General features: G+C 36.3%; 2 protein-coding genes and 2 long non-coding RNA genes across 6 annotated transcripts; 2 read left to right on the forward strand and 2 right to left on the reverse strand.

Annotated features, from left to right (window-relative positions):
• Positions 1–20,879: 20,879 nt before the first annotated feature.
• On the forward strand, positions 20,880–25,094 carry LOC104093603 (uncharacterized). Its single transcript, XR_685685.4, has 4 exons — positions 20,880–21,084; positions 21,180–21,279; positions 24,611–24,684; positions 24,774–25,094. It is a non-coding gene; the product is annotated as an uncharacterized lncRNA (long non-coding RNA).
• A 792-nt stretch (positions 25,095–25,886) lies between these two features.
• On the reverse strand, positions 25,887–29,275 carry LOC138908886 (disease resistance protein RPP13-like). Its single transcript, XM_070199604.1, has 2 exons — positions 26,670–29,275; positions 25,887–26,260 (listed from the first exon to the last, which is right to left on the reverse strand). The coding sequence occupies exons 1-2, from the start codon at positions 29,241–29,243 to the stop codon at positions 26,249–26,251; spliced, it is 2,586 nt and encodes an 861-aa protein (XP_070055705.1). The 5' UTR covers positions 29,244–29,275; the 3' UTR covers positions 25,887–26,248.
• Positions 29,276–38,617: 9,342 nt separating this feature from the next.
• LOC138908888 (uncharacterized) lies at positions 38,618–46,475 on the reverse strand. Of its 3 annotated transcripts, none has more exons than XR_011415284.1 (4): positions 45,722–46,475; positions 45,453–45,498; positions 45,164–45,366; positions 38,618–45,075 (listed from the first exon to the last, which is right to left on the reverse strand). It is a non-coding gene; the product is annotated as an uncharacterized lncRNA (long non-coding RNA). The 3 variants fall into 3 exon arrangements; XR_011415283.1 differs by having other exon boundaries at positions 38,618–44,246; positions 44,341–45,075; positions 45,164–45,498; positions 45,722–46,136; XR_011415282.1 differs by having other exon boundaries at positions 45,164–45,498; positions 45,722–46,130.
• On the forward strand, positions 39,042–42,064 carry LOC138908887 (disease resistance protein RPP13-like). The gene is made up of 2 exons (XM_070199606.1): positions 39,042–41,684; positions 41,879–42,064. Exon 1 carries the CDS (start codon positions 39,042–39,044, stop codon positions 41,625–41,627), a length of 2,586 nt encoding a protein of 861 aa, XP_070055707.1. The 3' UTR covers positions 41,628–41,684; positions 41,879–42,064.
• Positions 46,476–72,089: the final 25,614 nt, after the last annotated feature.

The raw sequence follows: 72,089 nt of genomic DNA on the forward strand, positions 1-72,089 counted from the left end.
ACTGTTAACTTCATGAGTTAGTCTTGCAAATGTAGGTTCCATTTATGCGAATATGATCTTTGCAAATATAGATTCCACACATGCATCTATGACTCTTTTGCTTCCATTCTTAACTTTATTAGTTAGACTTGCAAATGTAGGTTCCATGTATGCGAATGTGACCTTGTGTATTGATGTTCGGCCAAAAGATGTATATATTTAATCATTATTGCCTCATGTTCTAGTACTTTTAATCGTCTTTTGAGTATTAATTATATTATTTTATGCTTAATATTATATTTTAACTGTATAGGAATAAGCGGTGTGAAGATGAATAGATTTGAAAAAAAATTGAATAAAACGCAGAAGAAAAAAAAGGAAAATAAATGAATAAAACAAATAAGGGGACAAAGAGGGGACACCTTTGGTGTTTGTCCACTCAAGTGGAAGACAAGCAAAAGAAAGGAATTACAATTTAATTCAAAGCAAGGATTTGAAGGCGGAAACTCACTAGAATCTGCGCCACGCGCTAGCCTGGACGTTGGGTGCGGGGTTTTTCCCACTTCGTTCGGGACAAGGCTATTTCGTTCCTATATGGTCTCAACTCGTATAAAAGGGGTCCAAACCTATTTAGGGGGGGAGGACGTTTTTGAAAGGAACGTTTGACCAAGGGAGAGCACAGAGCTGCCATGGAGGCGCGATTTCATCTTTTCTTTCACCAAACTTAGTAATTTTTATATTTCTTTGTATGATTTGTAACTTCACGTTCTAGGGTTGTGGTTCTTTCATGACTGTTATTATTTGAATATTGATTTTGATTTCTTATTTATCATATTAGTTTATTTATTCAATCTTGCGCATAATTATTTGATTGCTTGATCTACAATTAAATACTATCTACGAATCTTTAGTTGATCTCGAAAGTGGGAATTCTAGGTTACATATAGGATTGAGTAGAGCAAGTTCTTGAACCCGGATATCGGGGAACGGATTTGTGGTTAGGATAGACATATACCTAATTTTCTTGTTTGGTTTACGTACAAGAATTATAAATGCGTTCTTGTTAGTTCTAATTCCATAGACATATGGGTGTTAGGTTAACTTGAATATGCGAGTAAGAACTCGACGGATTCTTCCGAGTAATATTAAGCCTGTCAACCAATAAACTAGATAAATTAGTTAGTCAAGTCAATTGAAGAATACAACATGAGTGTTAGATAGCTCATAACCTAGATTGTTTTCATTACATTGATACATAAAAATATATTTTTCCTTTGTTTAGAGTTCATTATTTATTTATTTTTTATTTTAATTACTTTAGCATTACTACTTTTGTGTTTAATCCTTGTTTAGATAATTAGGACTGTCTAATCTAGTTAATAGTTAATAATAAGTCCTCGTGGGTTCGACACTCTATCTTATCACTTTATTACTTGACGACCGCGTATGCTTGCATGTGTGTTTGGCCGCAACACGTATATAGATTCCACACATGCATCTATGTTCATTTTCATCTCTAGTCTCTTTCCATAAGCCCATATGTGTATTCCACATTTGTGAATATGAAGATGATGTGTGCAACTCTAGCTTTGCTTTATTCTCTTGTCTTTTAGCCTCTTTCCTTTATTTTTCATTATTTCTTATTCCTACACGATTTGTTAGAAAGAGGATAGGATATCATTATTCATAATTTATTTTAAAATCTTATTTTTCTACATATGAAATTACATGAATAATTTATATTTATCAATCCACCACTTTATTCTTTGTGCTCTTCTTCCTTCTTCTTTTTTTGAAATTTACTTTTTTTTTTGTCTTAAATGATTAATTTGTTGTTTAGAAAGATTTTTTTTATTAGTATACAAATTTCATAAGATTAAGTTTAAGGAACTTTCAATATGGTTTCGCCTTAGCCACGAGATCCGTTGAGCCGCCCCCGAAAACAAATTGCGCAAGATTCAGCCATGGCCGTAGAAGCCATCAAAGCCCAAAGATTTCTCTATGTGTATTGAATTTGAGGTTTTAGTTAAACTCACAAAGATATACATAGTTTATAAGAAAAATATAAAATCTTGACGTATGAGTTATTGCTTTATTCTAGCTTAAGCACGTATGATATTTGATTAATTGCATTTTATTATAAAATAAAATCAATTTAGTAAAACATGAACAAGACATGTTGTTATCAATTTAGTAAAACATGAACAAGAAATGAAGATAGAGAGAAGGAAGAGATTTTCTTCTTCAATTGTGTGTATTTTCTTATCTATTACAAGGCCTTTATATAGATATAAAAAGTGAAGAAAAATATGTCATTAAATATGGCATTAAGCATAGAAATATATCATTAAGCATTTGAAAAGATCATGGAGGTAGAGTAGACATCCACCATAATTTGATTTTTCTTATAACACTCCCCCTTGGATATCCATAGATAATGTGCCTCGTTAAAACTTTATTAGGAAAAAACCCTATGGGAAAAAAATCGTAGTGAAGGAAAAGAGTACACATGTTTAGAAATACCCCTTTTGGTTGCCTCGTTAAAAACCTTGCAAGGAAAGCCCAGTGGGACAAAACCTTGTAAGATAAAAAGAGTACAACGCATATTAACTCCCCCTGATGAGAGCATCAATTCACATCCTTGAACCTCCGCATCCTAGTCTTGTACACAAGTTTCTTGAAGGTTGACGTCGGTAGAGATTTGGTGAACGGATCAGCCATATTATCATTGAATGGATTTGTTGCACATTGATATCACCATTATTTTGAAGATCATGGGTGAGAAATAACTTTGGTAAAATTTGCTTTGTCCTATCCCCTTTTATGAATCCTACAGTCAATTGGGATATGCATGCAGCATTAGCTTCATACAAAATTGTCGGTAGTTTGTCACACTTCATACCACATTTGTCTCGAATAAGGTGTATTATAGACCTCTATTATACATATTCTCGACTTGCTTCATGAATAGCAATTATCTCGGCATGATTAGATGAAGTAGCCAGGATTAATTGCTTAGTGGATCGCCAAGATATAGCAGTACCTCCACATGTAAACACATAGCCTGTTTGAGATCGAGCCTTGTGTGGGTTAGATAAATACCCAACATCGGCATAACCAACAAGATCAGGATTGCAATCATTGCCATAAAATAATCCCATATCGATAGTCTCTTTTAGATACCGCAATGTGTGTTTGATTCCATTACAATGTCTCCTTGTAGGAGCAGAGCTATATCTTGCTAAGAAATTAACTGAAAAGATTATGTCAGGCCTTGTTGTAATGACCCAACTGGTCATTTTAACTTTTAGAACCCCGTTCCCTAAAATAAAACTTTTCGTAGGTGTTTGTAATGATTTATGACTTGCGGGGATAGTTGGTTCGGGATTTGAAAGTGTTTGAGATGAAACCGGAACACTTGGTTCCTTAAGTTGGCCTTAAAGTGCTAAGTTTGACTTCGGTCAACATTTTGAGAAAATGATCCCAGAATAGAATTTTGATGATTCCAACAGCTCCGTATGGTGATTTTGGACTTAGGAGCGTGATCGAAATTTTATTTGGAAGTCCGTAGTGAAATTAGGTTTGAAATGGCTAAAATAGAAATTTAAAGTTTGAAAGTTTGACCGGGGAGTTGACTTTTTGATATCGGAGTTAGAATCCAATTCCGAAAATTTTCATAGCTCCATTATATAATTTATGATTTGTGTGTAAAATTTGAGGTCAATCGGAGTTGATTTGATAAGTTCCGACATTGAATGTAGAAGTTGAAAACTCTTAGTTTCATTAAGCTTGAATTGGGGTATGATTCATAGTTTTAGCATTGTTTGATGTGATTTAGAGGTTCGACTAAGTTCGTATGATGTTTTAGGACTTGTTGGTATATTTGGTTGAGGTCCCGAGGGCCTCGGGTGAGTTTCGGATGGTTAACGAATCAAAAGTTGGACTTAAAAAGCTGCTGCAATTTTCTCTTCTGCTGCATATTCTGGGCTGTGATCGAGCCTCAGATCGAGCCCCAGATATCGAGCCTCAGATTGAGCCCCAGATATCGAGCCCACGATCGAGGCCTGAGTCGAAGCCAGGGACGAGGCTCAGTATCGAAGGCAAGGCTCGAGGGCTAGGATCGAGACCCATGCTCGATGCCCTGATCGAAGGCTCAAGCTCGATGCAATGATTGAGGCTATGATCGAAGGCCCAACCTCGATACCCTGATCGAGGCCATGACCATGTCCCTGAGATCGAGCTCCCTAAGACCAAGCTCCTTGAGATCGAGCTCCTTGATCGAACTCCCTGAGATAGAGCTCCCCTGATCGAGCTCCTTGATCGAACTGGGCAGAGCTGTAAGTTATAAAAACAGAGGACATTCGTCCCATTTACCATTTTTGGCGAACTTGAGCTTGAGCAGAGGCGACTTTTGGCAGATTTTCAAGGGAAAAACATTGGGGGTAAGTGATTCTAACTCGGATTTGGTCTACATATACAAGTATATCATTATTTTTACAATTTAATTAGTGTTTTGAGATTGAAATTCGAAAAAGTTTAGAAATCTCATAGAAACGAAATTTTGAGATTTCGGTATCGATTCGGAGTCGGATTTGAGTGAAACTGGTATGGTTGGACTCGTAATTGAATGGGTTATCGGATTTCGTAACTTTTGCCGAATTCCGAGATGTGGGCCCCGCAGGCGAAATTTTAATTAATTTCGGGATTTTTATCAAAAATGTAGTATTTCCTTATAGAATTTATTTCCTATAATTTTTAGTGATTGTATCGAATTATTTTGGCTAGATTCGAGCCAGACAGAGTTGGATAATCTTGGAAAAGGCAGAATTGTGGATTAAATTAGAGCAAGACGAGGTAAGTCTCTTGTCTAATCTTGTGAGGGGGAAATTACCTCATAAGTGATTAAAAATTAAATAATTGTTGCTAATTGTGGGGGGGATACGTACGCACGAGGTGAAAAGAGTCCGTGCGTAGCTACTATTAATGCTAAAGTCCGGGTAGTTTAGGACTCAAAGCATGCCTTACTTGTGTAAATTGTATTCTTTGATTTATTTATATTAATTGATATCTATATGAATATATTGTGAATTGTTAGATAAAGATATTAAAGGATGGAAACCTCATAAGCTTTATTGTCTGTTTAAATCAATTAATTTTTAAAAGGAATTGTTCTCCTCCCAAATTTATCTCATAATTAATATACTCTCCTTCCGGAGGCACATAAGAAAATGTCCTCCTTTCTTGTGGAGCGGGCCGAATGCCTCGGCAGGATAGATGCATATATGGATCGCGCCTCACGTCCCTCGGCAGTGTACACGACACTCTGGATCGGGTCGTACGTCCTCGGCAGAAATCGTGCTTAATAATAATAATTACACGATACTTTAATAAATTATTTCAGCTCGTGAAGCTAATTAATAAATTGGAAAATCCTTGGAATTTAATAAATTATTATTCTTGCTTGTTAAGGAATTAATTGTTACTCCTGTAAATGAGATTTAATTGATAAATTGGAAATTATTTGAGTTGAAGGAATTTAATTAAAATATTGAGAATTGTTACATTTGAAGGAATTTGATTATTTCCGCTGAGTAAATAAATTATTTGTAAATTCTGTAAATCATGCTGATTTAAATATCTTAGTTTTATTTCAATTATTATTGACCTATAGTGAGTGTCAAAGTCAGCCATCTCGTCTCTACCACTTTGAGATTAGGCTTGATACTTACTGGGTACACGTTGTTTACGTACTCATACTACACTTGCTGCACTTTTTGTATAGGATCTGAGACAGGTACTAGTGGAAGACCTATCATCACATACCCACGTCATCCCGACGCATAGTGGTGAGCTGCCTTTCTGAGCCGTTCTGCAGCTATCAGTGTCTCTTCTGATATTTATATTCTGTCTATTTTATTTCAGACAGTATTTGGAATTTTGTATAATCTACTAGATGCTCATGCACTTATGACACCGGGTCTTGGCACCCACATTGGTAGAAATTGATATTTTATTATCTTCTTGGAATAAAAGTTTAACCAATGTATGTTTGACTTATTAGTTGGATTGCCTAGCTGTAGTGTTGGGCGCCATCACGACCTATAGGTGAAATTGGGTCGTGACACTTGTAGTGTTAGCAAGATACATTAGTGCACCAATTGCACTAAGATATGGTACTTCAGGACCAAACAACTCTTCATTATTTTCATGAGGTTGGAATGGATCTTTATTTATATCGAGTGATCTCACAACCATCGGGGTACTAAATGGATGTGCTTTATCCATATAGAATTTCTTTAAAATCTTTTTAGTGTATGCTGATTGATGGAAAAAAATTCCATCTTTCATATACTCAATTTGTAGACCAAGATAAATTTTGTCTTTCCAAGATCTTTCATTTCAAATTCTTTTTTTAAACAGTCTACTGCTTTAGGAAGCTCCCCATGAGTTCCAATGATATTTAAATCATCAACATACACAGCGATTATAACAAATTCAGATCCAGATCTTTTTATAAAGACACAAGGACAAATTGAATGATTCTTGTACCCTTCTTTCAACAGGTACTCATACAGGCGATTATACCACATGCGCCCTGATTGTTTCAATTCATATAAGTATTTTTTAAGATTTATTTAATAAATTTCTTGGAAACATTAATATTCTTCAGAACAACTTAAATCCTTCAATGATTTTCATTATACGCATATCAAGTTTTTCATGTATTACCAGATTAAAACCTGAAATGACCACATCCACCATAAGAGAACATGTCTCCATATAATCAATGTGAGGATATTTACAAATTTTCTTGTGCCACACGTCGTTTTTATGTCTATCGACTTTGAACTTTTCGCACAAGAACGCATTTATACCTCCATTGACTTTATAATTTCAGGTGTTGGGACTATCTGTCCAACTTCATATTTTTCAGGTGAAATCAATTTTCATTGCGTATTTTTCATTTGGCCAATCATTTATCTATCCAAATTTCATGACAGATTTGAGATCAAGATCCTCGTCAATATTAATAATATTGAGCGCTACATTATATTAACAATATCGTCGACGATCATTTTATATCGGTTCTACTATTACCTAATAAAGACATAACTTATTGAGATCTCTTTATCTTATTAATTTCAGGTAGTTGAGCCTCTCCCGTGAGGTCTTATGAAGTGTTATGTCGTGGTGCTCTTCTAGAGCACTTGCCTCCTTATTATGACCATCTTGAACATTTGTTCTTCTCCTTTTTCAAGGAGTTTTATCTTTGGAACCGATTAGTGTATTATGCTTCATGCATGCCATAGACTCTATTCATTATGAACTTTATTTTATTTGGAGCATTAGTAGATGAATATGACATTTAGCTTTGGGTCAGCAAATACGTCTGGCAATATTTTGCAAATGAATTATCACTTGAACTTCAAGTTCACATTTTCTCGTACGGGGATTTAGATGTACTCATAATAATTCATTACATGCGTTACTTTTTTAGCTACCCATTTTCTTCCCCTATTGTTGGAATTACCAACACATATCCATAGCCTTATTTGGGGATCCATTTTTGTGTATTGTGGTGGAACAATTAAATCATATAACACATTCATATTTCTAGATAAAAGTTATATGGTTCCTGACCCTGAACTGATTGTGATAGGGAGAATTTATCATAATTTGGCTAGATGCATACAAGTGTTGTTGTATATTAAACAATACATCACATACCAAATTTTATTTTGGCAATTTTATTCTCATAACCAATGGTTTAGCTATAATTGGAGGCATACAATTTCGGCTAAACCAACTTGGATTTAAACCAGTATTATCAAGATAAATAATCATAATTTATATTTTGGAACTGTGATCTAATAATTTGAGCAATCAATCTTGCAAAAGCCAAACTGCAAGTTGATAAAAAATGCACATGTGACCATAGAATAGATGCATCTATTAAAATCATATAATAGTAAACGGTCCACATGGCAGGCGACTGGGCCCATATATTTATCACCTTTTATTAGTTCTAGAAATCAAAGGATTCAATCCTAACCTTAACTGGTATATCATGAGAATAAGCAGCACAAGAAAATTCTTGAAGAATCTTATATTTCTTCAATATATGTCAATGCAATTCTCAATTAATTTTTCGCATCATATTTGAACCAAGATGGTCAACCGATCATGCCAACTAATATTTGTTTCAGTAAACCTCTAGTTTACTTGTGACATATGATTCCATCATCATGCTTATATTTGTGTAGTACAAATAGAAAGAAAATTGGGTACTCTTTCATATTACCCGTTATGATTATAGAAATATGAAAATATTCAATATTTCTTTTATTTATAGTCTCAATATGCCAACCACTTTGACTTATAAATTTGAAACTCAAAAAGTTTCTTTTGAAACTTTACAATATCAATATCGTGATTAATTTTATTCATCCGGGTAGTAACAAATTAATTTTTCTGGAGCTCTTAACAATTTTTGTAATACAAGATCTTTTGTCACACCATTCATATGGTAAATGTCTCCTTCATGGAGAAAATTATATCATAATAAATTGTCATGGTCAAAATCATCATAAGCAAAATTATTCCTTGCTTTAATTTTGCCTTTAATAACCTTTTATAAGGCACAACAAAATATTTTTTGGCGTATCACATATACGCGACCAATGACATATTCATGTAACCACACAATAATATTTATTCTCTTTATTTCACTCAAACCTCCCTTAGAGATAAGTTGTGTGGTATTCATCCAATCATGCATTGCATGTCTTTATTCATTACTTTTATCACATATTGCAACATTCACCTTTAGGAATGGGTCTACATTCTCAATGCTTATCACAAGTCACATTCTCTTCAATGAATGGATCATAATCAGCGGCGTGCTTTATTATTTTTCATACCAATTTGATGGTAAATATTGCCTTCACATTTTGAAGAACTATTTTGAGAACCCTTATTGTTCTCCTTTTATAATCATAGTGATGATTATTATTATTTTGATCTTTGGAACGCCCACATTCATTGTTCAACCACTTGTCTTCATTTAGACTTATTATGTGCCGCTACCAAATTCACTTCAAGAATGGAGCAAATTAAATGGGACAATCTTCATGCTTTTTCATGAAAACTATATTATTTTTCTTTAGTCATCATTATATAATCAATATGGTACAGTGAGACTCAAACCCAATATCTTACCATTATAAAGGCATGTTAGGCCATAATGAATTGAGACTCAAACCCAACTCTTATCATCATGGAGCATTAGGTTTTGATCTCGATGTCTTACCCTTATGGTGCATTGCGACTTGAACTCATTGAAGTTGATATCATTAATAGCAAAGGACAAAAATAATTTCAAATACGGAGGAAATGCTTACCTCTTGAGTTAAACTCTTCATAATATCATTTGGATATAATTCTCAATAATAGACTTTCATTTACTCAAATCAGCTAAGTTTTTAGTGTCAAACAAATATATGAAAATATAAAATAATATTGAAAATTCACATGTGATCTTTGCTGCAATAAGCCTTCTTTAAGATGAAAATGATATGACTAGAACATTAAGAAATATAATGTATCAAATAGAATAATAGTACTACTAGTTACCATACACTTTTGTGGAAACTAAGTATTATGCTCTCTAGAAAAATAAAGAGATATAGCAGAACCTTTAAGTCAATCAGGGAATAAAAAAATAATGGACAAATCTCTATCTACTACTATATGCTTTCCATATAGAAATGATTCAACATGTTAATTTGATAACAACTATAATCAACGAAATATTTGGTGTAGTACATAATTCTTGTACTAATATTTTATCTTATTAAAAAGATAGTTACGAGTATTATTATTATTATTACATTATATTTGACAGTAAACTAATATATAATCACTATACTAGGCATACTAAAATCGTATTATAAGGTAAAACCATAAGCATACTATCACGACCTAAAATCCAACTAGTCGTGATGGCACCTAACTCAACCCGTTAGGTAAGCCAATTACCAACTATGCAATTTTAATAATAATTATTAAAGCAATTTAAGTAAATAAAGGTCTTAATCTTGTACAATCCCCAAGAACTGGTAGTACAAATCATGAGCTTCTAAGAATAGAGTATACAAAGCGAAAATGAAATAAATACATAGTCTGTTTGAATAATACATAAACAGAGCTTTTATAAATCTAAGGTTACCCTTAACAAGAGGCAGCTACAACAGGAACGCAGGTACATCTTCAAGTCCCGCAACCATCGAGCACAGCAACAACAACAGCCAACATCTGCACGCAATGTGCAGAAGTGTAGTATCAGTACAACCGACCCCATGTACTGAGTAAGTAACAAACCTAGCCGTAGGTTGAAAGTAGTGACGAGCTTCTACCAAGGTCGGGTCCATAACCAATAGTCCACAACAGTCCATAATAATATAAAGCAAATAATACCAGAAGTAACTCAAAGATAAAATGCTCAGCCAAATCATGATTTAAAAAATAATAGTTCTTCCTTTCAAATACATCAGTGAAAACCCAAATCGTTTGTCGGAGTTGCCAAAAATATGAATAGTTTGAAAACAATAAATTTCTCCCAAAATCTTGTCAATAATAAATAAGTTGTTTTATTTTCCTTCCGGATAACCCGTGTAAAAACAAATGCATCATGTGTGTGCATGTGTCATGTGTGCATGCCAATGCGATGCAACTCAATGATAAAATCATAAATAGCCTCGGGCAGAACATCACTCATATACAGCCCCTCGGGCAAACCTCACAGTCACTCGTGCCACTCGGGCATACCTCACAATCACTTTTGCCACTCGGACATACCTCACAATCACTCATGCCTCCCAGTCACTCAACACTCGGCACTCGCACTCAGTAGGTACCTGCACTCACTAGGGGTGTGTACAGACTCCGGAGGGGCTCCTTCAGGCCAAGCGCTATAATCTGCACGGACAACTCACGTGCTATAATAATAAAGTATGTTGCAGGCGGGCATTCCCGATCCATACTCATCCTCACAATCAGGCCCTCGGCCAATATCAAACATGTTGCGGTGTGCAACCCGATCTCATAAATATCATCACAAATCAGGCCCTCGGCCTCACTCAGTGATCAATCTCTCCAGTCTCTCGGGCTTACAATGTCATGAAAAATAGCCCAAAATGATGATATGATGTATCAATAAATAACAACAGAGACTGAGATATGATATGCAATGAAATGAATACGACTGAGTATGAATTTTTAATTTAACACAATAATTCACAGCAATATGACCTCTGTGGGTCCCAATAATACTGGCACATAGCCTCAACATGATTTTTAATATGCTTTTCAGCTCAATTTCTTTAACACATAAAACCGCATGGAAAAAATGCCAAGATTATTTAACTATAAAATTTCCACAGAAATAATTATGTTATAATTTATACAGTGCACGCCCATACGCCCGTCACCTAGCATGTGCGTCACCTCCCAAAAATTCATAAAATACATATATTCAGGGTTCATACCCTCAACTCCAAGATTAGAAGAGTTACTTACCTCGAACAAGCCGAATCCAATGTCGAGAAAGCTAAACAATGCTTCAGAAATCCCATTATGCGCGTATCAACTCCCGAATGGCTCGAACCTAGTAACAAGTAATTTGATTCAGTCCACACAATTTATAGGAATTAATTCCATATCAAAATTCTAATATTTTCCACAAAAATCTGAAATTAGGCCCCAAAAATTAGCCGTGGGGCCCACGTATTGAAATCCGACGAAACTCACAAAATATGACAACCCATCCAATTACAAGTTCAACCATAATAATTTCACTCAAATCCGACTCCAAATCGGTATTCAAACTTGAAAAATTCGTTTTGTGACATTATAGAAATTTCCTTCTGTTTCTCTTGAATATTCAATAATCTTACACCAAATATGAAGATTAATTCATGGAATATAATCACAAGGGAGTTAAGAACACTTACCCCAAGTTGTGTGGAAAATTTTCTCTCCAAAATCGCCCAACCCGAGCTCCAAAATCCAAAAATGGGTGAAAATATTGAACCCTCGAATTTTAAGGTTCTTCCCCATCGATTTCCGCATCTGTGGACAAAATTTGCGCACCTGCGCATCTGCTTGTGCGAGCAAAATGTCACATTTGCGGACTCCACTCGCCTGCCCAGTTTCCGCTTCTGCGTATATTCGTCCGCATCTGCGCTCACGCAGGTGCGGAATTTTCCTTCGCACCTGCGACCAATGCCTCACAGCCCTCTGCCCGCATCTGTGCTCCTTCTCGCACCTTGCTTCAGCGCACCCTTGCTCGCACTTGCGAGCTCGCACCTGCGACTACTTTTCCGCAGGTGCGATTACTCCAGAAGGCTTCAGTTCTAGCAATCTTCCAAAATTCAAAAATCAATCCGTTAACCATCTGAAACTCACCCGAGGCCCTCGGGTCCCCGTCCGAACATACCAACAAGTTCCCTAACATAATATGGACCTACTCTAGGCCTCAAATCATACCTAACAACCTCAAAAGTACGAACTACACACAAATTCAAGCTTAATAAATTTCTAAATTTCTAAATTCTACAAACGACGCTGAAACCTATCAAATCACGTCCGATTGACCTCAAATTTTGCACACAAGTCACATTTCACATTACAGACCTATTCAAATTTCCGGAATCGAACTTCGACCCCGATATCAAAAAGTCAAACCCCCAGTCAAACTTCCCAAAAATTCAACTTTCAGAAAATTCAAGCCAAATTCCACTACGAACCTCCAAATAATTTTTCGGACACGCTCCTAAGTCCAAAATCACCATACGGAGCTATTGGAATTATCAAAATTCGAATCTGAGGTCGTTTACATATAAGTTCACATCCGGTCACTATTTAAACTTAAGCTTTAAACCTTAGAACTAAGTGTTCCAATTCCTTCCAAAACCTCACTGGACCCGAACCAATTACCCTGGTAATTCACACGACAATTATAAAGTACAATTTGAGAAGTAAATGGGGAAACGGGGCTGTAATACTCAAAACGACCGGCCGAGTCATTACATTCTCCCCCACTTAAACATACGTTTGTCCTCGAACGTGCCAAGAGTTGTTTCCAAGCCATCAAACCACCGTTCCATCTTACCACACACATACCCGGGGGTGAACCCACGTCACCCTATTCCATATAGGCTTGACAACACAAACCAACTGAATTCATTAATTTAACTGTAGCCCATAAACCTTGGAATTTAATTTCCAACCTTTAGAATTTCTTTCAAGACACGAATCTTACATTTACATACTTTATGAGTTTGAACAAGCTGTATCAAGCCATAACTATTACCATAACCACGAACATAATCACCTAACATATTACACAACTCGCATGCTCGTAGCACCATTCCTGATCGCAGTGACTACTCCAAAACCAACCGCATACTAGTATTAAACCCATATCGAACCAAACCTCATCCCAAAACCTTCGTACACTGTTAATAATAAAAGAAACACGCAAAATTTCATGACCACTTACCTGATCAACAAGTCACGGAGCCCTCTCGCCCCAACCAGAACCATAATCCCTTTCTGAGCTGACTTTCAATATTATACTTCTGAACATACCGTAATCGAACCTGATAGTACCCATTCTAGGTCCAATGACCTTATATTACTAAACACAACTATTCCACAGACATGTCGCACCAATATAACTCAGAGCCACATCCCATTCCATCCAGCACCAATATGCAACAATTCAAATGTACTCAGTCATGAAAATGACTCAAATGAGAGAACTGCCTCACAAGATTAACAAGTACTGCCACAACAAAACGCTGAAAATTCATCATACACCGTAGAACAATCACCCGATTCTAACACAAGGTTCATACCTTAACATAGCTCTGCTGCAATAGGTGTCCCCATCCAAACGTTGGTCCATATCACCCTGCTCAAAATCAATAACCACGAAGAGGCAAATGACAAAAATGCCACACAAAACCTGAAAGAACATAACCATTACGCAATCGATCATGCAATACCCAAATACTCATCATGCTCAAAATCCACTATAAAGCTCAAATAGAACCGCATCATCTGTGCACATAACCAATGAATCACAACTCCTCGTAGCATAAAGGAGTAACTCACAGATCATCTCAGAACACGAATAAGCTCAACATCACCCGAATGACACATCCCTCAACAATAGCAGTATGGAGCCAACCATTCTGGCTCGGTATAGAATACACATCTTAATTGGGCCTACCAATGGACCACCAAATCAACTCAGGTTACCCACAAATAGATAAAAATTCTTCCAAAAATCTATAATGACTGAATCATAACACATTCTATCATCTGGCTAGCTCCGACCACAACTTCACAGTCCACAACCATGAAACAATCCGCTCCTGAGAACTCCCAATCTCCAAATCCATAGAACACGCGAATCACCATATTTGATTCCATCTCCACCGCCCGAATGCCTAACACCTCTCTCATACACGATCACTCCACGAGAAATACTTTAATAGTTCTTCTGTGCCACTTGACAAAATTTGAATATCAACAGTCTATCAACCATGTGAGTACCGCAATACTAATTTATACATATGTAAGTCAAAATACAATGCGCCTTCTGAAGTCCGCCCCTTTCTCATACAACACCAAGTAGTAATAGTATTCCTCTAGTTATTTGAAACCGCCCATGTTGTCCAACATTCGTTACCTTCTCTTCAAGACTGTACTGACACCTTGTACATGAAAATCTATCTTTCGTACAACACATAACATCTATCTTGACATCATATGAAAAGAACAAGAATCTTATTATCAACTTTGAGTCACCAATAATTTACATACCATTTTAGTTAGTAACCTTTCTCTTGCTTCTTTCCAGGAGGAAATCACAATACACAACACGTTCTCCACACCGGTAGAAACCATCAAGAATACTTTGCAATCCATTTGCACATAATCAAGCCCTTAAAACTAAATTCCTCTAACTCGACCAAGCCACGCAGGTCGTCAAGTCCAGGTGTATTGCCACAAAGCACCTGTAGAAAACCCACACATCATAAGCACCCAAAGAACCGATCATATCCATTACCATACTGATCCAACCTACTACCCAGTTGTCCTATTTTCTCTGAGTCCCTTCCGAATTTGTCTTCAGATTGATACTTCTTCTTGCTAAAATACCACGATCTTTAACCACAACTCACCCTACAAACCTTAGCATAGAATCACAATGCCCTACGACCCATAAGCAATTGTATTCTTCTTAAGCACCTTCAAAAATACCACAACTATAACACTTACTCTGAGAATACTTTGTGTGAATTTGAAATTGTTCTTCTTACCTTCCTTATACAAAAATGTAGAATCCATAGTCATATAGAATTCCCGCAAGTCCAGGCATCATCAAACGCAAATCTCATATTTTATCCATACACAAGTCCGGAAACATTCTCAATTGCTATATATAATTCTCAAACCCACTGAAATTTTTCTCGGGAGTCACCCATTTTGCTCAAATCTAATTGCACCCCCCAAATGGGTCAAAAGACACGTGCCCCATTATCACAACAACATTCAAAGAAGTAACTATACTCTAATACCCCCAATCAAATTCATACTCCGTGCGCACTACGTCATTCACCAATAACAACTCACTCATCCCACGAATTTTATATACTCATACGTGCAATATAATCCTTAACCAGAAATTTCCTTATGTGAGTCATCCTCAATCTCAACTTCTGCAAGTCATAGCTAACCCAAGAGTATGCCTCAGACCAAAATTAAAATTTAACACCTAACCATGAAATCAAATTGTCAATAGCACACTCCCCTACTTGGCTCAAAGCCATAGACTAAAACATTCCATAACTCACAATACCAATACTTTCTTACTGCCATAATGCCACCATCGGTCCAACAAAACTTCTTCCCAAGTTCATACAACGCCAACCATAAACATACCTCAATCATCCGCTAAGCTCGTATTCATCCTTTTTACACACAAGTCAACTTTCTCAACCAGATTCAGATTCAAATCTCTACCCATACACCCCGTCGGCAGAAAAGAAACTCTCTACTCACATCATAAGGAATACTCCTACGTAGATTACTCCGCAGGGGATAATCTACCTGCTTAGCCTTAATCTGGTATCTTGTTATACCCTTTCGCATTCACAATTACTATGCAACCACTTAGTCTATCTGAGTCCAAACTCATTAACCAGACGTGAGAATTTAGTTTTACCCCAAAATTTAACAATGTGAGGGATCCTTCAAAACATTCATACTGGAGACTGTACGCCACATCAATTCGAAAATCAAGCATCCAATGGCCTTTCCTTTACATTTCAAGGAAACACTTCTCGTCATATTCGAATCGTCTTAACACATCCCGCATTTACATCATACTCATCACAAAGCCATTCCACCACTCATCGAGCCACAACTTCCACTCATAGGGATATTACCGGATATATGAGTCTAAATGTACAGGTTACAACCGAAGCTACCGAGCCTAAGCTGCGGTCTAAACCTGGCCTCAAGTCCTCCAGACTGGCCCATCACCAAAATACAGAATACACATCTTGAACCTCGTTCATAAAATCACAAGCCGTCAATGCACAGCTGATACTGAGCGCTCATGTGCGCATACAAATATGTGTAAGGAATTCAAAAAGTTATATCTCAAGCTGAATCAATTCCGCACGATAAGGAAGGAAAGATGGGAAGTATATATCCTAAATACCCTATAGCCTCTCGAAGATAAGTATGGACGTCATCATATCGATCCGCAAGACTCTACTAGACACTTGCTCATGACTTGTAGAACCTATGAACCTAGAGCTCTGATACCACCTTGTCACGACCTAAAATCCAACTAGTCGTGATGGCACCTAACCCAACCCGTTAGGTAAGCTAATTATCAACTATCCAATTTCAATAATAATTATTAAAGCAGTTTAAGTGAATAAAGGTCTTAATCTTGTACAATTTTCAAAAACTGGTAGTACAAATCATGAGCTTCTAAGAATAAAGTATACAAAGCGGAAATGAAATAAATACATAGTCTGTTTGAATAATACATAAACAGAGCTTTTATAAATCTAAGGCTACCCTGAATAAGAGGCAGCTACAACAGGAACGCAGGTATATCTTCAAGTCCCGCAACCATCGAGCACAACAATGACAGCAGCCAACATCTGCACGCAATGTGCAGAAGTGTAGTAGCAGTACAACCGACCCCATGTACTGAGTAAGTAACAAACCTAGTCGTAGGTTGAAAGTAGTGACTAGCTTCTACCAAGGTCATGTCCATAACCAATAGTCCACAACAGTCCATAATAACATAAAGCAAATAATACCAGAAGTAACTCAGAGATAAAATGCTCAGCCAAATCATGATTTCAAAAATAATAGTTCTTCCTTTCAAATATATCAGTGAAAACCCAAATCGTTTGCCGGATTTGCCAAAAATATGAATAGGTTGAAAACAATAAATTTCTCCCAAAATCTTGTCAATAATAAATAAGATGTTTCATTTTCCTTCCGGATAACCCGTGTAAAAAACAAATGCATCACTATGCCCATCTGTCAAAAATATGTGAAAAATCATGAATGATGTGATGCAGTACAATACGAGAAAATACAACTCTATGCATGTATGTCTTGTGTGCATGCCAATGCGATGCAACTCAATGATAAAATCATAAACAGCCCCTCGGGCAGAACATCACTCATATACAGCCCCTCGGGCAAACCTCACAGTCACTCGTGCCACTCGGGCATACCTCACAATCACTCTTGCCACTGGGCATACCTCACAATCACTCATGCCTCCCAGTCACTCAACACTCGGCACTCATACTCATTAGGTACCTGCGCTCACTAGGGGTGTGTACAGACTCCGAAGGGGCTCCTTCAGCCCAAGCGCTATAATCTGCACGGACAACTCACGCGCTATAATAATAAAGTATGTTGTAGGCGGGCAGCCCCGATCCACACTCATCCTCACAATCAGGCCCTCGGCCGATATCAAACATGTTGCGGCATGCAACCCGATCCCATAAATATGTAACATGCTGCGGCGTGCAGCCCGATCCCAAAAATATGCACCATGCTGCGGCGTGCAACACGATCCCATAAATATCCTCACAAATCAGGCCCTCGGCCTCACTCAGTGATCAATCTCTCCAGTCTCTCGGGCTCACAATGTCATGAAAAATAGCCCAAAATGATGATATGATGTATCAATAAATAACAATAGAGACTGAGATATGATATGCAATGAAATGAATACGACTGAGTATGAATTTTCAATTTAACACAATAATTCACAGCAATATGACCTCTGTGGGTCCCAATAATACTGGCACATAGCCTCAACATGATTTTTAATATGCTTTTCAGCTCAATTTCTTTAACACATAAAAAACCGCATGAAAAAAATGCCAAGATTATTTAACTATAAAATTTCCACAGAAATAATTATGTTACAATTTATACAGTGCACGCCCACACGCCCGTCACCTAGCATGTGCGTCACCTCCCAAATATTCACAAAATACATATATTCAGGGTTCATACTCTCAACTCCAAGATTAGAAGAGTTACTTACTTCGAACAAGCCGAATCCAATGTCGAGCAAGCTAAACAATGCTTCAGAAATCCCATTATGCGCGTATCAACTCCCGAACGGCTCGAACCTAGTAACAATTAATTTGATTTAGTCCACACAATTTATATAAATTAATTTCAAATAAAAATGCTAATATTTTTCACAAAAATCCGAAATTACGCTCCAAAAATCACCCGTGGGACCCACGTCTCGAAATCCGTCGAAACTCACAAAATACGATAACCCATCCAATTACAAGTTCAACCATACTAATTTCACTCAAATCCGACTCCAAATCGGTATTCAAACTTGAAAAATTCGTTTTGTGACATTATAGAAATTTCCTTCTGTTTTTCTTGAATATTCAATAATCTTACACCAAAAATAAAGATTAATTCATGGAATATAATCACAAGGGAATTAAGAACACTTACCTTATGTTGTGTGGAAAATTTTCTCTCCAGAATCGCCCAACCCGAGCTCCAAAATATGAAAATGGGTGAAAATGTTGAACCGTAGAATTTTAAGGTTCTGCCCCATCGATTTCCGCATCTGCAGACAAAATTTGCGCACCTGCACATCCGCTTGTGCGAGCAAAACGTCGCATTTGCGGACTCCACTCGCCTGTCCAGTTTCCGCTTCTGCGTGCATTCGTCCGCATCTGCGCTCACACAGGTGCAGAATTTTCCCTCGCACCTACGACCAATGCCTCACAGCCCTCTGCCCGCATCTGCGCTCCTTCTCGCACCTCGATTCAGCGCACTCCTTCTCGCACCTGCGACTACTTTTCCGCAGGTACGATTACACTAGAAGACTTCAGTTTCAGCAATCTTCCAAATTCAAAAATCAATTCGTTAACCATCTGAAACTCACCTGAGGCCCTCGGGTCCCCGTCCGAACATAACAACAAGTTCCATAACATAACACGGACCTACTCGAGGCCTCAAATCATACCTAACAACCTCAAAAATACGAACTACACACGGATTCAAGCCTAATAAATTTCCAAATTTCCAAATTCTACAAACGACGCCGAAACCTATCGAATCATGTCCGATTGACCTCAAATTTTGCACACAAGTCATATTTCACATTACAGACCTATTCAAATTCCCGAAATCGAATTTCGATCCCGATATCAAAAAGTCAAACCCCCGATCAAACTTTTCAAAAATTCAACTTTCGGCAATTCAAGCTAAATTCCACTACGGACCTCCAAATAATTTTTCGGACACGCTCCTAAATCCAAAATCACCATACGGAGCTATTGGAATCATTAAAATTCGAATTCGAGGTCGTTTACACATAAGTCCGCATCCGATCACTATTTTAACTTAAGCTTTAAACCTTGCAACTAAGTGTTCCAATTCCTTCCAAAACCTCACTAGACCCGAACCAATTACCCCGGCAATTCACACAACAACTGTAAAGTACAATTTGAGAAGTAAATGGGGAAACAAGGTTGTAATACTCAAAACGACCGGTCGGGTCATTACACATACATAATAAAGTATAATTTTAATTTTGTAGATTATTTAGTATACCGCATGCCACCTATTATTTAGTTCATGAAAATTTAACAATACTATATTCATGAACAAGATGCTCAAGTTTATATTATGATGAAATATCACAACAAAACAAAAATGAAAGAACCAACATTCATTCGGTGGAATATACTCATATGTATATCTGATATCAAAATCTAAAAGAATTGTTAGGCTTGATAATTTTGACAAATAGATCATCGAGATATACCTTACCAGAAGTGAAATTTAACCTTGAGGTTAGAGATTTCGTGCTGATAACGTGTTGTAAAATAAAAGCAATTTAGTAAAACATGAACAAGACGTGTTGTTATGAAATAAAAGCAATTTAATAAAATATGAATAAGAAATAAAGATAGAGAGAAGGAAGAGATTTTCTTCTTCAATTGTGTGTATTTTCTTATCTATTACAAGACCTTTATATAAGCATGAAAAGTGAAGAAAAATATGTCATTGAATATGTCTATTACAAGGCCTTTATATAAAATTTGTATTATATATATATATATATATATATATATATATATATATATGTTTGGTATGTTATATATAAAAGTTATATAAATTTTATATATTTTTTCGACTACCAAATATAAAAAGTTTCTGGCGCGGGGTAAAAGTGATACTGACCCAAAAAGAAAATGCAAATGAAAGGAGGTCGCATACAATTTATGCGATGTATAGTTACATAAAATTTACCCGCCACCTTCCCCTCGTTTTTCCATTTCTCTACAAACATATGTAAATCCCTCAATTTCACTCTCCATCTCTCAACCAGAAGCTGAAGTACTTCCACCGCCGGCATCCTCTGTTGCTCTGATCTGGGAACTCAATAACCATCCGAATTTGAAAAAGAATAGAGTCTAAACTGTTTACTGGAATGCTGAAAAAGTATTTTTCTCTTCCCTTACCTTCGTCTCTCAACAGCGTTAGAATCTAGTTTATTATTATTATTATTATTATTAATTTTTTTTTTGTAATTATAGTTGAAGAGATAATAATGATGAAGAAAATGAAAGGAAGGTTCCAAGACAAGACATTTACTGCTCTTCTTCAGCTAACCTTCCTCGTAATTCATCAAAAAAGGTACTCTCTTTGTCTCTGAATTGGGTGCCTCTATTACTATTCACAAAGTAATAGTAATCAATTTTTTAACTGTTAAAAAATAGGATCACTAATTGTGATTTTTATGTTATCTCTAAATATGTTAATTTTGTTTAATAATATTTTTTTTTCAGATTTTATCTTTAGATGAAAAAGGGGTTAAATATTGATTATTTTGAAACTGTGATTATTTTTCAATTATAAGATGACTATTTTTTAAATTTGCCTCAAACAAGAGCCTAAAGTAATGCAAGCTCTGTCAAACTGGCTAAGGCAATTCGCATTGGATATATATATATAATCCTAAAAGTTTGAGCTCCAGAACTTATTGGTAATAATTCTACGAGCCAAAAATACAACTAACGTATTGAAAATAATTGACAAATACGCTTTGTTAACCTTTTTGGTCATAAATACTCTCCGTCAAATTTTCAAGTTGATGGTGATGGAAAAAGAGCAGCTTATATATAAAAATAATTGCAATTTTAAATCTCAAAAGGCAAGAAAAATAAAATTTATATAGGAAACGTTATTTAAAAGTTGCTATTATTAAATTTTACCAGTTTTATTGAGTCACGATTATGCTCATAATATTTTCTACGAACTGAAGATCATCAAACGGACTATCCATGTAAATCTTTGTCTTTATTTGTTGAAGTGTTGCAAAACACGTTGCCCAGGATCACATTAGATATATCCAGGTTCCTTAAAACTGGTAGCGGTATGTTTTGAATACCTCGATTCATATTGTGTGCCTTGAAGATGTTTGACGAAATGTCTGTGAGGAACTTAGTGTCCTGGAAGTCTATGTTGGGTGGAATTGAGAAATGTGGGTATGTGATTTTGACGAGAAAGGTGTTTGATTTAATGCTCAACAAAGATGTGTGTCGTGGAGCTCGTTAATTGATGGGTATTTTATGGAAGGGGAATATGCTAAGGCATTGGCAGCTTTTAGGAAAATGAAAGTAGAAGGGCCAAAAGCGAATGTTTTGGGAGCTTGTGAGATTGATGCAATCTTGATTGTAAAATGAAGAGGTGTCGAAGAGAGCGTCCGTCTGGTGAGCTCAAAGCAACTCCTGATATTGAAAGCACTTATAAAAAGTTATGCTCTTTAGTGTGTTCATCGCAGTTGGGAGTTGTCCACGAAGAAAAAGTTTGCTTTATCATTTCTTTAATGTTCGCCTAAAATTCTAGACGAACAACGTCATTAGCAACATAGTTGATTTCAAATATTCAATGTTGTACTCTTTGATCTTCAACTTGCTTCATTTGCAGTTTTTCAACTGCAAATCATACAAAGTCATTAACCATCTTCACGAGTCGTGGTTTTTACTCTAATTAGAGCTGGATAAAGAGGGATGTGCAGAAGATACTGGAATACAAATTTGAAAACGGAAGAAAGAGATATAGACACAGAAGCAGAACATATAAAATTAATAACAAAAATCAAATAGAAGTAACGGAAGCCGTTGATTTTGACTTTAGCTGCAGAATAATATTACGTAGATTTAATTTTAGTTGTACACTTTTAATTTTTAACTTTGCACTCTGTTTAAGAAATGATAAATGAAGTATGTATTTTATAATTTTACTCATAATAATGATAAAATTTCAAAACGTATTGAGAGATGATTTGGGGATTGAGTAATTAATGACGATGGTAGAACAAGAAACAAAAATTTATCTTTCTCTTCATTTGCTATAATGAACAAGTAAAAGTGAACGAAATGAATACATATTATGCTAAGAAATGTATGACATACGTATATAAATAGCGTGAGAACATTCTAATATTTTCGCCCTAGTTATTATATTAAATCTAAGTTTTCTGCATCAGTAAACAAATAGATATTTTTATGATTAAGCTACTTTAAAAATTAATTATACAATGTAAGTATTATCATTAACTTCAAATTACGATAAATAATGGTGTATGTTACAATTAACAATCATACACTATGAAATGATTTTGCAGTTTAAGAAAGAAAAATTTCGACGTATAGCTACATAAAATTTCCTCCCCCTCAATTTCACTCTCAAATCTCAATCTCAACTCCAATGCTCTGATCTGGGAACCCAATAACCTTCCGAATCTAAAAAAGAATAAAGTCTAAACTGTTTATTTTTCCATTTGACGAAAATGAAAGGAAGGTTCCAAGACATTTACTGTTCTTCTTCAGCTAATCTTCCTTGTAATTCTTCAAAAAAAGGTACTCCCTTTGTCACTGAATTGGGTGCTTCTATTACTATTCACAAAGTTAAACTGTTCTGATAATACATTCTTATCAATTTTTAGCTGTTAAAAATTGGGATCACTATTAGTGCTTTTTATGTTGTCTCTAAATATGTTAATTTTGTTTTTATGAGTCATGAAATTGAAATATATTCACACTAAAATTACCTGAGTTGATACTTGTACTGTACTCTGATCATGTTATTCTTATTATTTTTGTGTTTTTTTTGGTGGGTGGGGGGGGGGGGGGGGGGGAGGTTAATTTAATTCCTTAATTCTTTGCCCCCTCTCAGTCTCAGGAATGAGTTCTTCTATTACTTTATTATTTGTGTTTAGGTAGTTGTCAACTTAGTTACAGCATTTTGGAGAAGAATGAGATTTGCCAGCTGAAAAGGGGTAGAAAGTTCTGTAGATTATCAATGTGGTTGAAGTGGAGTGGCGCCACGGCCAAGATTTTTGTTGATAGGGAATAAAATTCGAATTTGAAGTAGAGAGGTGCAATGGCCAAGTAAGGTATATGAGGCCATTTCTGGTGCTGAACTTTAAATCTTTGAGATGTATTGGCGCTGGAACATATGATCAACAAACTATGCATTTGTTGCACAATTGTTTTCAGAAATCCTATAGAAAAGTGATAAATGAAAAAAGGAAACTAATTGGTAATATACCCTACTAGTTTGCCCTGCACATGTATTCATCAGAGAGTACAGACAGTGCAAGAAAATTTCTACAATATCAGTTCATTTAAAAGATAATTTAAAATATCTATAAAAGTTCTGCAGTATCAGTACATTTGATAGTGTAAAACTTTTACACTGTCGATTGGATATAGGTTAAATTCTTTATGGAAAGTGTGAAAAAAGAAGAAGTGTCGTACTCCTAGTGTTTTGGTCTCTGCTAAGGTTTGAACTCTAGTCCTCAAGGTTTACAACCAGTTCACCGCTGAGCCAAACTCTTCGATATTGGATTTTAAGGCATATTTATTGTATTTTGGTGTCTAATTGATATGGGTAACCTTGGGTAATAATTATTATGATTAAATTGATCTATTGATGATTGACCTGTGGATTGGATTTGCAGAAATTCTAAGGAATTGGTTGAGAACAACTATGAAAAGCATAATTGAGGGAACCTTGTGTTAGCCAATACTTTAGGTAATGTGCATTGTGCCTTTCCATTACTTGAATTAATTAAAAAGTTGAAGTTGATAGATTGTAACTCTAAACTATTGGTTGCTTTATAGATTTGTTGACGAATTGAGTAACATGGTTGATCAGAAGTTGAACTTGAGTAATTGGCATCTGGAGGTGAGTGATGACTTGAACTATGAATTTTTTTTCCCATAAAGAGCATGATTTGGAAATTTAATTCTTAATTGAACTTCTATGTTCGACAGAATTGAGTTTTTCTGTAAAGATATATGCATCTGATATACTTTGGTATGTTGGGACAAGTTTGAGATTCGTAAGTTGATACTTGAAATATGTATAAAGTATGTCTTACGAGATTGTTGATATGATACGAACTTATCCTATTTGAGATTACTATAGTAATTTTTTGCCTATTTCATTGAGTTACATTAAGCTGATGTTAACTGCATATTAACTTTTGGATTGTGACTTGTGATGAGATTGGACTCCAAGGTGAGTCGCTATATATATGTCATGGTATATTTATCTGAACTTATGATCTAAATGTTATGTTCAGAAATGCAGAAATGTTTCCCCTTTTGTAGGAGGGTGATATTCTCCATCCAAGTAGGCTGGTTTTTTATAGCTTAGGTTTAGAGCTTTTCCTTTTACTAGTTTGGTATTGACAAGAAGAAAGTGGTTCAGGGGTTGGAAATATTCCCCAAGATTTACAACATAGCATTAGAGTGCTAAGAATTTTCAAGTCGCTAATGGTTTTTAAGGAGTAAGATTTCCAAATACTTCCACAACTAGTTCTTGAGGATTGACCAAACAAACACCCAAGGGCAGAGCTAGAGTGCCGGAAACAGGTTCGGCCGAACCCAGTAGCTTTGGTTCAAACCTTATATTTATCTTAAAAATTCATTGAATATGTAAAAAATATTAACTTAGAATCCAATAACTTAAAAGGATTAGTATCTTGAACCCATAAGCTTGAAATCTTGGCCCCGCCTCTGCCAAAACCATTAACACTTTTCCTCTGATCATAATAAATATATTTAAGAGTTTGCCGATTTGTGAGTTTGCCGACTTGCAGAGTTTCTCCATATCGAGCAGCTAAATTTAATTTCGTAAGTTAATCAAGCTAATCTGCTTGAGCTCTGGATCAAGCTTGTTTGTGACTTGTAGGCGTTTGAGTCCACCAACTGAGGATGAGAGTTCAAATATGTTGGCAAAATAGATGTTCTCTAACTCCAGAATATACAGATGTTGAAATATATTACAGAATGCCTTGCCTTAAATGTGGATAAGCAAGATAACAGTTGAACAATTAAAGTTTAAAACAATAGAAAATAATTTTTCGAGTACAATCTCAAAAACAATTGTCTTCAAACCAATTTCAAGCACCCAAAAAGAAACTAAGCAGAGAACACTGAAAGTTGAGATAAGCTCTCATTGACAGCGCTGAAATACTCTGTAAAGTGGCAAAAATTCCGCATCTTCCTTTTATTTATTATTTAAATAACCATTGCGTCAAGTCCGCATCTGCCTTTTTATTTTCCATTAACTGCTGCTTCTCCAGTTTCACCTAAATCCAAAGCTATTTAATATTCATAATTAGTATTCAAGAAAATACAAAAAAATTATGAATTACCTAAAATGACTCATTATAATCGTTATTATGATAGTATCAAGTGTCAACCAAATAATATTTTGCCAATAAAACTGATTACCAAAAAAAAAAAAAGGATTGCCAATAAAACTCGGGTTACTTTTTCACAAAATGTTTTTCACTGGGAGTCATTTTCTAGTGTTTGCCTATCGGAACATTTTCCAACAAAATGGGGAAAATGACTTTCTCCGTAAAACTATCTTAATTTTTACCTTCATATTAGTTGCTCCAACTACATTAATCTTAATTAGCACGTAAAAACATCTTGTTGGATCATTTTTATTCATTAAATTGTATGGTTATTATGGATAAGAATTTATTTGTAAGTAAAATATACCTCAACAGGAATTGACTTCAACCTCTCCAGGTTAGCAACGTCTTTCATTCTCTTGGGAATCTCCTTCAGCTTTGGACGGTCATGGATACCAAAGCCTTTAATCAGAGGCATAGCACTTGTGGCTAAATGCCATCTTTCTAAGTTCCAAAGACTATCAAGACGAAGGAACTCCAGTTGACTGAAGCTGTTACCTTTGCAAGTTATTTCTTTTCCTTCGTAAGCTTCTACTAGATCGAGATTCCTTAGGTTTGGCAACATTCCCAGCATAGGCATCGGATCTTCAATGAGTTTCGAATACAAAAGGACAACCATTGTGATGGAATTTGGAAACTGAGGCAGTTCTTCTATTCTCCCATCTAACCACAATTCGCGAAGGTTTTGACAAGAAGTAAGATATTCAAGGGCTGGGAATGATTCACCACTTGCACAACCCAATATGAGAGTGCTAAGGTTTTTCAAGCTGCTAATGTTATTTAAGGAGTAAGATTTCTTAATATTACGCATGTCTAATTCTCCAAGATTGACTAAACCAACAGGGTCAAAATCTTTCCACTGATCACAACAAATGTATTTAAGAACTTGAAGACTAGTGAGTTTGCTAAGTTGCAGAGGTTGTGAATAGAAAGCAATTAAATGTCTCAGCTTAATTAGGTTAGATGTCTCGGGAGGTAGTGAGCCGTAGGCTTTTGAACCACTTCCATTGTCAAAGAGATTGATGAGTGTCTGTAAATTCTTGAGATTGCCAATGGAGGAGGGGAGATTAATCGGATCGGGAGCTATCAAGCTTAAGAACTTGAGGTGGTACAAACTTCCTATGGCATCAGGTAGTTTAGTGCCATGACAAATCGTCAGATCCAAGTTCAACACATATAAATGTTGGAACACATTACGAAACTTTAAAAGATCCAGCTTACCAAAATCTCGATCTAGAAACATAATTGACCTTAATTTCAAGTTGGAGAAATCAAGTGAGAGATACCTTTGTGCTTGGCCATGAATGACATGTCTGAGAGATAAGGAGGATATGGAGTGCTTTCTTCGATCATAAATGTCAAAAAAGTTCACCTCCAATGCCTTTTGTATGGCAAGATCCCGAACTAGATCATGGATCTTGCATTTAATAACTTTTTCCCAAAATGTATCTACGACTTGAATCAAGCTTCGTCTTATAAGCTCATTTAGGAAGCATTCAGCAACATCCTCCATTCTTTCTTCTCCTCTTGGTATGAATCCTTCGGCCATCCACAACCACATTATCTTTTCAACACCGACCATACTATCTTCCGGAAAAATACCAAAGTAAAGAAAACACTGCTTGAGCGAAGTTGACAAATCGTTGTAGCTCAATGAGAGTATATAGGAGATTTCAATAGAGTCATCTTTCATATGCTGCCAAAGGTGGTCCTTCACCTTTTGCCATTCTTCTCGCCCCCTTTTATGAGAAAGTAGCCCGCTTAATACAACAATTGCAAGAGGTAAGCCTCCACACTTGTCCACCATATCTTTAGCTAACCTTTCCATTGCTGGGACCATTGCCTGAACATCAAGTAGTTTCCCGCAAAAAAGTTTCCAACTCTCTCCTTCGCTAAGGAAACGAAGTTTATAGACAAAACCTTTGTCATCTGCTCTTTTAGCAACATCCTCTTTGCGTGTGGTAATAATCACCCTGCTTCCTTTCTTGCTATCCGGGAAGGCTCTTTTCAAACTTTCCCATGCCTCTCTCTGCCATACATCATCAACCACCAAAAGGTATTTGCGTTCTTTCAACAGGTCACGAAGGTGAATTTCTAGATCCGTCTCTGTCATCTTTTCCAACAAATCCAGACTTTCCTTTGTGCGACCTTGGATGGATTTTATGATATTCCTAAGGAGATCCATGGTGTTGTACTCTTGAGAAACGCATATCCAAGTGCGTGTTTGGAAGCTAGAGACTACATTAGGAGAGTTGTAGAGGTTCCTTGCAAGAGTAGTCTTGCCTAAACCACCCATACCATAAATAGAGATGACGCTTCGGCGAGGCTCTTCTTTGAGAAGTTCAGCTAGCAAGCTTTCTACAACATCCCGAAAGCCAACAAATATATGATCGTCATCTATATAGGAGGTAGTTCTCCTCAATGTTCTAACCATAACGGACTGATTACTTGGCCCTTCTCGTGTATTCTTGATGTCTCTAATACCATACGTCTCCCGTTTGCGAGAGATATCCATGACTCGCTGCTTGAGGGATTGGATCTCCTTGACGACTTTGTAGAATTTGGTCTCCTTCCTACAAATACAAGCGCAAGTCATCAGATGGCTAGCAAATCCAGGGTCACTACCTTTATCAGACTCGAGGGTGTAAATCTCGAGTATAGCAACAGCGTCATTAGCAATTGAGTTGATTTCAAACACCCACTGTTCAACTTTTTGATCTTCATTTTGCTTTTGTTCTGCATCTTTGAGGAAAGATTGCATGAATAGCAGCTCATTTCTCAGCCACTGCACTTCCTCTCTCAGACTTCTGAACAGGGCAATTTCTTGTATGAGGAAATCGCCCAGTTTTTGAACAGCAAATGATACAATGGCATCAACCATCTTCAGGTGTCTGTATAGAATATATTGGAAGAAAGGTGGTTTACAATTGATAGTGTATTATTGAATATTGAATATTGAAGATATTTGAAGAAACTAAAGCTGGAGAATGAGATATATAGACAGAAGCAGTAAAGAGAATAAATTAACAAACAAAAAGAAGGAAAAAGTCAAGTTGACTAAACTGAAGCTGTTTATTGTAAGTTTGGTTGCATAATCTAGGCAAGAACAAGTCCGCGGTGACTTTTATCATCGTGTAGAAGTATGTTCTTGTTCTAACCAATCAAAATTCTTCATCAATTTATATTGTTATAGACTAATTTAATTTTCTCACGTTACGCAAAATTTAATTTAATAAAAGTCTATGTTTTCTTCTTGATCATTTTTAAGTTGATATTTGGTGCGGTGCATCACTCTGTATTTTGCAAGATCACACCATTTTTGCAAATTTTTAAGCGTATTTCGTGCCTTTTGTAAAATATACCTTCCATCGTTACATCACAGATAATGTTAGAAACTCTTTAATTAATAACAATAGATTCTTTCACAATTTCAACCAGCAGAGAATTTTATGATATTGCCGGAGTCAGTGGTAATAGGAGGAGTATCGTGCTTTATACACAACAACTTTCTTGTCTTCGTCATTTCTGCTTTTGTACCAGAACGTTTTATATATGTCACTGCCAACGGAGGAAATGAAAAGAAAAATAGCAAAATTATAAATGGGTTTGGGCTCAAATTACCACCCTAACAAAATAGCACGGCCCGATCAGTTTTCAGATTCGTAACCGAAAAACAGCCAGCGTTTGCAAAGTCATTGAAAAATAGTCATTGTTTTGTTGAAATACGGAAAGTTTCAGCATAATATGCTGGATTATGGAGCTCCTGCGTGTAAGCTTCCCGCATATTATGTTGGAACTCCACTACGAAAAGTTTCACCATAATATGCAGGATTATGGAGTTCCTCCATTTAAAATTCTCGCATATTAGGTTGGGACTCCAGCACATTATGAAATTCCAGTATATTATACGTGAATCTCATATGTAAAAAATTCGAACTCCAACATATTATGCTGGATTGTTTCCGAATTTTTAAGGGTGTTTTTATTCATATTATATTTTTACATGAAAAAATGGCTAAATTTCGTTTACTTTTGAAATTTTGGTTATTTTTCAGTTACCAGCAGGGAGCCCCTTCCATAAAGCAAGAAAACCAACTGCTTTAGGCCCCACATTTGTGGAGGCCCATTTTTTGCTATACCTAATTGGTTATGTATAAGTTTTAAAAAAGGTTCCGTGAAGTGAAAAAGTTTGATTTCTTTCTTTAACAAGTATAGAGAAGAAGGATTTGCAACTGCTATGATTTCTGCCACGAAAATTGCAATTGAAATGAATATCAAACCCGAATTTCGTAAGAAACGTATGATATATAGGAAGTAACAATTTGACGAGAATGTTGATAATAAAATCTCAAAATCTTTCGAAGAGTCCTTTGGAGTTGATTACTTTATACATAGTAGACAAGGCTATTTTTTTGCACTTCAAAATAGATTTGAACAATTCGAAGTATATGAAAATATTTTTGGTTTTCTACTTAGCGGTAAAAATTAAAATCACTAGATGATGGAAAATTGAAAAAATATTGCCTTAATCTTGAATGTTCCTTAAAGCATAATAATCAATTCGATATTGGTGGTTTAGATTTATTTTTGAAATTAAAAATATTAAGAAAAATAGTACAAATTAGAAGATAACAACTTAATTGATACACTCAGTCAAATAAAAAGATTTGATCTTTTTCCAATGCCTATATTACGTATGAAATAATGTTAATAACTCTTGTAACCGTCGCTTCAGCGGAAAGAAATTTTCAAAACTAAAACTGATAAAATCTTACCTAATATCATCAATGTCAAGAAAGGTTAAATGGATTAGGTATATTGTCAAATAAAAAAGGCTTATTAGGAGTTATTGATTATAAGAAAATTATTAATAACTTTGTATCTAAGAAACGCTAGAAAAATAGATTTCAAATAAATAAATAAAAAATCTTAAAAAAAGTTAAGGCCCCTCGTAATGTTTGACTTTAGGCTACAGAACTCGTTGGGCCGCTCCTGATTACCAGTTGTAAATCTGGCTATTTCTGTTTTTTCTCCTAAAATGCTCTTTTTAAAAAAAAATAATAGTAGAACATATCCCTTTTGAAGAATTGATGCTCCTTCCCTTCCTATGTCCAAACTCCACCTAAGGCCCTATGCTAAAAGTTGCTGCAATGAATTTTACTTGTGAAGTGCTAAAATAACAAAATTTTCTTCTAGACGAATAGGATATTGAGATTTTTTCCTGAAACGCGATTGGTTTCTATAGACAAAAAAGGAAGAAAAAGAATACGAGAAAATGGCCGCTTTTAGCTTTTACCCAAGTCACAACTCTTTATTTTTTAAGCTTCTCCCACTTTTCATGGTATCGAAGAGCCTGGATTATTAAACTTTTCCTACTTTTCAAACTTTTTAGGAGCAACGCCGGTAATTTTATAAACGGCAAAGGGCTAAATATATCCCTTTACTTTCGAAAATGGTCTAAGAATAAAGCGAAGCTAGAAAATATTTCAAGGGTGTTCAAATTTGAACAAGAAAAATAAATATTGTGGAGAGTGAAGCTCGAACCCGCGCCCATGAGACCCTCTTGACCAACCTTTGCCACTGAGCTATGACTCTTTATTGTTGCAAGGGTGTTCAATATGTATTACATGCATGTAAATCCAAAATTTTACCAATATACACAGTATTAATTTTTCGATATTTTCCGACGAAGGGTGGTCAGTTGACCACCCACTTGCTATACTGTAGTTTCACCACTGAGAATACCTCTCGTTATACTATTGGGTTATCTATACCCCTGCGGTCATACTTTGGGTTCAAATATACCCCTCATTTAAATGGAGGGACACGTCTCATCGTCCTGTTGGTCAATTCTAAATATCTCCTAATTAATTAAAAATACTCATTACCCATACCCGAATAATAATATTTTTTTTTGTAAAAACTGGAAAAAACTAAAATTATTTTTACTAAAAACTAGAAGAAAAAAAAATTCATATTTTACAAACAAACTGCTTTAGAAAAAACTGAAAAATATTTTCTAAAACAATATTTTTGTAAAAACTGGAAAAAAAAAGAGCTAAAAATCAATTTTCTAAAGCAATTATTTTTGTAAAAACTGAAAAAACTAAATTTTTTTTTACTAAAAACTGAAAAAAAAACGAAAATATATATTTTTTCAGTTTTTACAAAAATATGCTTTAAAAAAAGCTGAAAAATATTTTCTAAAATAATAGTTTTGTAAAAACTGGAAAAAAAACTAAAAAGTAATTTTCTAAAGCAATATTTTTGTAAAAATTGAAAAAACAAATATTTTCTTTCTTTTTTTTCCAGTTTTTAGTTAAAAATATTTCAGTTTTTTCTAGTTTTTAATTGCTTTAGAAAATTACTTTTCAGTTTTTACAAAAATATTATTTTAGAAAATATTTTTCAATTTTTTTAAAGCAGTTGTTTTGTAAAAACTGGAAAAAAAATATTTTTAATTTTTTCAGTTTTTAGTAAAAAACGTTTTTTAGTTTTTTTCAGTTTTTTTTTAAAAAAAATATATTTTTTGGGTGTCGATAATGAGTCTTTTTAATTAATTAGAAGATAACTGCAGGGGTACAGATAACCCAATAGTATAACGAGGGGTATTCTTAGACCATTTTCGAAAATAGAGAGGTATATTTGGCCCTTTGCCCGTTTTATAAAAAAGGGATAGCGACTAGAATTATTTTGCTACGCTGAAGTATTTATGTCTTTTTCCCTAGATATTAAAGCATAGAAAATCCGAGACATGACCATGTGGTTTGTGGAAACAAATATTGGAAAAATAGTCGCTCCCAAAATAATAGCCAATATATATATATATATACAAAATATATATATTTTTTAGTTATCGAATATAAATAATTTCTGGCGCGGGCTAAAAGTAAGAAAAGCCCAAAAATATTCGAGGCACAAGTGGATTATGAAGAGTCAATTATATAGATGAAATTTAATCTGCTATGGATCGAATTGATTATCGGTTCGACTAATTATATATCGGTCTTCTCTGTTATTCAATAGATGACCGAATATAGTAATTCATGGTCTAATGGACCACTTGGTCTTATACTGGGACACCATTTCCTCGGCATCGGCAGAGGTTGTGTCCAATTAGGACCTCAGTGCTTCATATTCTCTTCTGAGAGCATCTCGTTCCGCGACGGCCGAGCTCAACTGTGTCTGAAGATCGTCGTTCAAACTAGATCACTTGTCGGCTTTGTCCTTCGCCATCTGAAGTTGGTTCTAGATCGACACTAACTCCGCCTTCGCGGATTCCTTCTCCGAGGCCAGTCGCTCCATCCTGACCTTCCATACTTTGGTTTGGGCCTTGACCTCGTCCATCTCAGCCCGCAGCTGGTTGATCAGGTCTATCTTCTGTTAGACCTGCGAAGTTGTGTTGTTAGTCACCACGACTAGCTGCTCGTTTTTAACTTCAAAGACCTTCACCTTTTCAACCAGGTTGGCATGTTCCCGTTTCAGGGTCGAGGCTTACTTTTGAGCCTTTTCCAGCTCGGCCTGGAGAATCGGGAATTCTTTAAGGGCCTCGTCCTGTTGCTCACTAAGAAGTCTATACATTTTCTTCTTCCGGACCAGTTCTTTGAGCTCGAACTCGATCTGGATGATTTCTAAGCGGTACCAGAGGAAGCTTTCATGGTGAAGCACTAAAGCCTGTAAAACGGTGAAATTAGTAGGAAACATCAACGGAAAACTTTAAGTGGGATTCATAAAGGGAGTATGAAAGTGTTAGAGCCTTTCCCGGTTCAGCGCATGCTGCGCCTCGTTGAAGAGACTTGACGTACACGCCTTGTTCATATTTGCCTGGACCTCCTCGGTCATCAGGCATCGGAGGTAGTTGGCTACACCTACCGGAGCAGACAGGACCTGGGCATCCTTCGGGACTGTGAGAATGACCGTCCTCTTGTGCTCGGGAACCACGCTTGGCGCGGAAAACTGCTTCACCAATCTTGGGCTCGAACTCAGCTCGCCAGCTCCTGAGGGAACGTCCTTCTTTGGGATCTCCAGGTGATCCAGCCCGGAGAAATTTTCAAATGTGGACATGTCCATACCATCAATGAAGGAGTGGAGAGGATCATCTGCACCTTGTACTCCTCACTTGACTTTCCTTTACCCGCTTGGGCATCTTCAAGCATGGACTCGGTATGAGAGGGTGTCTCGATGATATCGATCATACTTCTAGCCTCCTTCAGAACAGGAATGTCTTCTTAGGAGGTCACAGCCTCCATCTCCACTTCGGCCTCTCGAATCGGGAGAGGATCAGCGCTGTGGCCCCTTTCCTCGGTCGTCGCTTGCTCCCCGGCAGGGGTCGATCCATGGGCGACAAAGATGTCAACTTCTTCGGGCTCATCTCTGAGCCGGTAAAGGAAGTCAGGGTCCGATACCCTAGACTTAGTATTCTTCTTGGACTTACGAACCCGGGAGGCCGCTCTCTTTTTTCTCTTCGCCTCGGGATCTGGGAACCCTAGGACTTTCTTTTCCTCTTCTTCTCCTCCGCGACAGCCTGGGGCTATCCCGAAATAGAGGGTTCGACGGGTAAGGACATATTGTCATTCCCGTTCAGTGGCTTAAGTTCGGTGATCTTAGGAAAACCTACGAGGGAAAGGAAAAGGTCAACATTATGAAAGTTTGGGGTGTAGTAATAACTATTCAGGGGAGAGCCTTATCATGAGAACGGACCTCCCATTTGCCATTCGAAAGTTTGCTCCATGTGCGCTCGGAGTATGACATCTGCTTGCAAATCCCTTCGATCCACTCCTTGAGCCGGGGGACCGCATTAGGAACCCGGGCAACAGTTGCACGACCATAAATACTGGCAATGAGAGAACAAATAAAGGGAAATTGACACTTAAGGAAAGACTACACTTACGAGATGCATTCCACTTCTCGGGGAACGACAGGAACTCGGGAGGGATCAGGTCTTCAGTTTTTACCCGAATAAAATGCCCCTGCCAACCTCGGTCTCGATCTTTGTCAATGCTCGAAAAAGGGGCTTTGCTGGCTTGGTGAACAAACTTGATTAGTCCCCCTCGAAAACTTTGGGGACTGTACAGACGGAGTAGGTGGTCGAGGGTGAACCAAGGAGATTCGGTGTTGTTCACAAAATGGCGTAAGAGGATCACGATCCTCAAGAGGGACGGGTGAATTTTTCCGAGACACACTTCGTACCTCTTACAAAAGGCCAAGATTACTAAATCTACCAGGCCCATCATGAAGGGATAAGTGTAAACACTTAAATACCTTTCCACGTGAGTAGTAATATCGCCATTAGGCCCGGGGACGACCGCGTCTTTACCTTTCGATTTTCAGTACTGAAGCATTTATATCTCTATGCTCCGTCGCCTCGGTCTTGTTTGACGGAGGCCTTATCGACTTTGAAATCATCCCCAATAGAGCAATCCCCGGATATAAAGCTATTCATATGAGGCTCAGGAGCCACCTCGGGAACGGTCGCCTCGATGTATGTGGTCGGGTGGGAAGATGAAGGGGCCGCTTGTTATGGTACAGACTTGGAAGTTTTAGCCATCGTGAATTTGGGCGTATGAAGGTTTGATGGATTACTAATGAAGATATGAAGTTCTGGGTTAGAAATCCAAGAAACAATGTGAAAGTTTGGAGGTTAGAGATGAAGTTATGAAGGTTCAAGAAGCAAGGTATGAAGATTTGAAAAGGTTGAAAGTCGTTAGAAAGTTCGAAGGTAAAAGCTAGGATTGGAAAGTAGAAGAAGTGAAGAGGGTTGAAGCGTTTATAGAGTAGAACGCAGTCAATACGCGATGTTTCACATTCAAAGACAGCCAGCCGATGACCGACATGTGTCCGAAGACAGAGCGACACGACTGATGGGACGTTTTCGACTTACCCGTCATTTTAGTTACAACGTACGAGGGAAGAAATCGGGACTCACCTATTCATTTCTCATCGATCCGACGAACCTGCTCTCTGAAAAATGAAGGGACTATTTGTATACGGGTAAAATGGGGGGCAATGCATACCCCGATTTTCTGGTGAAGAAGACAGAAGAGAGCAAGAACACATGAGGATAAAATCGAGGCTGGGAGCTTTTCGTACCGAGACCCATGAAAGATGGACAATGGGATCATCGCCGGGCGTGGTAAGGTAACGCTCCTCGGACCAAAATCGAGCTCTTGGATCTCGGAGATGTGGCAAACGGTTACGCACGATTAACAGAGGGACGTGATATCTGTACATAACCGCATATCACGGTGCGAATCTCGCAAGGTGTCGGTTACGGATCAGTAATTAGCGAGAAAGGGAGATTTTTACTTTTTTTAGACTTGTACTAGGGATGAAACTCTCCTATATAAAGGGAAAGTTTTTCTTTGATAAAACACATTGTAACACGCAAACCAAGATAATACAATTTAATTTTACTGTTCTCTAGCTATAGCAAAGCTATTACTTTACTGTTTGTTATTCATTCACTATTGGCTTCGAATTGAGGGTCCGATCGAGGGCAAAACTATTGCCCAATCCAAGTTCAAGTTGGGCCATCACTTTACAACTGGTTTGATTATTCATTTTGTCTTTCACTCGTTTACCTAAATATCTTTGATTATTTGTGTTGAATCAATTCACACATCCTTAAAACCGCGTAGAAATTTAATTGTTATCCGTTTTCAGGCCAGGGTAAACATATATATTTCTAAGTCAGTGTTAAAACAAATGCATAAACTTTTTACAAACATTGAGGACTATTTCTATAACATGGTAAAGGACCAAAATAATCCAACCCCTGTAAGGATCATTTTGATAAATGTTTTACATAAATTCTATTTACTAATTATTACTTCACAGTGTATATTATCATCATCCACTCAATTAGCATATTGATCCAAAAATATCTCACCCATTAATAAATTAAGAAATAATATACAATATTTATAATAGTTATAACAAGATTAAGAGTATAAGTATACTTAATGAACTAGAGATATGTTTCTAAGTCAGTGTTAAAACATTTCTCTCTACCTGGTCATATTCTATACGTTCACAATGTATTAGCACAAGAAGTTGAAATTGTATCATTCTCATAATCAAAGATAAATTATATATAATCTTGTATTATAACTATAATCAAAGATAGCGTGTCCAATCTCCATCTTAAATTATGAATATAAACTTTATGATTTGATCTTATGTGTATAAGCTAAATTTTATACATCAAATCGTATTTACATATGGACAGCTACAAAATTGTGATCTATTCAATGCAAAAGAAACTTTATTAAATTTGAATAAAAATTATTCCATAACGAATACTTTATCTAAACTCATAGGAGTAGTTATGTATCCCAACAAGAGTTACTCTGAATACTAGAGTTATTGACTTTGTGGAATTTCATCTCCTTTTAGGGTTGATTATTACAGAAATTAATATGATAAAAGCTGTCTTTGGTTAGCTAAAATAGGGCTTAACATGAAAACCCTTTTGAAAATCGTTATGCTATCTTTATCGTTACCTTTTGAGAATAAATTTGTCTTTAGAAAATAGGAACTTTGAAATTCTCTTGCTTTGTCTAATGAGGCACAGTTCACTTTCGTTGCTCTAATTTTTCTTTCATTTTCATCCATGGGTGTTTGTTGACATACATATAAATTATACTAAGACAAGAAAATCGTTGTTTCTAAAACACAATATTTTTTTGTTGCTTCTAAAACACGATACTCCTCCTACTACCACTTACAACAACAATAAACCCGCTGTCATCCCACGTAGTGAGGTATAGAGAGGATAGAGTGTACGCAGACCTTACCCCTACTTGTGAAGGCCTCCTATATATTACCACTTGCTCCAGCAATATCATAGAAATTCTGTTAATTTGTTGGATGAAGTTGAGAAAGAATCAACTTGTATCATGTAAAGAGTTGTTAATAGTATATACTCCCTCCGTTTCAATTTATGTGAACTTATTTCCTTTTTAGTCTGTGCCAAAAAGAATGACTTATTTCCCTATTTGAAAACAATTTACCTTTATGCAATGATTTATAGCCACACAAAATATGTCTCACTTTACACCACAAGTTCAAAAGTCTTCTCTCTTTTCTTAAATTCAGTGTCCAGTCAAATGAGTTCACATAAATTGAAACAGAGGGAGTAAGATGGAAGCCGGAAGGTATACTTTACTAAAGGTACGAAATACACTAAAACAAATGCAAATTGTTTGCAAAATACAGAGGAAGCACCCCGCCAGATATTAACTTAATACGTAATGATCAAGATGAAAACAGAAACTTTTACTAATTTAAACTTCCCTTGCAGAGAGAAAAGTCTATAACAATATCTATTGGTGTAGAAACTTGTAACAAATTTGATTGGTTAGGACAAGAAGATACTTCTACTCAATAATAAAGGCCACCGCGTATTTGTTCTTGCCTAGATTATGCAACCAAACTTACGATAAACAACTTCAGTTTAGTCAACTTGACCTTTTCCTTCTTTTTGTTGTTAATTTATTTTCTTTGCTGCTTCTGTCTATATATATCTCATTCTCCAGCTTTCTTCAAATAGCTTCAAAGCAATATCAATTGAAAACCAGCTTTCTTCTATATCTCTTTCTCCAGCTTTCTTCCAATATCTTCTATACAGCCCTCTTTTTCAAGCTCTGATTAAAGAGAAAACCAATCAAGACTCCTGAAGATGGTTGATGCCTTTGTGTCATTTGCAGTTGAAAAACTGGGTGACTTTCTCATACAAGAAGTTGCATTGCGCATAAGTCTGAGAGAGGATGTGCAGTGGCTGAGAAATGAGCTGCTCTTCATGCAATCTCTCCTCAAAGATGCAGAACAAAAGCAAGTTGAAGATAAAAGAGTTCAACAATGGGTATTTGAAATCAACTCTATTGCTAATGACACTGTCGCTATACTGGAGACTTATATCTCCATGGCAGGAGAATCTGATGACCATGGATTTGCTAGTCGTCTTAAGGCTTGCGCTTGCATATGTAGGAAGGAGACCAAATTCTACAACATCAGCAAGGAGATCCAATCCCTCAAGAAGCGAGTCATGGATATCTCTCGCAAACGGGAGACGTATGGTATTAGAGACACCAACAATGCAGGAGAAGGGACAAGTAATCAGTCCGCCATGGTCAGAACATTGAGGAGAACTACCTCCTATATAGATGACGATCATATTTTTGTTGGCTTTCGGGATGTTGTAGAAAGCTTGCTAGCTGAACTTCTCAAAGCAGAGCCTCGCCGAAGTGTCATCTCCATTTATGGTATGGGCGGGTTAGGCAAGACCACTCTTGCAAGAAACCTCTACAACTCTCCTAATGTAGTCTCTAGCTTCCAAACACGCACTTGGATATGTGTTTCTCAAGAGTACAACACCATGGATCTCCTTAGGAATATCATAAAATCTATCCAAGGTCGTACAAAGGAAAGTCTGGATTTGTTGGAAAAGCTGACAGAGACGGATCTAGAAATTCACCTTCGGGGCCTATTGGAAGAACGCAAATACCTTGTGGTTATTGATGATGTATGGCAGAGAGAGGCATGGGAAAGTTTGAAAAGAGCCTTCCCAGATAGCAAGAATGGCAGCAAAGTTATTATTACCACACGCAAGGAGGATGTTGCTAAAAGAGCAGATGACAAAGGTTTTGTCTATAAACTTCGTTTCCTTAGCAAAGAAGAGAGTTGGGACCTCTTTTGCAGGAAACTACTTGATGTTCAGGCAATGGTCCCAGAAATGGGAAGGCTAGCTAGAGATATGGTGGACAAGTGTGGAGGCTTACCTCTTGCAATTGTTGTATTAAGCGGGCTACTTTCGCATAAAAGGGGGCTACAAGAATGGCAAAAGGTGAAGGCACAACTTTGGCGGCATATGAAAGATGACTCTATTGAAATCTCCTACATACTATCACTGAGCTACAATGATTTGTCAACTGTACTCAAGCAGTGTTTTCTTTACTTTGGTATTTTTCCAGAAGATCATTTGATCTATGTTGACAACATAATGTGGTCGTGGATGGCCGAAGGATTCATACCAGAAGGAGAAGAAAAAACAGAGGATGTAGCTGAGGGCTTCCTGAATGAGCTAATAAGACGAAGCTTGATTCAAGTGGTAGGTACAAGTTGGAAAAAAGATGTTAGATGCAAGATGCACGATCTTCTTCGGGATCTTGCCGTGCAGAAGGCATTGGAGGTAAAATTATTTGACATTTATGATCCAAGAAAGCATTCCATATCCTCCTTATGTGTTAGACACATCATTCATGGTCAAGCACAAAGGTACCTCTCACTTGATCTTTCTAACTTGAAGTTAAGGTCAATTATGTTCCTTGATCGAGATTTTTTTAAGATGTGTCTTATAAAGTTTCATGATGTCTTCCAACATATATATGTGTTATACTTGGAGATTGGTTCTGGCGCTATTCTACCTGATGCCATAGGAAGTTTGTACCACCTCAAGTTCTTAAGCTTGAGAGGTATCCGTGATCTTCCCTCCTCCATTGGCAGCCTCAAGAATTTACAGACACTTCGTGTCTTGAATGACTATAGACACTTATGCCAACTACCCCCCGAAACAGCTAACCTAATAAATCTAAGACACATAGTTGCTTTGTATTCAAGACCTCTGCAACTTAGCAAACTCACAAGTCTTCAAGTTCTTAAATACAGTTGTTGTGATCAGTGGAGAGATGTTGATCCCGTTGATTTAGTGAATCTTCAAGAATTAGGCATGTATGATATTATGAAAAATTACTCCCTAAATAACATTGGCAGCTTGAAAAACCTTAGCTCTCTCATGTTGCGTTGTAAAGTTGATGAATCATTCCCAACCCTTGAATATCTTCGTTCTTGTCAAAAGCTCGACAAATTGTGGTTAGAGGGGAGAATAGAAAAATTGGACCATTTTCCAAATTCCATCACAATGATGGTCCTTTGGAAGTCAGAACTCATGGAGGATCCCATGCCTATTTTGGGAATGTTGCCAAATCTAAGGGATCTTGATTTAGTAGGAGCTTATGAAGGAAAAGAAATTACCTGCAGTAATAACAGCTTTTATCAACTAGAATTTCTTCGTCTTGATGGTCTTCAGAAGCTAGAAAGATGGCATTTATCCACAAGTTCCATGCCTCGCATTAAAGGTTTTGGTATCCATGATTGTTCAAAGTTGAAGGAGATTCCCCAGAGAATAAAAGACGTTGCTATCCTGGAGAAGTTGAAGGGTATTGATCAAGAGTTTGGAGAATATTACAGAGTCACTAGCTTTGGATGAAGCTTTTCAAGCATATATGATGTGGTATCAATTTCGACCTCTTTCACTATGGCAGAGGTACATACAAATGGAATTAAGTTATATATACTGAAGATATAAAGATTTTTCCTATTATTAGAGGAGTTTAACCTGTTGTAATAGATGACGATCAATTATTTCGTCGACAATTGATACTGTCATGATGATTTTTAGGTAATATTTTTTTTTTTTTTTGCCTTTTCTCGAATACTAATTCGTAAATTGTTTCTCAGAATTAAGGTGAAACAGGAGAAGTTAAATGGAAGATGCGGCATTTGTTTTGCAAACACAGAAGCACTTCAAGACCTTAGCATTGATGAGAGATTGCCCAGCCTTCGGCATTTTCTTTTTGTTTTGTTTTTGTGAGTGTTTGGAATCGGTTTGAAGAGAATTGTGTTTGGATTGTTGTTGATTTTGTATTTTGAGAGTTTTAATTTCTTTGTTCCAAAACAAGACATGTTTAGAAAAGAAAACAGAACACCTGTTTTCAGAAAACAAACAAAAACAATTTTCCAGAAAAAACTCCAGAGTCTGCCTTCAAACCTCTCGTTATCACTGCCTCGCGTCTCATCAATCAGAAAAAACTCTCGAGTCTACAAACACTTAAATACATTCATTATGACCAGTGGAAAAATGTTGACAATGTTGGTTTGGTCAATCTTCAAGAACTAGTTGTGAGAGGTATTAGGAAATTTTACTCCATAAATACTTGGGAGAAAGGGACCAGAGTCACACACTCTATTACTAAACTGCTAGCAGTTCATCACTAATATCACTGAACTTTACTCAGAAAACTTGAAAGTGACTGTATATTACATAAAACCAGAGAAAGGAAAATCTACATCAATTTCCAAATCATCAGAAGAGAGGAGAGAGAGAAATCTGCTATCATTGAACTCATCACATTTCACATTATTTAGTAGGTAAGTCCAAAACATATCTCTGGAATGGACTTCATGCATCCTTTCATCATCTCAAAATGTGACTTGAAAGAATGTCTTGGATTTATAGTTGCAGGTATATACAAGTATATTAAGGGGTACAAAACTTCTCCTTTTTCACACTTCTGATAAAGAATTTAACTTATATACATTGGACAGTGTAAAAGATGTTATACTATCAAATGTACTGATAGTGTAGAAACTTTATAGTTATTTTTAATTATCTTTTAAATGAACTGATATTGTAGAAATTTTCTTGCACTGTCTGTGCTCTTTGATAAATACATGTGCAGGGAAAACAAGTAGAGTATATTACCAATTAGTTTCCTTTTTCATTTTTCACTTTTCAATATGATTTTTAAAATGGAGCCTTGGCGTGACTGGTAAAGTTACAGTCATGTGACCAGGAGGTCACGGGTTCGAGCCGTGAAAACAATCTTTTGCAGAAATGCAGGGTAAGGTTGCGTACAATAGACCATTGTGGTCCGGCTCTTCCCCGGACCCCGCGCATAGCGGGAGCTTGGTGCACCGGCCGCCCCTACTTTTCTGCAGGATCACTGAAAACAATTGTGCAACAAATGCATAGTTTGTTGATCATATGTTTCAGCGCCAATACATCTCAAAGACTTAAGTTCAGCACTAGAAAATGGCCTCATATACCTTACTTGGCTATTGCACCTCTCACTTCAGATTCGAATTTTATTCCGTATCAATAAACATCTGGTTGTTGCGCGACTCCACTTCAACCACATTGATAATTTTACAGAACTTTATACCCAAATAATAAAATGATAGAAGAACTCATTCCTGAGAGGGGACATAGAATTAAGAAATTAAATTACTACTCCCCCCACCCCCCACAAAAATAAATACTCACTTCGTTTCAATTTATACGAACCTATTTCCTTTTTAGTCTGTGCCAAAAAGAATGACCTCTTTCCCTATTTGGAAACAATTTACTTTTATGCAATGATTTATAGCCACACAAAATATATGTGTCTCATTTTACACCACAAGTTCAAAAGTCTTCTCTCTTTTCTTAAACTCCGTGCCCAGTTAAATCGGTTCACATAAATTGAAACGGAGGAAGTAAATAATAAGAATAACATGATCAGAGTACAGTACAAGTATCAAGTGAGCTAATTTTAGTGTGAATATATTTCAATTTCATGACTTATTAAAACTAAATTAGCGTATTTAGAGACAACATAAAAAACACTATTATTGATTCCAATTTTGTACCGCAGCAGTTAATGGAAAATGAAATGGCAGATGGGGTATTTTTGCCAAGCACTTCAAGACGTTCGCATTGATGAAGTTGGATTGTGGAAGCATTAATCAGCTTTCTGTCACTTTACTGATTATTTCAGGGCTGTCAATGAGAGCTTATCTCAACCTTCAGTGTTTTGTTTTATGAGTGTTTAATTTCTTTTTGTTTTGGCTCTTTTGAGTGTGGAATTGGTTTGAAGAGAATTATTTTTGGGATTGTATGCAATAATGATTTTGTATTGTCTTAATTAATTGTTCCACTGTCATCTTGCTTATCCACATTTAAGACAGTGCTCTCTGTAATATGTTCCAACATCGGTATGTGCTGGAGTTAGAGAACATGTATTTTGCTAACTCTATTCCAACTGAGGGCATATACATAGTGACTCACCTTTCTAGAGAATGGAAACATTCAATATTTCTGAACAAAGCATTCAGAACAATAGTTCACAAAAACATACAGTGGTATATACATAGCGACTCACCTTGATGTCCAATTTCATCACGAGTCACATTCAAAGTTAATATGCAATTAACATCAACTTAATATAACTCTATGAAATAGGAAAACATATAGTAGTAATCTCAAAACGCACAAGTTCGTATCATATAAACAATCTTGTAATGTATACATATTCAAGCATCAACGTATGAATTTCAAACTTTTCTTGACATGCCAGAGTATATCAAATGCATATATCTTTAAAAAAAACTCAAATCATTGAACATAAATGCTCAGTTAGGAATTAAATTTCCTGATCATGCTTGTTTATGATAAAACAAGTCATAGTTCAAGTCATTGCTCACCTTCATTACCTTATAAAGAAAAAGTCAGAGTTCAAGTCATCACTCACCTCCATTGCCAATTAACTCAAATCATACTTTTTTTATGACGATAGTGTTTGGATCAACTTACGAGCACCTGGGACTATTTCAGCGCGTACCTGCTACCTCCTGTGATCGCGGTATGAGTGGCGCGATCGCGATGAAGAACTTTTAATGGCACTCCGTGATTGTGGACTTCTAGCATGGTCACCTAGGTAACTCTGACCACCTAAGCTTTGGAAGATGGAAATAAATCACATAGTATTTTTGCCTCCGTTGGATTTGAATCGGTTTCTTGTAGTTCTCCTCCCACTTCATTGACCATTATGCCACTGCCTTGGGTGCAACTAAAATCTGACTTCCGATCAACAAAATTATTCAATTCGTCAATGAATCTGTAAAGCAACACATAGTTTAGAGTTACAACCTACCAACTTCATATTTTAATCAATTCAAGTAATAGGAAGTCACAATGCACATTACCTGAAGTCTTGGCTAACTCAAAGTTCCCTCGACTACGCTTTTCATAGTTATTCTCAACCAAATTCCTTACAATTTCTCCATACTCAATCCATAGGTCAACCATCAATAGATCAATGTCTCCATAATAATTCTTACCCAAGGTGCCCATATCAATTAGACAGAAGAATCCAATTAATATGCAGTCCAACATCGATAGGTGTAGCCTAGAAGTCAATGAAGTGGTTGCAAACCTTGAGCAACACAGTCCAAATTCTACCAGAGGAAAAAACACTAGTTCGTTTCTACGTACATGTATTGTGACGGTGGAAGGTAGCAGAGGTATCCGTTGAAAGCACCTATATTGGTAGAAGGTAGAAGGTGTCCATTAATATTGTCAATGTGAGTGCAAACGTGTCCGAAAACAACTGTTATAAAAAAAATTACATATATGCATGAAAACCCACAATTTCCAAGTTCTCATTTCCCAATTAAATCTTTAACCCAATTATACTTCATACATAACATAATGATACCCATAAGATTATAAGCCAAATTCATAACTTGAGGACCGATTCTTACCTCAAATAGGTAAAATCCACGGATTCTGCTGACGGGTAACCTCCTACTCTTCAACTCCAAGAAGAACTAGTTGAGAAATGGAGGTTTCTAATCTCATAATCTCGTGCTTCCTATTCAAAATTTCAATCACCCAATTGTTCTTGAGCTCAAAGTTCTCAATCGCAAAGTATTTGGAATGTATTAAATTTGGGTCGAAGAAGAACTTACAAATAACCGCTCTTGAAGAAATGAGAGTCGCTGTTTTTATATTCTTTTATATACTATGTAAATAAGAATGTTAGGGCACGGGTGAAAAAGGCAGGAACTTCTTTTCATCACTATCTTTTCCTTTTCAATATTCTTACATGGTATCAGAGCAGTAAAAGCTCGATCCATCAGTCGTCTTCCTCATCTTCATATCAATTGTAAACAATGTCAGATAACACTGCAAACACAGTGGCTCTGAATACCACTGGAGGAATCCCTACCATCGACTCAAACCATACATATTTTTTTCATTCTTCTGATGCACCGGGAATGTCTCTTGTCAACACAACTTTTGATGGAAAAGGATTCCAAGGATGGAGAAGGTCTGTGCTTATAACACTATCTGCTAAAAATAAAATAGGATTCATCAATGGTGCTTGCCCTGCTCCAGCTCTCACTTCCAGAGACTATCAGCCTTGGAGCAGGTGTATTGACATGGTAACATCCTGGTTGCTCAACTCATTGTCCAAAGACATAGGAGACAATGTCATTTACTCTAAATCTATTAAAGATCTCTGGACCAGCCTTGAACATAGGTTTGGTCAATCAAATGGAGCTAAACTCTATCACCTGAGGAAGGAATTATCAAGGTTAGTACAGGAAACTAGTGACATAGCAAGCTACTTTACAAAACTCAAACGTTTATGGGATGAATTGGATTCACTTAATTGTGATGTGAAGTGCAGTTGTTTGTGTGTCTGTGAAGGGAAGCAAAAATTGGAAAAGTCACTAGATGATGAAAAGCTTATTCAGTTTCTTATGGGTTTAAATGATAGTTATGGCCAAGCAAGAGGAACCATCCCCTACCAAGCATAAACCATGCATATTCCCTAGTATTGCAAGATGAAAGCCAGAAAGAAATTTTTTCTAACCCACTCATTTCTCCAGATTCTTCATCTTTCATGGCAACAAATCAAAACAACTTTGCACAAAGGAGTGCAAGGCAGATGCAAAGGAACCAAATGCAACATCAAAAGTTTGGGAACAACATCCAAAAAGTGACTAACTCTACTCAAAGGAACACAACTTTCAAGGGAAAGAAAACTAAGTTTAACCCTAATGTAACATGCAGTCATTGCAAGAAAGTACGTCATACTGTCAGTGATTGCTATAGAATTATAGGTTTCCCAGAAGACTTTGAATTCACAAAGGAAAATCAAGTTCACGCTAGAAGCAATGGAACATTTCAAATTGAAGAATCAGATCAGAACAGCAGCAATCAAAATGAAGTACTCAATCAACACCTCTCACATGATCAGTTTTTACAGCTGGTACAACTAATCAAGCAGGTTAAAGGTGCAGATTCAGGAAATTCTGAAACAAATATTAATGCAAATGTTGTGGCTGGTACTATTGCTAGATATTCTGGAACTCGTCTTTCAGTTTTTAATTCTAGTTCATGGATTATTGATTTTGGAGCATCTGAACACATGTGTTTTGACTCAAATGCCTTTATTTCCTTGACACCTCTCCCAGTTCCATTAAACATAAATCTGCCTAATTCTTTCAAAATCATTGTCACTCACATAGGAAGAATATCTATTCTTCCTGATTTTATTTTAGAAAATGTATTACATGTACCTAGTTTCAGATATAATCTATTATTTGTTAACAGGTTTTATTTACAATTTCATTCTATCCTCTTTTTTACCTCTAGTAATTGTATGTTGCAGGGGCTTTTAGTGAAGAGGGCACAAGTTTTTGGTAAGGCAAGGGATGGGCTATACCTTTTGGAACCAAGTGGAGTTAGAAATAGCACAAGTCTGGTACCACTTTCAGTTTTAAATCAAAATGTCTTTAGTCAATTGTCAGTCTTATCTACAAGCTCAGTTTTAGATGTAAGCCTTTGGCACATTAGGTTAGGGCATTTGCCCTTTTCAGCAATGAAACGTCTCAGTTTTGTTTCTTTACCTTCTAACTCTGATTGTTTCTGTCAAATTTGTCCTAAAGCTAGGCAAACCAGAATTTCTTTTCCATTAAGTCAAATTAAATCAACAAGGGCATTTGAGTTAATCCATGTAGATATTTGGGGGGCTTACAAGGAGTCAACTTACAATGGTTTTAAGTATTTTTTGACAGTTATAGATGATTATAGTAGGGCAGCTTGGACTTTCCTTATTAGCACCAAAAGCAATACTTTTGGACTCCTTAAAACTTTTCTCACAATGGTGGAAAGACAGTTTGGTGTAAAGGTACAAAAATAAGAACAGATAATACTTTTGAACTTGGGGAAGGTTCTCAGGAGGCATCATTTTTAGCCTCTCAAGGAGTGCTACATCAAACATCGTGTGTGGCAACCCCTCAACAGAATGGAGTGGTTGAGAGGAAGCACAGACATCTTCTGGAAATTGCAAGGGCTTTGTTGTTTCAATCTAAGCTTCCTCTTTCTTATTGGGGAGAATGTGTACTAACTGCAACATATTTGATCAATAGGTTACCTTCTAGAGTGCTTAAAGGAAGGACACCTTATTTTGTTCTATTCAAACAAAAACCCTCTTATGAACTATTGAAGTGTTTTGGTTGTCTTTGCTTTATATCTACTTTGACTAGTGGAAGAGGTAAGTTTGACCCAAGGGCAAAGCCGTGTGTTCTTAGGTTATCCCTTGGGGCAGAAAGGTTATAAAGTTCTAGAGTTGGATACAAGAAGAGTAAGTGTATCTAGAGATGTATACTTCTATGAATATCACTACCCTTTTTCCTCTACTTCTACACCTACAGATTCCTTTTTTCCTGTTACATCATCCCTAGAACAAAGTGTAGACTCATCATCAGAACACATAAAGGATGAGCCCGTTATTCCTAGCTCACCCTTACCTTCACTGCCTACCTTTTCAAACCCAAGCAACTCTAGCACTCTTCCTTCAACTTCAGGTACAAGTTTTATTTCCTAACCTAGATCATTTCCTTATTCACCCTTACCTATATTCCTTCCTGAAGTCAGAAAATCCACTAGAACACATAATCCACCCTCATATCTCCAGGAATATGTGTGCAACTAAGTCTTTCTCACAGACCTCACAAACTCTTGCTTCACTGCACCAATCCAGCCCATGGTTCTACCCTTCACAGCTCTTTCTCCTATCAATCAGTCTATACTTAATTCCACTTCCTACCTTGTTGAACATACTTCTTACTTACATGCATCTTTATACCCAGGGTGGCAGGAAGTAATGGAAAAAGAATTAGAAGCTCTAGAACTTAACAAAACCTGGGAGGTTGTGCCTTTACCTAGTGGAAAGAAAGTTCTTCCTTGCAAATAGGTCTACAAAATGAAATACAAGTCTGATGGATATTTGGAAAGATTCAAAGCTTGTTTGGTCATTAGGGAAAATATTCAAAGAGAAGGGATAGACTTTACTAAGACTTTTTCCCCAGTTGTAAAAATGACAATAATTAGGTACTTACTTGTTATTGCAGTGAAAAAGGGATGGAAGGTGTCACAACTAGATGTGAATAATGCCTTCTTGCATGGAGATTTGCAAGAAGAGGTGTTTATGAAATTTCCAGCAGGGACAACACCACCTTCACCCAATCATGTCTATCTTTTGAAAAAATCACTATATGGACTGCGGCAAGCCTCAAGGCAGTGGTATCCAAGGCTCACTGCAGCCCTAAATTTTAAAGGATATTCACATTCTTTAAATGATTATTCCTTATTTTTTAAACAATCAGCAGGAAGGATTACCATAGTTGCAGTTTACGTTGATGATATTCTAATCACAGGGGATGACTCTACTGAGCAGGCAGACCTCAAATCTTTCCTTCACTCTGAATTTAAAATAAAGGACCTAGGGGATGCACATTATTTTTTGGGATTTGAGATTATAAGGGAAGCACATGGAATAATTTTGACTCAAAGGCGTTTTACCTTAGATCTCTTGTCTGAATTTGATTGCATGAGCATGCGCCCAGTTTCTTCTCCCTTGAATCCTACTCAGAAATTGTGAGCAGAGGTAGGGACTTTGCTCCAAGATCCCACTTATTATCGTCGGTTGTTAGGAAAGTTGAATTTCCTAACACACACCAGGCCGGACTTATCCTTTGCGGTGCAACATCTTAGCCAATTCATACAAACACCCCGTCAATCCCATTTAGATGCTGCATTTCATTGCCTCAGGTATCTCCTCAAGGACCCAGGATTATGGCTTTTTTTCTGAATTCAAAGCTTAATTATCAGCTCCTTACTTTCTGTGATTCCGATTGGGGATCTTGTCCTCAATCTCGCAAGTCCATTAGCGGGTTCTTCATCAGCTTTGGGGGTTCTCCCGTCTCCTGAAAATCAAAGAAACAAACCTCAGTGTCATTATCCTCTACTGAAGCAGAGTATAGATCTATGCAGAGAGTCACAACAGAGGTTACTTGGTTAGTTCGTCTATTGACTGATCTTTCGATTTCCCCTCCATTGCCAATAGATCTCTTCTCCGACAGTCAGGCCGCCATTCACATCGCGAAAAACCCGATTTTTCACGAGCGTACCAAGCATGTGGAGTTAGATTGTCACTTTGTCCGACAATAATTTCTGGCCGGAATCATCTCTCTTTCTTACATTCCTTCACGTTCTCAGGTGGCTGACATTTTTACTAAACCCTTAGCAGGACCGGCACACAACTCCATTATTAGCAAGTTGGGTGTGGTTACATCCCCCTCCAACTTGAGGGGGGGGTGTTGGAGCTGGTTGTTTGAAACAAGACTCCATGACCGAGAAAGTTGGAGATTAAGAAGAAGAGACAATGAAAGAGAAATTGGAGCTTTGGTCTGCACGAAGCAAAGCTTGGTCACATTGACCAAAAATCTTTATCTCCTTTTGATACAAAACAGCTGTCCATTTTGTCCACATTGTCCACTTTTCACTTTAGTGCATGTGAGCACGTGACCCACAAATAAGGATAGTATATTTATTGAATAAAGTAGTTGTTTTTATATTCTTTTATATGCTATGTAAATAAGAATGTTAAGGCACGGGTGAAAAAGACCGAAACTTCTTTCCATCACTGTCTTTTCCTTTTCAATATTCTTACAAATAGGGGATACTTTAATGAAATATTATGCTCAAGAGAAAAATTTGGTGGGCTCCCTATTAGTAACAATAGAGCAGACAGATTTGCTACTTGCCTCAACTATTGTAATTTAATAGATTTAGGCTTTAGAGGTAGTCGCTTTACATGGACTAATAAATTCTAGAGCGACTTGATCATTTTTTAGCTAACTATGATTGGTTAACTTTATATCCCGAGGCAACAGTGCAACACCTACCTCGAACGTATTCGGACCACTGTCCTCTCCTAATCACTTTAGAAGCCAGACGCCCTCTACTAAATAAGATTTTTAGATTTGAAACCATGTGGGCTTCACACCCAGAATTTCATCAATTAGTGCATCAAATATGGGATAACAACTCATCCCTCATGGAAACCACTAAAAATTTCCAGGAAGTTGCCAGCCAATGGAATCAGCATACTTTTGGAAGCATTTTCCATCGCAAAAGAAAAATCCTAGCTAGACTAGTAGGAATCCAATCTTCTATTCACTATCCCACTAGTATATTTCTCCAAAATCTTGAAACTCAACTGACAAATGATTTTAGCAGCATTCTTCGATTGGGAGAAGATTTTTGGAAATTAAAATCACGATTATCTTGGCTAAACGAGGGCGACGCTAACACAAATTTTTTCCATATGTCAACTCTTCATAGACGTAGGAAAAATAGAATAACCTCTCTAAAAGATCCCGTAGGCAATTGGACTTTTGACCAAACTGAGATACAACATCAAATACTAACTTACTACAAAAATTTATTTACTACTGAACAAGCAAAATCCCTTAAAATACATGACGACTCTAATTCATGCTTATTACGTGCTACTGATTTCCAAGCCCTAGATGGGCCTCTTAACGATAATGAAATTACTCGTGCCCTACATAGTTTTAACCCTTGTAAAGCTCCCGGGCCCGACGGACTGCATCCCTTCTTTTACCAAAAATATTGGCACGACGTTGGTCCTAAAGTAAAAAGATTTTGTCACGACATTTTCAATACTAAGGTCATACCCTCTCATCTCAATCAGATTTATCTCTGCCTCATACCAAAAGTGAGGCATGCTCATACAATTCAACAATATAGACCCATAAGTTTATGTAACACAATATACAAACTTATTACTAAGATCTTAGTTAACAGACCTTATTACTAAGATCTTAGTTAACAGACTCAAGCCCATTATTTCAACAATAATAGGATCAATGCAAACTAGCTTTCAACAAGGTAAGAGAGCTTCCGACAATGCCATAATAGTCCAAGAAACGCTAAATTATTTTGCAAAAATGAAAGGTAAGTCTAGTTATATGCTCTTAAAATTTGATCTTGAAAAAGTATTCGATAGAATGGAATGGTCTTTTATTAGGCAAACACTTCTCTATTTCAACATACCGTCACCCATGATTAGTTTAATCATATCTTGTATTACTACTACCTCCACTTCTATTCTAATCAATGGAACTTGTACCCCATATTTTACACCTTCAAGGCTTCAAGAGGAATTCGCCAGGGAGACCCCTTGCCGCCATACATATTCATCATGTGTATGGAAATATTTTCACGTTGCCTTTCATTAGCAGTTGATTATCTACAATGACAACCTTTCCGTCTTTCAAAAATAGGCCCAAAACTCTCACATCTTTTCTTTGCGAATGATATCATCTTGTTCTCTAAAATTACTACTAGGAGTTGCCATGCTATTATCGATGTAATAAATCATTTCAGTCATTATTCAGGACAAAAAATCAATTTTGCAAAATCAAAATTATTCTTCTCAAAGAACTGTCCCACAGATGCGCGAAACTTTGTAATGGATTCTTTCCAAATCAAAGAAGGAACATCTTTTGAAAAGTATTTAGGGTTTCCTATTTTCCAGTCACGCCCAAAGAAGAGTGACTTCCAATTCTTGTTAGACAATTTTAAATCTAGACTAGCAGGATGGAAAACAAATTTCCTTACTATGGTAGGACGAACAACTCTAATCAAATCAACTTTTAATAACTTACCTAATCATGTCATGCAATACATCCACATTCCAACAACCATCATACATAAGATGGAACAGTACCAACGCAATTTTCTTTGGGGAACTACTACAACAAAGAAAAAGATACATCTTTTAAAATGAAAGAAAATTGCTACACCTCGAGAAATAGGAGGATTAGGCATTCAGCGCCAACGTCAAAAGAACAACGCTTTGCTTGCGAGCCTATCATGGCGAGTCTTTCAATTGCCGCACAGTCTTTGGGCCAAGATATTAATTAATAAGTACCTAAATATGTCCACAACAACAAACCACTCCCCAATTTGGCGTAATATACTAAAAGCATGGCAACACTGTCAACTTGGTTTACAATGGAAGATAGGAACGGGCACACACGTTAATTTTTGGTATGACCCATGGGTCAAAGCTGGGACAACAATTCGTTCACTCATAAACGGGCCCTTACCATCAACCCATCAAAGCATCAAAATTGCTTCACTTTATAATTCTCAAGGATGGAATTGGGCACAGTTACCATTTAAATTAACTGGAGATATAAAAAATCTTATCATAACTCCTTACATCTCCTTAGACAACAAAAGCGCTGATCATATTTACTGGGCTCTAACACCAAATGGCAACTTTACGATTAAATCAATGTATAATGCCTTGGAAAGCGAATTCACTGATAGTGCAAATCCTTTGGGTAACTTCAAATGGATATGGAAACTACCTATACACCCTAAAATAAAACATTTCATTTGGTTACTTAATCACAACAGATTGCCAACACGACAATTTCTTCAACAACTCAATATTATCACTGACGCCACTTGTCCATACTGCCAAGAGGCAGATGAAACATTAAATCATCTCTTTCTAACTTGTGCTAATGCTAAACACTACTGGAATAATCTGGGAATGGGGACACATATTAATGCTCTACTCCATTTGGATACACCACAAAAATGGCTTCTCTCCTTAATCAATTACAAAGGCTTGAAGCTAAGTTACCATACAACATTAACTCAAAAACTTACTTACCTTTAAGCCTTTGGAACATTTGGATCACTCATAATCGAAATCTTTATGATGGAATTCGTACCAGTATAAGCATCAACTTTACAACGCAACAAGCCACTGAATTTTCTTATCTGGCAGCTTCGTATCACAAATTGCCAAGGCGAATCATGACCCCTCTTAAATGGATACCCTCTAAGCGGCTAAGCCTAACATATATAAGTTAAACACAGATGGGGCTCACTCGTCAACATTGACTACGGATGGTATTGGAGGACTAATTAGAAATCATAATGGTGATTGGATCGTGGGTTTTTCAGGGAACATCCCAAGCCAATCTTCTATTTCAGCAGAATTGTACGCTTTGATACAGGAACTTAGACTAGCAATTCAACAAAATCTATCACCACTTTACGTGGAAGTCGACGCAAAGGAGGTAATCACTATGCTTGATTGTGACAATATAATGTATGCTAACCTACTATTTGACTGCAGGCATCTTCTGCTGAGGCTCCATAATCCCAGGGTTCACCATGCGTACAGAGAATAAAATAGAGCTGCGGATCAACTGGCAAAAGCAGGAAGCATTTTGGAAGGCAACTTTACCATGCGAGTTTTTGATGGACCACCACTTTTTGTAAGACCTATTTTGGAAGCTGATAAGCAAGGGCTAACAATTATGCGCTCATTACCATCGACAGCATGTGCCTCAGACGATCACCATGCTGTAGCAGTGGACAGGAGCAGCAACGAACCACAAAATGGAAACACGGATGCACATCAGCTATTATCAACCTCCTTATGTTGTTGTGATGATAGTTCCATTAGGAATACCACAAACAATGTCGCTACTACTAGTAATACCTTAGTTTGTAATAGGGTACAACTTGGGCACCAATGTCTCTGTACGCATCAGTTTAATTAATGAAAATTATCTTTCGTACCAAAAAAAAAAAAAAAAAACGTGAAAAACTAACGGTTGGTTCTAACGTGCGTTTGCACCTTTCATAAACCTCTGCTTTCATTTTATTCTTTGATCTTTCAATGCCAAGATATGAAGATAATATGCATATATCCATGAAAAATACAGTGGGACTAGAGAAGCAGGAACCACAATCAAAGTTCCATGTGAAATTTATTCACAAATGATAACAGTAAAAAAAATTTATGTCAACTTTGAAGAAAGTTGTTTCCAATGTTATTACTATATTAATAGGAATTCTAGTATTTAGAATTCATATGCTTATTTAGTTGTTCTGAAATGAGTAAATCGACATTACTTTGGTAGTTTGGTGTAATCTACCGAAGATCCGGTAGCAAGATTGCCGGCAGATGAGCTCATTTTCATAAGAAACTTTTCGGGATCCGGCATCGGCACCACCACCTCATACTAATTCTGCCAGGCCCAGATAGCCGAATAGACCTTAACGTTGCTGAGAGACTAGGTTTCGAGGTACCTCCACGGGGAAAGGACTGGACATTGAACTTGGTGGATGAGTCACACCGGCTTGCCAGAGTTCACACATATTGGCGATGAAAAAGGTTGGGAATTGCCGAGTTGGTGAAACATAAAAGACCTCGTTTCGCCACTTTACTTGTGGTTTACAATATTAAGCCTACTTCCCTTATTTTGATTTTCTTGTAACCATTTTTTAAACTCATTTAAAATAAATATAAATAAAATATAATTTGACAGATTTGCCCATTTTAATATTAATTTCATTCAATTAGTAATAAACATTATCAACATAACTTACTTAACAAATTCTTTAAAAAAGAAACCTACACCAATAAGTTAATTTAAATATAGATACATGTGTAAAGCTTATCACTATTCTGCCTGCACATACCTTTCCCATTAAACAAAGTAAACTAGTTACTTCTGAAAGGTCTCAGGTAGCTTCTCTGTACCTTTACCAGTTCGTCGACGACTTCATTTTTCTTGGCAACCCAACATTTTCTCGCGACCGATGTCAAAATTTATAAGAACTACTCCCCAAAAGAGGAAGTTGATGAGAACGACCGGAAAAGATTTTAGTACAGAAGTTGAGTAGACTTATTAGATTAGAGAAATATCAAACTTTAACACCTAAACTAACTACTTAGGGGGGAAAGGATCATGATGTGTAGTGGGCAAAAGGAATCATATGTATGCGATGTTAGTATCAAAACCCACAAAATATGAGTACATAATCTGCATAAGCAAAGACATGAGATTTGCATAAGCATAACTAATTTGCTTTCTTTTGTAGGGAAGATGGCTAATGAATTTGCATTTATGAATGGAGAGTAACAAGAATAAGAACGTGGAAGTTTGCAGAGAAGAGGACTTCCCACTCAAGGAAATGCGATTTTATTTTTAAGGAAATTAATTTAAAGAAATTAACATTAAAAAGGGCAAATTTGTCAAATTATATTTTATTTATATTTATTTATATTTATTTTAAATGAGTTTAAAGAATGATTACAAAAAAATCAAAATACGGGAGGTATACGTAATATTGTAAACCACAAGAGAGTTAAGTGTGATAGGGCAAAACCTGGAGGGAGTTCTCTGAAATTATCTATTTTTTTAAAACATAAAGGTCAGTTATCTTATTACTATCTGGAAGGAGCACGCTCACATGCAAATCATGTGCCGAATAGCTTTTAAAATTAACGTTCAATGTTGGCCTAATACCAAAAGTGTCTACGTTTTTGCAAAATAAAGGATTATTTTTGTTTACTGTTATATTTAAAGGACTAAAATAAATCCATGCCCAAAGATAAGGGATCTTGTGAGTCTATTTCTCCGTCTTCTTCTTCTATTCAAATTATAAATGAGTATAAGAAATCATTTCCTCCCTAGAAAAAGAAAACAAAGAAATAAATATAAGCAATTAGGTCCATCTCAAGTTCTTTTGTTTAATTGGCAAATACTAACTGTAACAATCCAACCGGTTTTTTTGAATATTTAAGCTCTTTTTAGCTATTTGAAGTATTGAGTAGCTTCGTATATTGTATTATGACTTGTGTGAATCGTCGGTTTTGGTTTTCAAGTGTTTCGGAACATATTTGGAAGAACGCATTCCATGTTGGAAGCCTTAAGTTGAAAGAGTTGACCAGATTTGACTTTTCAGTATTCGACCTCGGATCAGAGTTTTGATGATTCCGTTAGATCCTAATAGTGATTTTGGACATAGGAGTGTGTCCGGATATTTATTTGGAAGATTGTAGTTGATTTTGGCTTGGAAATGGAGAAAGTTAGAAATTGAAGATTTGGAAGTTTGACCGGGAGATGAATTTATGTCATTTATGACTTGTGTGCAAAATTTGAGGTCAATCGGACTTGATTTGATAGGTTTCAGCATCAAATGTAGAAGTTGGAATGCCTTAGTTTTTATGGGCTTGAATTGGGTTGCGATTCATTGAATTTATATTGTTGGACAAGATTTGAGGCCTCGCGTAGGTCCATTTTATGTTACAGGACTTGTTGGTATATTTGGACAGGGTCCCACGTAGCTCGGGTGTGTTTCAGGGTGAGTTTTGAACGAGTTTAGGCATTTCGGTACTCTAATGATATTCTGGAACAGTTAGAAGTGCGGAAGGCATATTTTGGAGTGTTGAGGCGAAGCCTCAGGTGCGGACCGCAGAGGAAATGTGCGGACCGCTGAAATCCTCTTGTGGCCGCAGAAAGGAAAATCTGCAGGTTTGATGGTTTGATTTCGTAAACTTATATCGTTTAATCTATAAGGAATTTGGAGATGATTTAAAAATGAAAGTTGTAGCCCTTTGAATCTAGTTTCCATAAAGTTAAACCATTCATTATTTGGGCATTTAGACCAAAAGTTATGACCAATTTACTAAAGTCTAATAGTGCAGTCACTACTGAAGTGCGACCGCACAATTTGGATTGCGGCCGCGGAACCTGGAATGTGCGGATCACATAAAAAGTGTGCGGTCAGCACATTGGTAGATCATATTGGTACCATATAAATGAGGGTTTCATCACATTTTTTTATTTTTGGACCTAGAAAGCTCGGTTTGTAGCGATTTGTCGTGGAATTTTCAAAGAATTCATCGGAGTAAGTGATTCTAACTCGGATTTGGATAATATACATGAATATATCATTGTTTTCATCATTTAATTATTATTTTTGAAATAGAAATTTGAGAAAAATTGTAAAAACTTCATAAACAATAATTAGAGAATTTGAAAGTTGAGTTGTGATGGGATTTGACTAATTTTGATTTGGTTGAACTCGTAATTGAATGTGTTGTCGGATTTTATGAGTTTCATCGGATTCCGAGACGTGAGCTCCACTGTCGACTTTTCGAGCGGAGTTGGAAATTTTTATAAATTGTTAAATATAAGCATTGCAGTATATTGTGATTAATTTGCACGTGGTTTGAATAGATACAGGTCGTTTGACTTGGAATTGAGGAGATAGGAAGGCGTTCGGAGGTCGATACGCATGGAATGGAATTTCCGGAGTAATGTTTAGCTTGCTCAGCATCGGATTCAGCTTGTTCAAGGTAAGTAACACTTTTCAACTTAGAGCTGAGGGTATGAACCCTGATTATACGTGTTATGTGATTTGTTTGGAGGTGACGCACATGCTAGGTGACAGGCGTGTGGGCGCGCACCATAAAAATTGAGACTCAGTCGATTCCGTAGAGATGTGTAGTCAATTAACTTGTATTTTTTATGTGTTAGAGAAACTTAGCTATGATTCATGTTAGAAATTATGCTTAGAAAAATGCTGGTATCACTGGGACCTACTGAGGTCATTTCTACGGTCAAATTATATGTTCAAACTGTAATTTCATACTCAGCCATATTCATTCATTGCATATCATATCTTAGTCTCTGTTGTTATTTATTGATATATCATATCATCATTTTGGACTAGTTTCATGACATTGTGAGCCGAGAGACTAGAGAGATTGATGACTGAGTGAGGCCGAGGGCCTGATTTTGAGGATATTATGGGATCGGGCTGCACGCCGCATCATATTTTTATTTATTTATTTATTATAGTGCTTGGGCTGAAGGAACCCCTCCAGAGTTTGCACCCCCACAGTGAGCGCAGTAATATTATATTTGGGATAAAGTTCCCTGGGTATGAAGTTTCCATATATATTCACTTCTGGGGTGGAGTTCCCTGGGCATGGAGTTGCCTTATTTATTTATATTTGGGATGGAGTTTCCTCGGCATTGAGTTGCCTTATTTATTTATATTTGGGATGGACTTCCCTGGGCATGGAGTTGCCTTATTTATTTATATTTGGGATGTAGTTCCCTAGGTTGGATTGCCCTATACCTGAGTGATTGAATGTCAGTTATTATGTATATATATATTTGGTATGGATCTTCCCTGGGTTGGATTGAACATATACAGTACTGTGAGATTGAGTACTCTGAGAGTGTAAGCACATGAGTTCATCATTGTGGTGTATTACATTAGACATGCATACTTGATATGTAGGCATAGAGAAGTATTTTTCCTCATGCCGTCTGATAATGAGATTTCTTATTTGTCGTTAAAATATTTGAGAAAAATCACAGATTTCAGACTTACTCATATTTACGGTGACTTTCGGCAAAAGATTTGAGTTTTACTGTTATATTGAAAAGAAAATGTTTGTTTTTCTGAATTTTTATACGAGCTGGCCATTTTATTATTGAGTTATTAGTTATGCTGCTTTAAATTGTATTGTTATGAGATGTTATTAGTTATTGGAGTTGGACTCTGACCCTTGTTCCAACTGATCACTACTTTCAGCCTAAGGTTAGGTTTGTTACTTATTGAGTACATGAGATCGGTTGTACTCATACTACACTTCTGTACCTTACGTGCAGATTTTGGATGTTGATAATGTTGTACATGGCGAGAGCTGACATTGAGGATGTACATGCGAACCAGTCACAACTGTCTTTTGTTCTTAGTAGCTCCAGAATTATTAATCTGTTCATATATATATTTCAAACAAATGATGTATCTTTATTTCACACCAGCTTTGTAAATTCTAATCTTAGAAGCTCATGATTTGTACTATCAGTCCTTGGGGAGTGTATTAGAGTCAATTAAATATTAATTAAATCAGATTATTGTTATTTGACTTACCTAGCGGATAAGGTTAGATGTCATCACGACTAATTAGATTTTGGATCGTGACAATAACTTTTTTGAACTACTACCATCCATTGGCAGACTCAAAAGCTAGAAACACATATCCCCGCTTACTGCTCAGTAAACTATCTTAGCAGAAAAATAACTTGATTTAAGATAGGACATTTCACTGCAAATGCAGCAATGCGTGCCAAAATTAGCAATGATTAGAAGTCTAGTTTGTTTACTTCAATACAGCACCACTTGTTTGCTCTTATCTCGCAATTGACTACCTAACTTGCTTCGACACAGGTACCGCACCTACGAAGCTAGTATGGATGTGGATATGGAATCCGTATCGGATCTAGTCAAATAATTTTGGATACTTTGATCACGACAGAAGAAAAAATTCGAGACGGGATATAATTTAATTTCCAAAATCAGAATCAAAACTAGGGTAAATTTAAAGAAAATAGCATACCATATCTAGGAAATTAATTCTTTACTTATCTACAACTTGAGAATAAAAAAGAAATCCACATTTTACAAGTTATGGGTAAGTATTCCATCAAATTTCTCATAATATAGAGATATTTTTATATTTTTATTATTTTTGAATTATTTTTTGCCGAATCCCTGCACCCGTATCCATATCTCCGAATCTTAGAATTTATATTTCGAAAGATCCTATCTCTAGATCCGCACCCGTGTTAGACACCGGCACCCATGTCCGAGCAATTTAGTTCACTATAAAGATTGCTCGGTATTATGTCGTTGGTTTTTTTTTGAAGTGATTCAAAATTTAATATGGTTATCGTTTAAAATGTCCAGCATTTTCTGAAAAGATTTTTTCAATAATGTATTAGGACACATATGTTCACTAACAGGAAAAGATATAATCTATGTGGAATCACTATCAAATTAATTACTAATTAAAAGTGCGATTGGTAATTATATTTCACTCTCTATAAAATAGCTATCCCGCCAGCTCAAATAATTATTAATTGAGTTTCCATATGATTTCAAGGTTTCATCAATTGGATTCTTTGAGTCTTAATCACTTCACTCTCCTTGAGCCTGATCTCTTTCCTATTCACTCTGGATATTTGATCAATACTAGCTTTAGTGAACGTACGTTGCACATATTTTTTGCGTCTATAAATAAAAGTGCATAAAATTGAGAATAAGAATAAATTATGTGCAATAACAATTGACGTCGAGATACATACAATATTTATTTAAATTGCAAAATAAATGTTACATTGGCCAAACAGTTGAATGCAGAGTTATTGGGTATCTTCTAAACTTGCAACGATTAAGAATTCATGTAAGTTGATTATTTATAACTTTTGTATTTATATATATTTTTATGAAGATAATATGATATGTTATGTTTTTGTATTGGGAAAATGCATAATTATCCCCTCACTTATAATCAAATTTTCAACTACACACTTTATCTTTGCGGAGGTGATTATTACCCCTCCCCCCCCCCCCCGAACTATTTTTAAATGTAATTATTATCACCCTGAAATTACACTACTATATCTGTATTTGGTGGTGAAATACACGCGCCTAACACATGTATTTCTCACTAAAATTATTTTTTTCTTATTGTTTTCCCATCTACTTCTTTTCTCAACTCACGTTTTGTATTTTTAAAATTCTTTTTCCCTTTCACACATTCCACCTTCTTCCATCCCCCAACCCACAAGTGAAGCAGTGAATTGTTTTTGGTCGAAGAAGCATATCGAAAAACGGTGAGCTCCTAAAAGTTTTTCTGGCAATCAACAATCAGCAATCAAATTCTTCTTCCTTGTTCTCTTTTATGTAAATTTGATTAATTAAAAAAATAGGACTCCCCTCCCCCACCTCACTACCTGAAGCAGTAAAAGACCGAAAGCCTCAATCGGTAAACAGTGAGCATGGCGAAAATAGTTTTTGCAACTAACAATCAAAACCCTTCTTCTTGTTTAGTCTTTTGTGGGCTTCTTCTGGGTTTAATCGAAAATTGATCTTGGAACGACATTGTTTCATTCCTTTCTGTGAGAAGCAATTTCAATTGAAAGTTTAAAAGTGGTGAGTAAAGAGATTAGAAATAATAGCAATCCTCTAAAAAGTGTAGTGAAATATGGAGAGGAAAGAATAAAATCTTCAACTCGATCTCGCCGAAAAATATGGAGAATGTCAGAGCTAATCTCCGGCCAATATACAAGTAACAAAACTGGAGGAAAGAAAGGAAAAGGAAAAGAAAAACAAGGTAAAAGAAAAAATAGAAAATAGTATATTTTATAAAAATGTTATAAAAATAAAATTTCAGCATTCTCTCTCTTTACCACGAGGGTGGCTATCACGACCCAAAATCCACTATAGGTCATGATGGCGCCTAACGCCACCGTCAAGCAAGCTAACGTTAATTTATCAATTTATTTACTAATTTTATTTACTTTCGAGATCATAATCTCCATTACTTAAATAGTATGAAATGAAATTTACATGGTAAAAGATAATAACTACGTGAACTATAATAACGAACAACTAGTAGAAACTCCCAAAATCCGGTATCACAAGTGCATGAGCATTTTCTAAGGAGTACAATAATAATACAACATTTGTCCCGAATGTAATAAGACATAATAAAAAAAAACAGTACAATGGAGACTCGGTGGACTGCGATGCATAACCTGGAATGCAGCTCACATAAAGTCTCCTCAACAGGTGCACCTACGCGCCAAGGTGATCATCAAATGAACTAGTCAGATCTTGCACATTTAGTGCAGAAGTGCAACATGAGTACGCAAATCAATGCGTACCCAGTAAGTATCTAGCCTAATCCCGGAGAAGTAGTGATGATGGGTCGACATTGATACTTATTAAAGGTCCAATAAAATAATATAATAAAACATAAGCAGATATGAAGCATACGACAATGATGGGGTAAATCTGTAAGTTACATAATATTCCAATTACTTCTTTTAAAGAAAGAATTTCTAAATCTTGTATTCTACCTTAACAACTCAGAAAAATGTCAAGTGTCATTATCAAATAAATAAGGAATACCATATAAAATGCTGGACATTAGTGGAAAGATTAGCTCGTGAATATTCGGTCTACTAGAGATATAACACACGATTCTGATGAGGTCGTTCGGTCCGATCTGGAATAATGTGTACACTGCCGAGGGTCGTGCGGCACGAACCATAGATGCATCTATATAATGCCGAGGAATTCGGCCCGCTCCACAAGAAAAGGAAGGAAGTTACCGAATTACGAGACACGTGTTTACAATATCGTACATGAGTACAAAAATGGATATAATTTTTACTGTTTCTCAAATGACTTGCCCTTAACTCAAAGTGTTAAGGCTTGTTCTAGTATACATATATTTATTTCTAAATCAATTTCATTTATAACTTCAATTAATTAAGCCGGCAAAAAAATGAGTTCAAATAATTCAAATATTACATGATAAGATCCTAAGTCTACCCGGACATAAACATGATGTAGCTATGTACGGATTCTCGTTACCTCATGCGTACATAATACCCACAACTAGTTGCACATAATAATAAATATCACCTAGGGGTAGTTTCCCCCTCACAAAGTTAGACATGAGACTTACCTCACTCCGAAGTTCCAAAATCGGTTCCACGCCTCTCAACACCTTAAATCGATGACCGTCTCTTCAAAACTAGTCAAACAACATACAACCCAATCAAAATATATCCCAATACGTATAATTTAACAATTGAAAATGATTCCCAACTCCGCTCAAAAGCCAACAAAGACAACCATCGGGCCCACGTGCCCGGATTTCGAATTGTTTTGAAGATAAACTTTACCCATAACACCACGAACTATAATATATAACTTATCCCAAATTTCATGTTTAATTTATTAATTTGGGACTTAGGCGTATGCCCGAAATCGAATTCAGAAGTCCCTAGCTCGAATTATCGCCATTTGACGGAAACTAGAAATTTAAAGGTTTAAAGAATTTCCAAATTGGCCATAATTGGATTTTGTTGATACTTGGTCCCGATTTGAATTCCGAGAGTTCAATCAGCTTCGTAACAATATTTATGACTTGTGTAAAAAATTTGAAGTTATTCCGAGGTGTGTAGGCACATTTTCTGTTAGTTTTTGGAAAAAAATAAAAGGTTTGATTTTATAAAGCTTGAATTTCTAAAGTTTGACCGGAGATTTGACTTTCATGTAAACAAATCCAGAATATTGTTTTGAGGATTTCAATAGCTTCGTATGGTGATTTCGGACTTAGGCGTATGTCCGGATTTGGATTTGGAAGTCCGTAGGACAATTCGACGCATTTTGGTGAAAAATTGGAAAGTTAAAATTTTGAAATATTTATAAGTTTGACCGAGAGTTGACTTTGATGATATCGGGTTCAGATCATGGTTCCGGAAATTTTGGTAGCTTTGTTATGACATTTGGGACTTGTACGCAAAATTTGAGTTCATTCTGAATTGGTTTGACATATTTCAGCGCGAGTTATAGAATTGAAAATTTCATAAACTCATAAGTCTGAATCAACGCAATTTGTAGTTTTGCCGTTGTTATGTGTGATTTGAGACCTCGAGTAGGTCCGTAATATGTTTTGAGACTTATTGGTATGTCCGGACGCGTTCCCGAGGGGCTCGGGTGAGTTTCAGAGTGATTTCAGACCATTTTTAGGACATTTTTAACTGATGATTTTTGGCTACAGCAGTGTGCATCGCAGAAATTTCTATTGCACAGGGCTGACTTTGGAAACTTATATCTCGCAATATATAAAGAATTTGGAGATGATCAAAACTTTAAAGTTGTAGACGCTTGAGTCTAGTTTCCAGAAAGGTAAACCATTCATCATTTGGACATTTGTACAGAAATATTTACTGAACACTGGTACCGCAGTTTTTGCCTGGAAATAATAAGACAAGTCGCATTTGAGAGATGCTGCTTGCCCGGGTAGATTTCTTAAAATTCGGGAGTTCAACGTTTTTGCTCATTTTTGAGTTTTAAGTCTAGGATTTGGTCGATTTCAAAGGGATTTTTCACGAGTTTGAACTGGGTAAGTGTTCTTTATCCTAAATTGATTATATTTCATTGTTCCATACTTATTTACATCATTAATTAATGAATTGAATGGAAGAAAATGAGGTTTTTGTAAAAAAATTCAAAAATGAAAAATGAAGATTTGAAAGGCGATCCAATGTCGGAATTTGATAATTTTTGTATGGTTGAACTCGTATTGGAACGGGTGTTTGGATTCTGTAAATGTTTGTCGGTTCCAAAAAGTGGTCCACACATTGACTTTCGATTGACTTTTCCGAAGATGACTTAAATTAAGTCTCTTTCGAATTGTGAATAATTTCTAAAGCTCCAATTGAATTGTTGGCCAATAAATTACTAGGTTTGATTGATTTGGAGACTAATTCGAAAGGAAAGGTCGTGGTCGAGTGATCACTTGAATTGCGAAGCAAGGTAAGTATCGTGGTTAACCTTGACTTGAGGGAATAGAACCCTTGAACTATGTGTTACGTAAATTTCATGTGTAGCGGCATATATACGAGGTGTAATGACCCGACTTATCGTTTTAAGAATTAACGCTCCGTTCAGTGACTTAAGGTCTCGAGCAGCTTCATAATATGTATTATGACCCGCAGGTGTGGTCGAGTTTGATTTTCGGAAGATTTGAAAATAAATTGAAAGAACAATTCTTATTCAGAAGCTTAAATAGAAAGAGTTGACCGAAGAGTTGACTTTTGAGCAAACAACCCCATAATGGAATTTTGTTGCTGTAAATAGCTTCGTATGGGAATTTCAGATTTAGGTGTATGTCTGGATTTGGATTTGGAAGTCCATATGATAATTCGACGCATTTTGGCGAAAGTTGAAAAATAGACGATTTTCGAAAAGTTTGATCGAAGGTTGAATATTTGATAACGAGATTCTAGAAATTGAAATAGGTCATTTATGTCATTTATGACTTGTGTGCAAAATTTGAGGTCAATCGGACTTGATTCGATAGGTTTCAGCATCGAATGTAGAAGTTGGAAATTTCATAATAGACTAAAGTTTCAAGTGAGTTCGTACAAGACCTAAATTCAAATGATCATAACTCTCATGATACGATGTTTTATGTGGTGTATTACCTATCAAATAAAATATCTTTGAGTCTAGTTTCTAACGCTTCAAACCGTTCATTATTTGGACATCCCTACAAGAAGTTATAACTAAATTACCAAAGGCTGGCAGAATGCGATTATGCGACCAATTCTGCGATCGCAAAATCGTTATGCGATCGCGAAAGAGCTTATGCGACCGCAAACTGGTCGCAGAATGGGCCAGAACAGCCCAGTTCTGGGCACCAAATTTTGTGACCATTTTGCGACCCGCATACCCATTTTGCAGTCCATTATGCGACCGCAGACCTGCTTGGTTAATTGTTCTATTTTCATAACCCGACCCCATTTTGATAAATAGGCTTTGGGGCTTATTTTGGGGTATTTTTCTGAGGGTTTTAGAGAGAGGTAAGAATATTTTAGAGAGAGAAGGAGGGAACCTAACATTCTAATCATCCAATCTTCATGAATCAAGGAAGATAATCACAAGATCTTCATCAAAGAGGTAAGATTCAACCCCTAGTCTTCAATTTCGAGTTTGGGGCAAAAGATTGGTGATTGAGAGTATGATTCTTGAGTGTACGAGTATTATGTATATATGCTTGTACCAATAAGATTTGTGGTAAGATTGTTGAGATCAAATAAGTAAAGCTTAGGTTGTGGAATGAAGGAAATCTTGTAGAAGAACCTTGTAACCAAATTTGCACACCTAATGTTTGATAAAATGCTCAAATGAGCTGAAACCACAAAAATCTTCCTAATTATGGTTCACTTTTGTTATTCTTCTAAATAGATTGAAGTTACTAGGATTTCCGAAACCTCGTAGTAATGTAAGGAAGGCTCAAGAAAGATTGGAGCCGTCCAGAGGTCAATTCACGTGAGAAAGCTATTTTGGAATATCGGCATAACTTCAATAAAGTAAGTATCTTGCCTAATATCGAGTGGGAGAATTACTCCTTAGGCATTGAGTCTTATGTGGAAATTGTGTAATTGAAAACCATGTACGCGAGGTGATGAGTACGTACTTGGTTTATATGTACAAATTATATCAGTTGAAATTCGTAGACGCCCTTAAGTATTAAGTTGGAAAATTATTGTAACTTATTAAATCCCTTATTGTCATGCCTCGTTCCTTATTTGCAGAGGTTATTTTTATATGATAATTTGGTGTGATTTCCACTTGACTTTTATGTGAACTCCGTGTTTGTTTGAGTTGACATTTTTATGGAAAATTTAGTTAATAAGATGAATAAATCTATTTATTTCCTGAATTTGTGATTTAAAAGAGGTGTTGTTCCTTGATGAATTACTTTTCAGTTCACGTTGTTGAAAATTTGGTATTGAATTATAAAGGTCGTGAATCATATTGAGGCAAAGTGCCAATTGTGAAATATTATTCGGTTGAGTTGTTCACTCCCGAACATTTTTTTAAGATGTTATGCACATTATGATCGAGTCGTGACTCCTTATTGTGGAAAAATAATGTGTTGTTGATTTTTGTGACAAGTTATAATATTTGAGCACTTGATGTGCAATTTGTGATATGTTGTAAGATTTGAGCACTTGATGTGCAATTTGTGATATGTTGTGATACGTGAGCACTTGAGGTGCAAGTTATATTATGCTGTGATATTTGAGCACTTGAGGTGCGATTTGTGAAATATTGTGATATTGATACGCATGCGGTGAGATAAGGATGACTTGAAACTTGTGGCTAGTAGGGGAACTACTAGAAGTCATGCGGTGCTATAAGGTCAGGGTGTTGAAACACATGTGGTGAGATAAGGGTGGCTTGAAACGGGTGCCTAGTAGGGCAACTACTAGAAGTCATGCGGTATGATAAGGGTGGCTAAAACTTGGGATGCTATTACGGGAAAAATAATTTTTAAAGAATAGTATGTGAAGGCTCCCGCGGTGATATAAGGAAAGATTATGAATTTATTTATGATTTGAGACTACGAAGCGGTACCTCGGGAGTACCCTTTTGTTGATATTTCTCTATTGTTGCACTTGCCTTTGGTTATTTTATTTTTTCATAATTTGTAAATTCTTGTATTTTTCGTGATGTATTATTTGACATAATATTAAGTGTTTTGTATTTCTTGATGTATTGTGTTGATCTTGACTTTTTCGTACGAGACTTTGAGGATTTGTATTTTTGGGTTGTACTTGTTTTGATGATTGAGTTGTTTTAAATAAAAAAAAATTCTAGTATGTTTAATTTAATAAATTTTATATCCAAATCAGTAATTTATCTGATGCTTTAGTTTAATGGAAATGTCATTTTTTCTCACTCAAATGATTTCTAAAATAAACTTATCTTTTTGTTGATTTCTTACTTGATTTAAAGATTTTAACCTTACTTTATTGAAAATAAATTGATCATGTGGATCTTATATGCATTGATATTTTGGTACCTGAGTTGTCCGTGCAGTTATGAAAATAATATGGGCATGAGGTGCCGGGAAAAAATATGATAATTTTATTATTGACACGTGAGTTGTCCGTGTGATGGTGATAGAAATATGGGCACGAGGTGCCGTGGAAAATATGAAAGTGGACTGAGACCCGTAATTTTTATGATTGTGAAATGACGTGTCACGTGGTGACTTTTACTTGAAAATATATTTATTTGAAAGAAGTATATTCGAAAGATATTTATCTTAAAGAATAATATGTGAATGATTTATATTTGAAGGACTTAATTTATTGATTGTACTTGTGTTCCTTATTCGCCTGAGCAATAATTATGATGTTCTTGTTGCTTTGTTATTATATCACTAGTTGAGTTTGTTGTTATCATTGCTAGTTATTTTTTAGTACTATTGTATACTGCTATATTGCACAGGTTATTTGACTAGCGAGTGTCTTGATTGTACCTCGTCTCTACTCCACTGAGGTTAGTCTTGATACTTACTGGGTACCGACCGTGGTGTACTCATACTACACTTCTGCACATTTTTGTGCAGAGCCAGGTATTGGAGGTATCAGACTCAGACAAAGTTAGAGTGTGATCGCAAGGATTCAAGGTAGAGCTGCTTGGTCGTCGCAGTCCCTTGGAGTCTTTTCATTTTATTGTACTGTTAATTATTAATCAAACAATATTTAGTATTCGATCCTTAAGATCATTTCATGTTTATGTTAGAGTTCGTGACTTAGTACTACCAGTCTTGGGAGGTTGTTATATTCATATTTGTTCCGTTGTTATTTTGATTATCAATTTAATTCAGATTCTATAAAAAAAAAATGGCTTCCAAATGTAATGAAAATCGGCTTACCTAGTCTTAGAGACTGGGTGCCATCACGACGCCTGTGGTGGGATTTTGGGTCGTGACACGAGGTGACGAGTGTCTATGCATCGTCAAATTGCTTGTTTCCATATTTTTACATATTTCACTAATTGTCTTATTTCATGAATTAATTATTATATTAATTTATTCTTTTATTTTCGTTGTGTACTATTATGCCTTGATTTCATGCCTTAATTGCTACCTGCTTATTTGACTTTTGTATCATAGTTACTACTTGACATTTAGCATTTCATATATTAAATTACTTATCTCCTCCCCGATTCTACACTTTTTTGTTACTTGTTCCTAATTGTTTCCTGCATAAAACATAATTGTTGTATACCACATTGCCTTATAGTTTCATATTAATTGTGGCATTTATTGAAGTAGTCTTACATATAAGTGTTGTTAATTTATATTGTGGGATCGACGCCGCAACATAATTAATTGAAAGTTTATCTTGTGGGATCGGGTTGCACGCCGCAACAGAATTAATTGAAGGTTTATTTTGAGGGATCGGGTTGCACGCCGCAACAGAATTAACTGAAAGATTATATTGTGGGAACGGGTTGCATGCCACAACAGAATGATAAAAGTAATAATTGATTGTGACTACCAAATTGGCCTCGATTGTTGATATTAGTTACCTGTTTTACCTCCATTCCTGTTATTATTATTGCATACAGGATAATGTAAGTGACCTGCCTTAGCCTCGTCATTACTTCGTCGAGGTTAGACTCGGCACTTATAGAGTACATAGGGTCGATTGTACTCATAATACACTCTGCACTTCTTGTGCAGATACCAGAGTTGGTCCCAGCAGCATACCGTAGACTTGCTTGGATTCAACTACCAGAGGAGACTTGAGGTATAGCTGCACGACGTTCGCAGCTCTGAAGTCCCCTTATATTTTATCTTAGTTGTGTATTTTCTTTCAGACAACTTTATTTTTATTCAAACCCTTATTTGTATTATTTTAGACGCTCGTACACTCGTGACACCAGTTCTGGGATGGTATTTAGACATCGCTATTATTTTGGTTTATTCACTTTAGTTCAGATTTTATTTCAGTTATTTGGTTTCTTTATTATTAATTAAATTGAATTGTTAAAAATGGTTAAAATTATTCTAACATTGGCTTACCTAGCAAGTGAAATATTAGGTGCCATCACGGTCCTGAAGGTGAGAATTTCGGGTCGTGACATGCGATCTCGCAGGTGCGACACAAACCTCGCACTTGCGCCTCCAGCCTACCTCACTCCCTACCGCTTCTGTGACCCCTGGGCTGCTTTTGTGGTCACGCAGATGCGGAAATTTCTTCGCACCTGCGGCCTCTTCCTAGCTCCCTTCTAGCCGTTTCTGCGGTCCACTGCCTTGCTTCTGCGAGGAAGATTCCGCAGAAGCGGTTGCACCATCAACCTGAATCCTCCAGCTTTTCCTTAAGCCAAAATTCGATCTGTTAACCATCCGGAATTCACCCGAGGCCCCCGGGACCTCGATCAAATATACCAACACGTCCCAAAATATAATACGAAAGTCGAAGCCTTAAACCACGTCAAACAATATCAAAATCATGAATCGTGCCTCGAATCAACCTTATAACTTTTCAAATATCCAAAATTTATATCTTGTGCCGAAACGTATCAAATCAATCCAGAATGACTTCAAATTTCACACATGAGTCATAAATGACATAACGAAACTATTCCAAGGCTCGGAACCCCACACAGATATCGATAACATCAAAATCCACTTCAAACCGAGCTTATGAAATTCTTAAACTTTCAAAATGTTAACTTTATATAATAAACAACGAAATGCTCTCGGGCCATCCGATACTCGACCCGAATATACGCCCCAGTTCAAAATCATCATACGAACCTATTGAAACCTTCAAATCCCGATTCCGAGGTCGTTTACTCAAAAGTCATACCTTAGTCAATTCTTCCAACTTAAAGCTTTCGAAATTACAATTTTCTTTCCAAATAAAATCCTGAACTTCCCGAAATTCAATTCGACCATACGTACAAGTCATAATACCTAAAGTAAAGCTACGCAAGGCCTCAAACCGCCGAACGACGCACTAGAACTCAAAACAACCGGTCGGATCGTTATAGTGACATACACTCTCTTCTGCCACATCAGCACTAATGGTGTACTAGTTCCATTAATAATAGTTTAGGAGGATAATAGGATCCCCGTAAAGATAAAGTATGCAATTGAAAATCTGATTATAGGTCAGGGGTACTTATGTATTTTTTCTTTTTGTATCTGACCTTATATCTCTTTATAGACGATGTTTTTAGAATAAAAAAATACTACTCCAATTATTAAGTATTATATATACAATATAGCATGTATGATTATCCTTACTGAAGTGTTCTAAATTATATGCGTTTTTGGATTTAGTTAAGATTGTTCGAATGAGTGAATAAATTATAATAAAAATTTCTTCTCTCTTATTTATTAGTACTTTATATCCCTCATCAAGTTTGATTTTCCATTCTCTACTATATTTATTTTACTTTTATGCTTCTAATGATTTAACTTTTCAATATCAATCCACCTTTTTTAAAAAT

This window comes from Nicotiana tomentosiformis, chromosome 4 (assembly GCF_000390325.3).
Source record: "Nicotiana tomentosiformis chromosome 4, ASM39032v3, whole genome shotgun sequence".
Lineage (NCBI taxonomy): Eukaryota > Viridiplantae > Streptophyta > Magnoliopsida > Solanales > Solanaceae > Nicotiana > Nicotiana tomentosiformis.

Excerpts from the sequence above, each read along its gene's own strand:
- LOC138908886 (XM_070199604.1), bottom strand. The coding sequence starts at position 29,243 with ATGGTTGATGCCATTGTATCATTTGCTGTTCAAAAACTGGGCGATTTC.
- LOC138908887 (XM_070199606.1), top strand. The coding sequence starts at position 39,042 with ATGGTTGATGCCTTTGTGTCATTTGCAGTTGAAAAACTGGGTGACTTT.